The sequence below is a fragment of the Saccostrea cucullata genome, unplaced genomic scaffold (assembly GCF_032062105.1).
Source record: "Saccostrea cucullata isolate Sc308-1 unplaced genomic scaffold, CSIRO_AGI_Scuc_v1 ctg7960, whole genome shotgun sequence".
NCBI lineage: Eukaryota > Metazoa > Mollusca > Bivalvia > Ostreida > Ostreidae > Saccostrea > Saccostrea cuccullata.
This window is the reverse complement of record NW_026936377.1, coordinates 5,001-70,468: the sequence shown is the minus strand read 5'-3', so window position 1 is coordinate 70,468 and position 65,468 is coordinate 5,001. Positions and strand designations below refer to the sequence as shown.

General features: G+C 34.5%; 3 protein-coding genes across 3 annotated transcripts; 1 reads left to right on the top strand and 2 right to left on the bottom strand.

The window, feature by feature from the left end:
• Positions 1-5,933: 5,933 nt before the first annotated feature.
• Positions 5,934-6,923, bottom strand: LOC134245411 (uncharacterized). The gene is made up of 2 exons (XM_062727700.1): positions 6,277-6,923; positions 5,934-6,126 (listed from the first exon to the last, which is right to left on the bottom strand). The coding sequence occupies exons 1-2, from the start codon at positions 6,921-6,923 to the stop codon at positions 5,934-5,936; spliced, it is 840 nt and encodes a 279-aa protein (XP_062583684.1).
• Positions 6,924-13,814: 6,891 nt separating this feature from the next.
• On the top strand, positions 13,815-55,801 carry LOC134245413 (uncharacterized). The gene is made up of 10 exons (XM_062727702.1): positions 13,815-13,867; positions 22,923-23,005; positions 23,119-23,185; positions 23,421-23,559; positions 23,752-23,899; positions 24,085-24,148; positions 53,985-54,113; positions 54,335-54,442; positions 54,765-55,030; positions 55,199-55,801. The coding sequence occupies exons 4-9, from the start codon at positions 23,493-23,495 to the stop codon at positions 54,996-54,998; spliced, it is 750 nt and encodes a 249-aa protein (XP_062583686.1). The 5' UTR covers positions 13,815-13,867; positions 22,923-23,005; positions 23,119-23,185; positions 23,421-23,492; the 3' UTR covers positions 54,999-55,030; positions 55,199-55,801.
• A 5,960-nt stretch (positions 55,802-61,761) lies between these two features.
• LOC134245412 (uncharacterized) lies at positions 61,762-64,811 on the bottom strand. Its single transcript, XM_062727701.1, has 2 exons — positions 64,752-64,811; positions 61,762-63,785 (listed from the first exon to the last, which is right to left on the bottom strand). Exon 2 carries the CDS (start codon positions 62,935-62,937, stop codon positions 62,071-62,073), a length of 867 nt encoding a protein of 288 aa, XP_062583685.1. The 5' UTR covers positions 62,938-63,785; positions 64,752-64,811; the 3' UTR covers positions 61,762-62,070.
• Between the last annotated feature and the right edge of the window lie 657 nt (positions 64,812-65,468).

Below are 65,468 nucleotides of genomic sequence, written 5' to 3'. Positions count from 1 at the left end.
GTATTAAAATGCTGCATGGTGGTTATATGTATATTGTATAAATGTGATTATTTGGTTTGTGCAGCTAGAAGCTTAATCTAAGTATAAAGGAAGGAAATTCCATGTCAGAAAAATACTTGCTTACCCTTATTATTATTTAATATATTTTTGAAAGGATGTTTGGTGTGTAGAATTTGGTGCAGTCAATTTACATTGTAAAACAGATACTGAAATTTCAATTAATTTGAAATACCGGTATAAGGTGTATAAAATTTAAGGTATAAAATTTTCTTTATTTAATGAAATTTTGACAAGGAAAACTTGGTTGTGATTTTAGTTGTGCTTTACAGGCATTAAGTTTGACAGAGATGTAGAGGGCTATGATAACTAACAATGGCTTATTGTTAAAAGTTAAGGCAAAAGTCTAATATATTTGTTAATAATTATGTAAATAGTTTTGATTTTGTTTATACAAAATTTTAATTATGTTTTAATTGTTATATAGCTTTTATATGTCAGGACAAATGAAAATGAAATAAAAATCAGTTCTGCTTCATATATTTTTTTCTTTTAAAAGAAGTCATGCCAAGGTCCTGTTTTATTCTACCTGTGAGAAGGAGGGATGAAAACATGGTGATAATTTATTGTTTAACGTCCTTCTGGAGAATTTTTCACTCATATTGGGACGCCACCACTTGCAGATTGAGAGCTGCAAATTTATTCCTATACTCGGCACTCAGGGCCATAGAGCAGGGAGGGATCTTTATCATGCCAGCACCTATTGCGACACGGGACCTCGGTTCATACGGTCTCATCCGAAAAACTGGTCTCCACCTCTCGCATTTAAACCCACAACATATAAATCAGCTTCTAACCCTGCAACTCAAGGGCAGACGATATAACTACTCAACCATTTGCCACGATGAATTAAAGTCCAGGCTTTTTGGATCATTGACAGCTGCTTTTTAAGAAGAATTACACTCGTAAATTTACTTATGTGATCATTGGTCATTTGCAAAATTATTTTGTTAAAACGCATTCTGATTGCACACACTAGTACTCTGAAGTTGAAATCAGAAAGATGCTTGAGTTTCTGATTTACAATATATGGTGTTTGGAGACCTGGTCTTCCAACAATCTAGTGGAATTCTCATGGGGTACCAATTGCGCTCCGTTATTAGCAGACTTATTTTTGTATTCATATGAAGCAGAATTTGTGCAAAATCTTATGCTTAAAAAAAAACACTTGCTGTGGTCTTCTACTCGACATTTAGATATATGGACGATGTACATGTATTGTCAATTAACAATGGTAATTTCTATTCCTACGCCGATACGATATATCCTGGTGAGCTTGAGATAAAAGATACCACAGAGTCTGACACATCTGTTTCATTCTTAGATATTTTACTTGAAAAAGACGTTAATGGTTATGTAACAACCAAACTCAATGATAATCGTGATGACTTTAACTTTTCTATCGTCAACTTCTCTTACTTACATGTACGCAGCAATACCTTCATCACCTGCATAAGTAGTTTATATATCCCAGTTGATTCGATAAGCAAGAGCATGCTCTGTTGCAACTATTGAAATAACGACCACTATTGAAATAGTTATTTCAATAGTGGTCGTTATTTCAAAAGTGGTTACAACAATGCTCTACGAATGAATAATCTCTTAAACGGGGTAAATTATTGACAAATAAATTGTTGAAACAAGAATATCAGCAGTCTCGTTTAGAGTCATAATTTCATAAGTTCTATGGTCAATGCAATGGCCTTGTCAGCAAATACAATTTAACATTGAGGCGAATTCTGTCTGACGTTTTTCATACTAATTGTTAGTCCATTATTTATACAGTTAATTGACGACGGATTTTCCCGTTATTTCCCGATCATGACAAGGAGCACACGGTGGGTGTTACCGGTCTGCAGGGGATGCTCAATCCTCCATGGCACCTGATCCACCTCCATTTTTTTTGAGGTCCTTGTTCATGTTGTTTGCTCTTCTCCTGTTTTGTATTGCTTTATGGACTTTGATATTGAATACTGTTCATTATCTCCATATCTTTCTAATCCGTGGTGACCATAATGATTGTAATGATATTTCTGATATACATGCACAAACTCAAACACAGAAACTGGCCATTACCTTGTGGTAAAATATCAAAGCAAATAATCTAGGGATTATAGTCTGACACTTTATCTTTATACATGATAATTGAATTTATATTGGGCGACAATTTAAATTGGGGGGAGGGGGTTGAATTTTGCAGAATCAAGAGCATGTAAATATAAGGAATAACTGTCAGATTTTTTGGTTTCATGATGATAAAGCGATTGGTTTGAGTGATAATTTTATGCATAAATGCCTTCAGCGATAATGCAAATCATCGCACAAGCCAATTGCTTAATCACATCATGAAACCAAATACTTGTAATTAGACGGTTATCCCTTAAGGATACCGGTATCCGATCCTCAGCCAGGAAGGACTGAATATTTAATTTGAAAAGCATCAAAATAAAGCTCGAAAATGAAATTTTTTCATGCAACAATTTTCATGTTATTTATCTTCATAAGATTCAAGGTCTTTGGAAGTCTTAGAAAAAGGTCTTAGAAAAGCTGACATTTGTACCCTATCAAAGGAGAAAAAATTAATACAATTTTAGAGAAATAAGATTTTCTTGAATCCAGCCTTAGTCACCAGTGTTTATTGGCATGATATGAAATGAGAAGTGATTTGTGGTGTCTTGCAATGATAGCAAAAGACTTTTACATTATGTATTATAGAATACATGACGGAAATATAAGACAAAAAATACCAAATATTTAAAGTATAAAAATCATGACAATTTCTCTAAATGCCTGGATACCTATTGTTTTTTATTTTAACCAAAAATATATTTGTTGATCAATTTGCAAATTAGAAAATGCTTTGCTGATATTCCAATTCGCTTTTTCTGCAAAAATATTGGAAATTTGACAATTTTCCCTATATAATATGATTAACTTTAATCTTTAACTTTAAAGAAATACTGTGGATAGATTTACATAATTTTGTGGATTCAGAGACACTTTTATGAGTATTTTTGATTACTTTACTGCTATTTGTATAAACCTGAGGATCGGACTACCGTATTTGAAAATGCTGACAGCTTAAACATATAGTGATATACTTGTAAATTTAATCGTATGTTTACTCTTTACTGAGAAAAGTAACAAATATATTTAAGTATGAAATACTACCATTTTAGAGAGTGTTCGAAAAAACCGAGCTACTGGAGATTCTACAAATAAAGACATTGAGAACACTATCAAAGAATGGCTTAGGTATTCCAAGGACAGGTATGGGGGAGGAAGAAACGGGCAGAGAAGAAAAGGGAGTAGGAGACTCAGGAGAGGGATCAGATTGAAAGTGGCAGTGCCTTACTTTTTTCTGTTATTTACTGTAGCATACTTGTAGTTCTACCCTTTGTGTCTGTTTGTCGGTAACAAACACGTTGCAGATGCTAGAAACCTTATTTTGTTTAAGTAAGCTATATGGCGGGATTCATTTTTTAGTATTGTTTTACCTGCAATTTACTGAACTTGTGTATTTAAATCAAAGAGGGAGTATACATGTAACCGTACATGCATCGCTAAAAATGAACATTAGCTTTTGTTTTCTTCATGAATCGAACAATGAAATATGTAAGAATTTAATTCATTTTTTGTTTTCTTTTTTTCTCAGGCTTTTTCTTTGCATTAATGTAGAGATACTTACAATGCATAACTTGTTGATGTTAATCTTATGAGATATTGTGAATACATATATGCATGTATTAATCTAGCACATTGGTATTAAAGGGCTTTTTTCAGTATAAAGTACCACAAAACTAGTCTAACCTTATTATATATAGTTTGTTGTTTCAATTTTAAGGACAAATGACCAACCAATGAAGAGCAAATGAGTTGTCCTGATGGAGAACCAATAAGATACCAACCGACATTGACCTAAAAATGATGTTTACCCAACAATGGCTCAATAATATCCGTTACATTGGCCCAATAATAAATCAACAAGTTGGTCTGATTAAGGGCCAATGAGCAAATTACCGTTGGCCCAACATTAATTGCTTACAATGGCCTAACTGAACAAAAATGACGTTTGCCCAATATTGAAAGAATACATTGGCACAACAATGGCCCAATATTGTCTGTTACATTGGCCCATGCAACAATAAGCCAAGAAGTTGGTCTGATTAAGGGCCAGTGAGCAAATTACCGTTGGGCCAATGGCAATGTTAAATGAATACGATGGCCCAAAATAAGTAGCACTGTTGGCGCAACAATGGTCCAATAACATGTTACTATATAGGTATGTGCCTCATCAAAAATCAGAATTAGAGAGGTCTTCATGTCTAATGGAAAGTACCGGTGTTACGTACGTATGACTCCTTGAATCCACAGTCACTGAAACATTCGTCAAACTGTATGGACAATGGAGAGCTCAACAGCAACAAAGACAGCAAACAACTCACTGCCAGTGATGATGGGAAAAGGTGAAACAAAAAATTAACACTTTATACTTCTATTCCAGGAAGTAGCCTCTTATGCCCCGAAAAGAGTTCCTGTTAAAACTCTTTATCTACTTACAAAATATGTAAAATGCCCCAAGTACTGGGAACAAAATTTAAAAAAAAATAGATTGAAAGGAAATTATGAACTGTGAAATGTACGTATGACGTCACGTCTGCAAAGTGCTAAAAGCCAAAACACGCTCAACTTGGTGACGAAAAGTTTGTCAACGATTTTCTTGTACCATTTGATGTATCAGAGGGATAAACATTTTTGCAGTTTTTATAGACGATATGCATTTCATGCAGTCTTTTAACAGTTGACGGAATTTCCGTGGGGTCTGGCTTTTTACTTACGTTGCCTAAGTAAAGATAGAGGCAACAACGTCTAAACCGTCGTCAGAGAGGGTCTTTAATGGGTTCTAATCAACAGTGAAGATGACGTTGACGCGTAAAAGAGCCACGTACGCCAAGATCGGGTTACTCAACCTGCAACCTGTTTAATCACCACCATACTACCAAAGAAAACTGCTGTGAATATAAGAGGCTTTAGTTATCTTTACTTTAACCATAAAACTAAAAGAAACCAAATGCTAGATTTGGGTTTTATGGTTGGTCAATTATACGTTGTTGTTCCTCTCACTGGTGCATGCGTGTGCCGTTTGCCTTCTTTGGTACATGGCCCAATGTAGCCCGTTTTTATCAAGACTTTCTCGCAAAATGTCATAGTTACCCATTCGACTGTTCTCCTTTTTCTCATTAAATATCTATGTGACTACGTTGACTTGATAGGTTCGAAATACCCACGCTGGTCTCTTTTAAACTAAAGTTTGCCTTATTGAAAGGATTAAATAATATCCCCATTTTAAGGATAAACACACGAACTCCAATCAAAGAGAATCAAGGCTGTGAAAGATGCGCGGAGGAGACTTTGACGTTAATGAGAAATTTCAATTTCAACTTTTGGGGGGGTATTGTCATTAGAGCTTCAATAACTCATGAATAATGAGGCTAACTCAATTTTCAGTAAAAGATAATTTTTAATGTTAGATTGGTAAACTAGAAAACACATAAGGAAAAATAAAATTATTTCACATTAAAATTTAACCACGCGTTTTTTTTCCCCATTCATATATGTATTATTACAAAATTTTATTATGCAGCAAATTGATACATCGGTTATATAACATACAACTTCAATTACACAGAGTACAACACAGTGCTGTATATTATTTCAGATATTTTATTTTCTTCACTTGTCTGCTCAAAAATTCAGGTACAAACAGATTGTCATTTTTATCTGTACACGGTCCCAAAGGATTACACAGTCCACATTCTATGAAACAGAGAAACTGTCCATCGTGGTCTATGATGTGGACACAATCATTGTAATAATCAGCTGTAAGGATGTGACTGACTGTCGGTGGTAATTCCTCTTGGACCGAATAATTTGTTCTTTGGAGCAGGAGTATGTCCAGTGTACCTGAATCTCAGATTCCCGGTCTTATTGACCACCACTACTACTTTAGCTTCATTGTCAGTCACGCAAATATCCAGGTTCCTGTTCTCAGTTATGTGTCTGTTACGACTACCAGTTGAATAGAGAAGTTTACCTTTATCATCAAACTGAATGGTTTTTATCTCTGTGGAGCCAGAGTAACGGACAACTTTTCTTTGTTTTTTATCATCACTATACATGATAACCAGGAGGTCACCAGAGGAGGTACTACAGACACACTGAGGTTTCCAGTTCTGCAGTCTGATCACCTCCTCTATCTTCTCATTCTTCACAATGTTCACAGTTCTATCTTTGTTATCAGTATAAACTAGATCTCCGTCTTTTGTCACTGCTATATCCCATGGTGAGTTCCCTGACTTGGTTGTGATTGACTTGAGCAGTGATCCCTGATTAATGCTGAAGAGTTTCATGGTGCTGTCATTTCCTCTTGTCCAGATTTCTTCATCACTCAGACAGGCCACATTGTAAAGGTGACGACTATACCTAGTGTCTATGGTGATGACCGTCTCTGGTTCATCAAGCAGCTGTTTGGCTGGAGGAGAGTATCCAGCTTCTGGTGATTTCTGGGTTGTCTTCATGCTGTAGCCATGTTTATCTGAGGTTAAAGAACTTGATGATAAGACTCCAAATAGTTTTAGAAGTTCTTCTTCGAGTATTTTTTTCGGCATGAATTTGGGTAAAGATGGCACTATTTTGTGTGGAAGATTTCTGTATATATGTACTCTGGATGTGACGCTAGACAGTTTTGACAAGTCATTAGTGTCTGTAGCCATTTCAATTGAATCAATTTCATCCTTGATGTCAGACATTGTCTTGTTTATTTCATCCAGTTGTCTCTGTAGAGTTTGTAACTGTGTGTTTTTCATCTCATCAACTTCAGCTTTAAGTTTCCTGACAAGTTTGTCAATTTCTCTGTGCCAGTCCTCTCCATGTTTTGTTATGGCTGTTGAGAGATCTCCATATTCCTTTTCTAGCCGACTCATTCTGTTTTGTACATCAGAGGCAATGTCCTGGTAGGTTGGATAAATTTTATCATTTAATTCATTTCTTTCTTTCGTAATTCTTTCTTTCTTTTCATCCAGAACTCTCAAGATTTTAGATAATTCATGACCTAAGTGTTCATTTGATTCAATGCAGCTGGTGCAGACAGGAATATCACATTGATTACAGTACATGATACATTGTTGTTTTTCATGAGATTTACATCCAGGGTATTGGGGGTGGATTTTCTGGACTGAAATTTGACGACTTGGTGGTCCTTGGATTCATCTGTTGATATGTGTTCTCCCACACAGGCCTTACACAGGTTGACAAGACATGTATCACAGTGCATCTGTACCACAGCTGTCTCACACAGGTCACATCGCATCACGTCCTGGGCACTGGTACGGGGGTCCATGATTAGATTTTGTTTCTAAAGCATAAAAATTTATCATTAATAGTAAATCCATGTAGCGGAAGTGTTTGAAACTCACTGTAAAATTAGCTTGACATGTAGGACTGATTGCTAGTGAAAGTTATTATCCTTGACAAAAATGTACTAGCCCCCCCCAAAAAAATTGTCTTTTATAAGTTTTTTTTTAGCAGTAATGTAAATGGGGCTAACTCATTATATATTCGATCCCAGACCTATAGGCTAATGAATTCTACTTAATTGTTAAGGCTAAAAAAATGACAACAGAAACAAAAAACAAAATGCCCATACTCATCGTCTTTTTTTTTGGGGGGGGGGAGGGATCTTTCACTAAGTTTTCTGTAAATCTTTCTTTATTTAAGAATTTGCCAGAGTTTAACTTTACAGCAACAAAAAGTGGGGAAACCAATCAACCTTTTTATGAAAAATTTCATAATAAAACTATCAGCAAAAGACTATTGTCCAAAACAAATTGGGAGGATTGAGCCCATGTCACATACTACAAGCCTGCATATGTACATAAACAAGTAATTGGATAATATTATTAAAACAAGGTTCATCGAATCTTAATTTTTTAAAGAAATTTTTCTTCCAGTAGTTAAAGCTTATGGAATTTCATTTTCAATGATTTTGTGAACATCTCATTATCACAGAAAAACTTGCTGTATTTCCTACCTGAGTTCAGTAATGGCGTCTTTCCTTGATCAAATTCCAATTGCAGTCTTAATGTACACAGATCACGTGACATACCTGTGTTATCTACCTGTCAGGTGTTTATACTTCCTGGTCTAAAAGGAGATTTAAATACGTTGTTAAAAATAAATTCTGTTTAAAATGCAAGTTTTATTTCATAAAATACATGTAGACCAATTCCTGTGAATTGAATAGATTCATCATAACTGTCCCCCACCTTTACAAAAGGTAGCTAGGAACACTTTCTCCATAACCAATATAATCAGACTAACTAGAGGAACTGTGAGCAATGAGCTCACTAAATGATACTCCCCGCCTCCCATATGAATATAATGGCAGCATCCATGTTTTGCTTTGGGAAACCCAAAATATGTGTCGGATCAAAAAGTAAAATAGAAGGTGCAAAATAGCAATATGTAATAAAGATTCTGTGAAAGTTTCATCAAATTTCATTTTGTGGTCTGAGAGGAGTAGCGGATAAGAGATGGGTACCCCAAAGCATAACAGACGGATGGATGGACGGACAGACAGACATACCAATTACTATATACCCTCCCGCTTTTCAAGCGGAGGTATAACTAACTTGCCACATGGGGTGGTGAAGAAATAGTAAAGTACTTGTAGCTATCGTGAAATTGGTTTATAACTTCAGTTATTTTTAAGCCAAAATAATACAACTTGTGTAAGAAGGAAACGTAAGATAAATTTAAGTTTGGATTCAGTGTGCTACTTAAGGAATGTCACTCGTCAGTTTAGAAAAGTTCAGACGGAACATTTTGTTTTTTTAAATACTGTTTGATTTTGTTATAATTGCAGTCCGATAATATATATTCAGTCTTATAATTATTATTGTTGGACAGCTACAGGTAAGTTTTTAGACTGCAAGAATAAAGGCATGATGTCATAGCGATGTTTTAAGTTCACATTCTGTATCACTAAAAACTAGACGCATCTAATACTTGCGATGCAAGTTACATGTAAAGAACACATTCCATTCCATTAAAAGTATTTTGACTTCTCAGTTATAATGCTGCTAATTTCATGTTACAAATGAAATTACAATTATCTTCACAAGCAATTTAAGGTAGGACAAAACACCTGTGGATTCTATTTTAACCAATTTCTTAAAAAGTACCGGAGAAAAGAAGAATAAGTTACTATAATGACATCAATGAATAATCCCTGTAAGAAAAATAATAAGTTTTGGCATGTTTGCGTCATATTTTGTGAAAAAATCAGAGAATCCTATATATTGGTCACTTGGGGGCTTACATTTGGAATGTTTTTATGCTAACTAAGTGAAATAAACAAGCATATGACAGTCTGTTATAAAATGCAGTGTAACTTTTGTTCCATACATAGTAGAGAAATGATATTTGGACACATATATCAGGGGTCTCCATTCTTTATGTACTACTAAGGTCAAGGTCATATCAAGAGGTCAAAGGTCAAATATTGTGACGTCATCTACTGAATCTTTTAGTTTTTTTGCCATTGAAATTTTTTTGATCGCAAAAATATCTGAAACCACCGGATCAATTTTCTTTATTTGTACACATTTTATTCTAGGACCCATATGAATCATTCTGTTGATTTTTTGTAAAAATTGAATTATACATTTTCTCTTACGAAAACTTAAACTGTCGGATATTTACATGTAAATTTTCAATTCCGTCGCTACGTATGTTGTATTTTTACTTAATATTTTACTAAAATTTTCCAGAATCAAGTTGACTTACTAACTTAAAGCAACACAAAGGTTATCTTTATTAAAAAGTATTACACAGATTTGCGATAGATCAATTGATAATTCTAAAATAAGGCTCATTCTCAAGTTTAATGTCTGATTTTACAATCTTTTTACAGGGGTCTGATAGGCCATATTTCAGACTATGTGGGCAAAAAATGTGTGGTTGAATTTCTTTCATATCATACATAAAGAGAGATTTTGTATCCTAGAACAAAATATCAAAGTTTCAGGAAAATTGAATTTGAGGAAAAATTTGGCCTATCTATTGTGTCCTACCTTAATTCTGATTATTGTATTTCAGTGACAATTAAGGGGGATGTACGGCCACCTTTAGTGCTGTGAGAACAAAATGTAAACATTTCTTCAAATGGCTAAAATACATGATATTTTGATCAAATTTTAAGTCCTTATGATAAAAATACAATAAATATTCATAACTGAATGCACGTTGTGCATATATAATCTATACTTTTGCAGAAAAATGCTTTTGATATGCTCCTTAGAACTGCGCAGCTACAGAATTCAGCAGAGCCTTAAAAAATCAAAAAAAATATGCAAACTGTGCATCAATGTTCTCTCTACAACCATTTGTTGAGAAAATGTCTAAATTTTGCACTTTTAAATGATAATTTCAAGTTCAAAACAAGGTATCGTTGTCTTCAAAAAGAGTGTAAAGAACCATGAAAGTAGTTCATGGATAGCAGCACGTGGTCTATTTTTAGCACAAAATTTTGTTTTCCAGAACTCTTCTTAATATGGAGGGACATAACAATCTTTAAATGTACAAGAGAATTACAGTTGCAAAATATTTCAAATAGTATGAACACTTTTAAAAGAGGAAATGTGTTATAGTATGGCTCGAAGTATCTTATTTAGTATTATTATCGAACAGTTGTTAAATAATGTACTTATTGATATCAAAGAAAAAATCTTAAACTCTTTGATTCCAGGTAAGGAAAAATGAGCACCATCAAAGTTAAGAATTAAAAGTTTGTAAGTTTGCCACACATACATGTAACTTATAATATATATCAAAATTTTAATTATCACCAATGAAACACAAAGAAATTAAACACATAAAATCGATATGAATGACCTTGATTTAGTACCTACTAGTACAAGGGGTGATCAAAAAGTTCGCGAACTATCTCTATATCTACAAAACCACAATTCAGATTTAAGAAACAAATTTGGTGCACACATAGCCAAACACAAATTCTATAAAATAGCATATGCTGAATAAAGTTTTGCTCATAATGACGTCATTATGCAGGTACTTGTGACGAAAAATGGTTGCCTAAGTGGAACTCGTTTAAGAAACGACTAAAATATTTATGGTATATCTTAAAAATGCCTTTGAAGTAGCATATAAGAATTTGTTCATAGTTTATTAAGACAAATAACTTCCTACAAATTCAATAAATTATTGGATAGATCGTTTTAGTGAAGGAAAGCAGATGGTTAAATATGATACTTATTACAATGAAGCGCATTGAAGTGGTAAAATTTTCCGTTCGAATGGAACGTTTTGAGCTATCTTTAGAACGTTTATTGTCATCTTATGACACGCCCATTTCTTTAGAAATGGATAAAACGGTCAATTTGTTTATTCGAATACCCGTAGAACAGGTTTTCCATAAATATAATAGCCAATCAAATTGACGGTCTAAATAAACACCGAGTAAACACGCGTTCGACCGAAACATGTGTTGTGGTAACTTCAATAGATATGATAAGTTTAAAAATATGTACATATTCGTTGCAATTTGCGTTTTACAGAAGCGGGGAGTCTCTAATTCTTTCTTCTAATTTTTTTAAAGCTCCATTTCGGTGTAACTCATGTTGCTTGTCACGAAGAGCGGGGTGTCCTTGGACATTACGACGAATATTTCTTTTTCGTTTCTAAAGAAATGGGCGTGTCATTATGTTATAATTGACGTTCAAAACATGACTCAGAACGTTTCATCCAAACAGAAAATTTTACCACTTCAATGCGCTTCATTGTATATTGCCCAGTGATATATTAGCAAGTTTGAAAAGGGATGTGTTTTTAATTAAGCAATATGCTATCAAAGACCTCCAATTTACACTTTGAAAAATACTTGAATATTTCAACAATAATATAACTATCAAATACCTAAGATATATCGTTTACTTTTTGATTTACCCTCGTATACTCTGTCAAATAAACATTTACAATTTTGATTTTAGCGGAGGAACATTTGAAAAGGAATGAAATCATTCAGAGTGGGTTAGGAGATTTAATGAATAAAAAAACTTTTTCTATTTGCCCTTTTTGTCAAAATTACAATTTTACAGAGTAAAGAAAAAAATCAACATTAATAAATATTTTATACCATCTTTAAAATGACGTTTCGTGGTCCTTCCAACTCAGGGAAAATTATTGGGTCCGTATTTATAGGTGAGAAAAAAATTCCTAAAATTTTAAACATATTCGTTGACGGAAGAAAAAAAAACATGTAATGGGATGTAAAAAAAAATGAGTCGGGCCATTTCTAGGACTTGAATAGATCGGGAGAGAGGGCAACCAAATATTTTATAACAAATTGTCTTATAAGGCTAGTACATGTTCCATCACATACTTAGTAATGCAAAATTTTTGAATCTTTGGCACTATTTTGAAAAACAAACAAAGGATTTTTTTTTTTGGGGGGGGGTTAGCCTCTCATTTTTTTTGCGTGATAGACATAGCTTATGCAATGGACTTTTCTTTGCAAACATTGTGCTTGCTTCTAAATTTCAAACAAACAACTCAATATATTTTATCAAGCTTCGTATGTTCTATGAGCAAGAGCTAACAATGTTGTCAACATAATGAGACATGATGCGTTTTTATGTCCAAACATTACTCCATACAATGTGTGGTTCGTTGCAAACAATCTAGCTATTTATGTGAGGTGCCTGAAGGAAATCCTATAACTGCCTAATTTTTCTTTCTAACTGCTAAACAAAATAGACACATGTACCAACTTTTCGAATGTAAGACGTGTAATTACAATTTGTTTTTCATGCACCGCATATTGTTTAACATTTTCAAATTAAATGCTAAGCATCCTCCTTGCAGTGCCCCATTTGAAGATAACTTCTATCGCCACAGGAAAAAGACCCACCGTAATCACATATGTTTAGGACATGTTTTATCTTTTTTCTTGAATTTTAAAGAAACCAACAAATCATCAAGACTTGTTCCATGAAAAATTAAATACAATCATGGTAATAAACGCATCTATCCACAGCAGATATATTCACATGCCAACCACGTGCTCAGTGGAATGATATTATCGAGGAAACTCGAGCTGTAAACAGAACAGTTTTTCCCGATTTGCTGGGGTGGGGTTAAAATCGCTTTTTTTTTTCATTAATCAGACGATGCAATGCAACAAATAAAAGTAGTAAGTAATATAACCTAATGATTATTACTTAGTTATTTCTTGTCTTGATGTTATTATGATCGCATTTATTTTAAAATCAATGCTATTCGAACTCTGTGTGACAGAGGAATGGCGGACGAAATAAACACATGGCCTCAGGAAGACACCCATATGAAAAATCAAATTTTCAAGAATTATGGATAATGACAAGAAAAAAGCGAAACAAATGGTTGTAGCCATATTATCAATGAATCAAACTAACACTATATTCAATGCATTTTTCATCTCGTGAATGCTGTAGCTGCGCAGTTCTAACATGATTAATTTCCTCCTAATTAAAACAAAATAAACTTAATTATTAACTGATTTTGGTCTCTAACAGTAGGTAATTAGTGCATTAGCACTTTGAGTAACTTTGGGCTAGTTTAGTAGAGTATTAAGCGCATTCTTGGTATTTCTTATTTTACACCAGACTAGATCCAATATGGCTTGTACATCCCCCTTAAGGAGAAGGACATTGTCTGGGTAAAGTGGAAGGGATGTCCTGTGTGGCCAGCTGTTGTAAGTACAATGATATAAATCAACACAACACTAGTCTTCATATTTTGATATTTCTATTGTTTCTCAACTCTGACTGTGACACATAAATATTTCACTGGGCAAACAGGAGGGCATTTTAACTCACCTAAGACGAAGGCTCAAGTGAGCTTTTCTGATCAAAATTTGACCGTCGTCTGTCGTCGTCTTTGGTGTCGTTGTTGTCTTCATAAACTTTTCATATTTTCATCTTGCCCCATGGGGATCCGGGTTAGAATAGGTCCTCAGTTGTAAAAGGCGACTAAATGGGCGGTCCTTCGGATGAGACTGTATAAACCGAGGCCCTGTGTCACAGCAGGTGCCAAAGATCCCTTCCTGCTCAAAGGCCGTAATTGCTGAGCATAGGCCTAAATTTGCAGCCCTTCGCCGGCAATGGTGATGTCTCCATATCAGTGAAATATTCTGGAGAGGGACGTTAAACAGTATACAATCAATCAATCAATCAATCAATCATATTTTCATCTTCTTCTCAAGAACCACTGGACCGGTTTCAACTGAACTTGCTACAAAGTATCCTTAGGTGAAGGGGATTCAAGTTTGTTCAAATGAAGGGCCATGCCCTCTTCCAAGGGGAGATAATTTTGAAGTGGTGAAAAATTAATGGCATTTTTTGAAAATCTTCTTTTCAAGAATCACTGGGTCAGGAAAGATGAAACTCATGTTGAATCATCTTAGGATAGTGTACATTCAAATTTGTACAGATCATGACCCCCGGGGGTATGATTGGGCCACAATGGCCGTTCAGAGTTTTTACATAGGAATATATAGGAAAATCTTTTAAAATCTTCTTCTCAAGAACCATTGGGACAGAAAGATGAAACTCATGTTGAATCATCCTCAGATAGTGTACATTCAAGTATGTTGAAATCATGACCCCCGGGGGTAGATTGGGGTCACAATGGCAGATCAAGGTTTAACTTAGGAATATATAGGGAAATCTTTAAAATTAATTTTCTTCTCAAGTACTGCAAAGGCATGATAAGTGATATTCTTATGGAAGCATCCTCAGATATTGTAGATTCTAGTTTGTTCAAAACATAACCCCCAGGGATTGGGAGGGGCCACAATGGGGGATCCAAGTTTTAAGGGGTGTTAAGAAAGTTCGTTCCAGGATGAAATATTTTCAAAAATTTCATAGTAGTGCTTAACTAAAGAGATGGATTTTCAAGTCTGACAAAATCATGAGTGTGCTTCATATGAATAGCAATTCATTTCTAGCAGGAAAATAAAGGATTTTTTTTCCTGTATGAAAAAGTATATAACACCTTTGAGGCACCCAAATGATAGAAATGCTGGTTATTTTGAGCAAAAATAAAGGATATTTTACTTTTGTTTCTTCATAGCTTATATTGCATCAGACAAGCTGATAAGCGGAGGTATAAGAACGATAGATTACTTTTCAAAAGAATAGGTTTGTCATTTTGAAATTTTTCATAGATTTGATAATTTTTGCATAGTAGTTGAAAGGATGTTCTGACCTCCGTGCTTAATATATGTCACAAATATGTGTCATCCCTATTTTTTTCTGAACAGATATCATCTGTTTTAATACCTACCCTCCCCTTATTGATTCAACAAATGACAGTTAAAACCTTATCAATAGCAGGAATGGACACTGTAAACATAAAATATCACAAATTGTAAATATCTTCTCATCGTATTTCTTTTTGAAAATAAAAGAAAAATGTGGAACGAACTTTCTTAACACCCTTTACATTAAAATATATTTTAAAAAATCATTTTTCTAAAGAATAGCAAAGCATGATGAGTGATATTTATATGGAAGCATCCTTAGGTAGTGTTAAAGATCTTTATTCAAATCATAACCCTCAAGGGTTAGGAAGGGTCTCAATGGTGGATCAAAATTTTACATAGGAAAACTAGAGGTACTGTGAGCAATGAGCTCACTAAATGATACCCCCGCCTCCCATATGAATATAATGGCAGTGTCCATGTTTTGCTCTGGAAAATCCAAAATATATGTCAGATCAAAAAGTTAATAGGAGGTGCACAATGGCAATATATGTAATAAAGATTCTCTGAAAGTTTCATGAAATTTCATTCAGTGGTATGAGAGGAATTGCGAATAAGAGATGGGTACCCCAAAGCGTAACAGACGGATGGACGGACGGACGGACGTACAGACGGACAGAAATACTGATTACTATATACCCTCCCAATTTTTAAGCGGGGGTATAATAAAGGGAAAAATCTCAATAACAGAAAAGCTATGTCAAGTCATATTGACATCTAAGCATCCTCATGTATTGAAGATTTAAATTTGTTCAAATCATGAGTACCCTTTGGGGTAGGGAGGAAATGATGGGGAGTCAAATTCAAATTATTACAAAGTAATATACAAACAAAATGTTTAAAAAATCTATAAAAATCTTTTTATCAAAAACTTTTTCAAGCAGTAATTCTGATCTAATCATTTGTGCGTCTTTCCTAGATGATGTGCTCAGGTGAGCGATGTGGCCCCTGGGCCTCTTGTTACAATTGGGAACGAGGCCTAAATTAGGCCCTACATGGGGTAGTGGAAAATTACTGGATACTGAAATTTATTTGCCGCACAATTAGCGTCAGAACTGTAGCTCTCTGCTTGAGAAAATTCGGACAGATAAAGCAGAGAGCTACAGATCCAAGCATTGTAAAAACCTTCGATTTATGCCGACGATTTTTTGTAGCTACTTTAGGTATTTATTTTGTGTAGTTTACATACCTTCCCCTGCTTTGAAAATAATTTTAAATGGTATTTAAAAATTAATCATACTTTCAACTGCAGTTCCTGATCATTTACGTACCTTCGATTCTTACAAATGGCTGTTTATGGTTTACGGATATCGAAATGGAACTCTTTTAAACCGACAATACAAAACTATATATACAGGACTGTTTCGGACCCATAGAATGTAAACAAAGTATCAAATATAAGAGTTAAATATATGAATTACAAGAAAACATTGATATAACCATCAATTGTCGCCGGGAAATATATTAAGTAAACAATGAAAATGAGTCTTGATCATCAAACCGCTTCGATATGTGTGAAAAGGAATGCGTCTAATTGATGGAGACGATAGTCGCGAATATTTTGAAAACTTGTAGTCGGATAAAAATCAATCAAAAACGATACCATTTTAAACTTGATCAATTCCTCAAGTAAATGTTGGCTGCATAAAATATAAATTGAATTTATACACACGCATCACCTATATTTAAAAATGTATTATTTTTCAATATTAGAATATAAAACACGAACTGTGCAGAGTACGTTTTTATCCGAGAAGTAAAATTCGTTGTTCTAAAAAAGGGGACCTGTCGTTTTTTCGATAGTAAATGATGAGCAACTTTAGATATTAAATATGAAAAACGTATATATTTTTACAGATTCACTTTATGGAAGTAAATATATTATGTATCTCGTAATTTATAAACGCAAAGAACATTCTGATTAACAATCTTTTCAATGTTTAGAAAACCTTAAATTCTAAATAACTACTCCCACCCCAATCCCCATACACCAACACTTAAACTTATATGTATAGAGCAGCCCGGTCCTCCGGGCTGCAATAATAGTATACCATTCTAAAGGCCAGTGAAAGTTTAAACTACATGAAATAAATACCCAAAGTAGTGACAAATAATCGTCAGCACAATAAATAAGCTCTCGCTCCTTGAGAATTTTTTTTTAGCTCTCTGAGCCAAAGGCTCAAAGAGCTAATGCGCTATGGCCATTTGTGCGGTGCGCGTGAACTTTTTAGAATATGGGCCATAACACAAGAACCCTTTGGCCAATCAGTGTCAAATTTGACACATGGTATCCTTGGCCCAAGGGCTACCATTTGTACTAACATAAGGGTTGGGACCCTTAAACAAGGGGAGATAATCAGGAAAACAAAACCAAAAGTACTGGTTGCTAAAAAATCTTCTTCTGCAGAACTACCAGGCAGATTTTCACCAAGCTTATATACAAGGATCAGGATATGTTGAAGATAAAAAATTGTTCAAGGCATGACCCTGGGGCAAAGGGCGTGGTCTCAAGGTCACTTAAAAGTTGACCTAAATTTACAAATAATAAAAACGTTTATATTTTGCTTACTATTGGACTTTTACGAGGAGCGCTGACTTTTACAGTTGACGGCTTACTTTTACACTAGAAAAATGTACGGAAGCTCTTTTACGACATAAATATCTAGCTCAACGTTTAATTAAACGAAAATAACGGGTTATTTTAATGCACAAAGAAGTTGTCCTTGAGGAAAATGACATCCACCCTACACTTAAATCCCGGCCTTCACATGTAAGTGCCCCTAACACACCATACGTATGACCACTAGAAAGGTTTTTTTTGTACTATCAATTCTGTACCTCCGTACATGATACAAGTTTAAATGTCCAAGTAAACCGTCAACTGTAGAAGTCAGTGCTTCTCGTAAAAGTCCATTAGGACTAGGATCATCAAATCTTGTAAGTTGATGCATCTTAGAACTTCACATCATGTTAACTCAAAAGTAGGTCACGGTGACTTACTTTTTAAATTTTTTGGGCATTTGTTTTCAAATTGATTTGAAGGCATATTTTGGACACTTTAAGGCCTATGGTCATCAAACTTTGTCAGTTGATGCATCTTGGGTCCTTGAACAATGTCAACTTAAAAGTAGGTCAGCGTGACCTACTTTTTGAGCTTAATGACTTATTCTTTTTAAAACATTTAATCCAATTATTTCAGACACTGAGAGGTTTAGAATCATCAAATCTTGTAAGTTGATGCATCTCAGAACCTTCAATCATATTTATGAAAAAGTAGGTCACTGTGACCTACTTTTTAGCTCACCTCAACGAAGTTGGGGGAGCTTATGTAATACCCTCGGCGTCGGTGTCGGCGTCCCAGGTTAAGGTTAAGTTTCTTGGAGCAGTTTTCTTTTTAAGTACTTCTATGTCCTATATTGATTAGACATGCATGGAAGATGGTTCTAGTGTGTTTCACAGTCAAAGTTTCAGATGCTGCAATTTCAGCAAAGGAATGACCAGGTTAATGGTTTTGGAGCAGGTTAACATTTTTGGTGCAGTTTTTGGTGTAGATTTCATTTCCAAGAAACTATAAGACCTATGTTGACCAAACTTGCATGGATGATACATCTAAGGATGCATACTACCAGGCTTGCTTCGGATGCTGAATCTGACCTACATTTTCCGATTGAGTGAACAGGTTAAAGTATTTGGTGCAGGTTTCATTTCCAAGTAACTATAAGCCCTATGTTGACCGAACTTGCATGGATGATACATCTAAGGATGGATACTACCAGGCTTGCTTCGGATGCTGATTCTGACCTACATTTTCCGGTTGAGTGAACAGGTTAAAGTTTTTAGTGCAGGTTTCATTTGCAAGTAACTATAAGCCCTATGTTGACCGAACTTGCATGGATGATACATCTAAGGATGGATACTACCGGGCTTGCTTCGGATGCTGAATCTGACCTACATTTTCCGGTTGAGTGAACAGGTTCAAGTTTTTAGTGCAGGTTTCATTTGCAAGTAACTATAAGCCCTATGTTGACCAAACTTGCATGGATGATACATCTAAGGATGGATACTACCGGGCTTGCTTCGGATGCTGATTCTGACCTACATTTTCCGGTTGAGTGAACAGGTTAAAGTTTTTAGTGCAGGTTTCATTTGCAAGTAACTATAAGCCCTATGTTGACCGAACTTGCATGGATGATACATCTAAGGATGGATACTACCGGGCTTGCTTCGGATGCTGAATCTGACCTACATTTTCCGGTTGAGTGAACAGGTTCAAGTTTTTAGTGCAGGTTTCATTTGCAAGTAACTATAAGCCCTATGTTGACCAAACTTGCATGGATGATACATCTAAGGATGGATACTACCGGGCTTGCTTCGGATGCTGAATCTGACCTACATTTTTCAGTTGAGTGAACAGGTTAAAGTTTTTGGTGCAGGTTTCATTTGCAAGTAACTATAAGCTCTATGTTGACCGAACTTGCATGGATGATACATCTAAGGATGGATACTACCGGGCCTGCTTCGGATGCTGAATCTGACCTACATTTTCCGGTTGAGTGAACAGGTTCAAGTTTTTAGTGCAGGTTTCATTTGCAAGTAACTATAAGCCCTATGTTGACCAAACTTGCATGGATGATACATCTAAGGATGGATACTACCGGGCTTGCTTCGGATGCTGAATCTGACCTACATTTTTCAGTTGAGTGAACAGGTTAAAGTTTTTGGTGCAGGTTTCATTTGCAAGTAACTATAAGCCCTATGTTGACCAAACTTGCATGGATGATACATCTAAGGATGGATACTACCAGGCTTGCTTCGGATGCTGAATCTGACCTACATTTTCAGGTTGAGTGAACAGGTTCAAGTTTTTGGTGCAGGTTTCATTTGCAAGTAACTATAAACCCTATGTTGACCAAACTTGCATGGATGATACATCTAAGGATGCATACTATACCGGGCTTGCTTCAGATGCTGAATCTGACCTACATTTTTCGGTTGAGTGAACAGGTTAAAGTTTTTGGTGCAGGTTTCATTTGCAAGTAACTTTAAGCCTTATGTTGACCAACCTTGCATGGATGATACATCTAAGGATGGATACTACCAGGCTTGCTTCGGATGCTGAATCTGACCTACATTTTCCAGTTGAGTGAACAGGTTAAAGTTTTTGGTGCAGGTTTCATTTGCAAGTAACTATAAGTCTTATGTTGACCAAACTTGCATAGATGATACATCTAAGGATGTACACTACCGGGCTTGCTTCGGATGCTGAATCTGACCTACTTTTTGTGGATGAGAGAAAATGTTAGTTTTTGATGCATGTTTCATTTCCAATTTACTATGAGCCCTATAATGAGCAAACTTGCATGGACAATACATCTTAGGATGCACACTAATGGACACCTTCGGATGCTGAATTTGACATACATTTTTCAGATAATAGACCAGATAAAAGTTATGGTTGCAGGTCTGTTACCAAAAAACTATAAGGTTTATATAACATTGTATAAACCAAACTTGCACAAATGTTGCATCAAGAGATGAAAACTCTCAAATTTGCTTCAGATGCTGGATTTTGATTATATTTTCATGAAGAAGAACTAGTTTAAATTTTTTATGCAGGTCTATTTCAAAGTATCAGATCAAAATTTCTTAAATATTTTCATTTTTGAAATGTACACTTAGGTTTTCGGAGAGTGACGACCAAAAAGTAGGTCACGGTTATGGCTTTGTTTAAATATCTACAGTACTTATTGGCTTAGAATCATCAAATTTCATCAGTTGATGCATCTTGGGTTTTCGGAGAATGATGTCCAAAAGGTAGGTCACAGTGACCTTATTTTGACATTTTATGGCTATATTTAAGTATTTACGGTACTAACTGGTTTAAGATCATCAATCTCTGTATGTTGATGCATCTTGGATTTTTAGAGAATGTCGACCAAAAAGTAGGTCATGGTGACCTACTTTTAAATATCTCAGGTACCTATTGGCTTATTATCATCAAACTTTGTCTCTTGATGTATCTTGGGTTTCGAAAATCTTCTACAAAAAATTAGGTCGCAGTGACCAACTTTTGACATTATATGGCTATGTTTAAGTATCTTGAGTACTTATTGGCTTAGAATAATCAAACTTTGTCAGTAGATGCATTTTGGGTTTTCCAAGAATTTAGACAAAAAAGTAGGTCATGGTGACCTACTTTTGGCATTTTATGGCTATATTGAAGTATATATCAGGTACATATTGACTCATCTTCGCTAGCCAAGGGTTTCTGATACGCTACTCTCCTCATGAACCCTTGGCATACGGTGAAGTCAAAAGACGGGATTGTTTTCAGCACCTGACCTCGAATCTATCAGGTACGCACAGATTGCGCCATCGACAGAAATAAAGACTCGTGTTAAAAAAAAAAAGATTAAATCAAAGTTTTTTCAAGAATAATTTAGAAGCAATAATTGAGTAATGTTTATTTATTATTTATAGTACAAATCGGAAGCTTCAATATAGATTCTTAATCACATATTTAGAAGATATTGGATGACACCATAGCTATTTATAGAATTGCATGTTATCTTACGGATCATTGTTAACTTGCGTTTTTCAATTCCGAGATTAAAGAGTCAAGAAGTATCCCGAATGCAAATATCGTCATTTACAAAAAAAAATTGATGATTGGTCGACAGGTGTGTACTGAAATCCAATCAGAACTCTGCAAAAAATTCCCGATTTTTATGAACACCGTAGGCCAAGGGTTTATGAGGAGAGTAGCGTATCAGAAACCCTTGGCTAGCGAAGATGATATTGACTTAGAATCATCAAACTTTGTCCGTTGATGCATCTTGAGTTTTCGGGGATCACAAACCAAAAATTACATCACCTTGACCTACTTTTCACATTTTATGGCTATATTTTCATATCTCGAGTACTGGTTGACTTAGAATTGTTAAACTTTGTCAGTTGGGGTATCTTTGGTTTTCGGTGAATGTTGACCAAAAAGTAGGTCATGGTGACCTACTTTTGAATATTTCAGGTACTTATTGGCTTAGAATCATCAAACTTTGTCAGTTGATGTATCTTGGGTTTTCAAAGAATGTAGACAAAAAAGTAGGTCACGGTGATCTACTTTTAAATATCTCAAATACTCATTGGCTTAGAATCTTCAATCTTTGTCTAATAATGCATCTTGAGTCCTAAAAAAATTTAATCTTAAAGTAGGTCACTGTGATCTTCTTATGGTTTTTTATAGCTTTGTTATTAAAAATATTTTCAGTCCTAATTGGCTAAGAATCATCAAACTTTGTCAGTTGATGCAACTTGGGTCTTAGGATACTTAGGGTGAGAGGCTTTAAATAGAAGTGATAGTTTGTACAAATTATCAGAAGAGCGATTCAAGGCCCTTGGGCCTCTTGTTATTTGATGCATGTAAATAAATTGATAGATTAATTTTATTTGGAATTATAAATTCACAATGTTCGATCTCTGTTAACAGGTCAGAAGACTGGGTAAGAAGAAGAAGAGAATCGTTAAGGTGTCCCTCACCCTCATTGCGCCTCACAGCTCTATCCCTAAAAGGTAACTTCATGACTGAAGAGTTCTCACTAAGGAAGATAGGTAATTCATTGATAATTAGTTTCTTAATAATTTCATAGATTGCATGATTCAGAATAATATGCTTCAATATGCAGGTTGACCCTGAATTACAATCCAAGAACAGTAATTCCTTATAACACTCAGGATTCAGATCTCTTCACGGTTTGTACATTATGCTTTTCTCAAGAACTGCATGTACTCTATGTTGTTGAAAAATATAAATAAATTAATGCTTTGCAGTGCTTTCATAACTGATTATCTTTCAAGATTTTTAAAAGTAATTTTTTAAAAATACACGGTGCTCTTTTAGTGAATTATACATGTACTTGATTTCCAGAAAGTGTCAAAATGATACTGATATACATTTCGTATAATTTTTTTTTTGTTTTAAACAGAGGAAAAAGGAAACGGTTTAGAGGGTGAGGGTTTGGAAAGGTTCACTAAGGCTGTAGACACAGTTCACAACTACATGACCAAGAAGATATTGGGAACTTTGAGGAAAGAGGACACAGAATTCATGGAGAGTCTACAAGGTAGTCATTCAGTCTATTCCACATTTTAGATAATGAATGATTACATTGATCCTAGAAAGCACATATGTTGTGTATACCGGTAGTCACAAAATGCAGCCATCATCTTGAATTTTATATCTAATTTTATTTTTCAGGTGAAAACATTTTGCCTCATGAAACTGCATGACTTATAAATATTTTTGATTTTTTTTTCAGAGGAGGAAGAGGTTTGTGAGAATTCCCCGCCCCCATCACCTGTCCCCCACACTGTGTCTCCCCCGGCCTCACCGATGTCCAGTGTCGACAGTGGAGACAGTCTTATATTTCTAGGCTCAGAGGAACCGGATCCAGAAATCACTAAAATGTGTCTTCTTCAGTACATGTAATCATGTTAGGACAAAATGATTATTAAGTAGATGGTAAAAAAATGAGTAGGTTTTCCTCTTGGGTATATTTGCTTGTTTCCTTTTGTTCTGAATACTCTTACATACATGTATTCAATAATCGCAGTGATTCTTAGATGCATAACTTATAAAGTATCCATTTCAGATATGAGAAGATTAAAGAGAGAAATGAGAGTCTTGTGAAGTTTTTAAAATCCAGTGAAGTAAAGGTAAGTAGATTGTTTTAAAGGTTAAATTGATTACATGTATCAATGTTAGTGATGTAGAACTCAGTAAAGATTGTAGTGAATCAAACCCACAATGCCATCATTTATTTACTTATATCCTAAGTGTTTAAGTCTGCTGGATATCTTAATTTATAGGTGTTAATGTGTTTTAATTCTTAATAGTATGAAAGTAAGGTGTAAATCTTGCAGGAACACTAGTATTTCATTAAAGAGTTCACGTGTAGCATTTTGAAAAGTTGTAAAAAATATCTGTTTTATATCTTAAGTATTTTGTAGCAATATCTGCTAGATATCTAAAGAAAGTTTTCGTTAGACATAATTAGGGAGTTATTGATGTTATTTTTGTAGCAGTATCTGTGAGATATCTTTAGAGAGTACTACTTTGATGTTATTTTTTTGTAGCAATATCTGCTAGATATCCTCAGGGAGAAGAAGAAGAGTGAGAAACATACCACCTACAGATACGGCCTATCTAAAGCGAGGGACGGCCTTAAGAACCCGGGGTTTGGACCAATCGCTGACGAGGACCAGGTGGGTTCAATGATACTGTAGGTTTATTAATTTAAGGTGGTATCAAAGTTTTAGGTTTTGGCACTAAATCCATTTTTGTTCTCATGTAAATTCATGGACAGCTTCCTTTTCCCATTTAGTCTGTAGTCAAATCCATACTGAGTTGATAACCTACTTTTAATTTTGTCATGAAAACTTTATAATTTAGAGATTTACTAGATATAATAAACTCATAGTGTATAGAATTTTGGAAATTGTGAAGCAATAATAACAGCTTTTCTTCATTCATGATTTTAGAAAACATTTTCTTAATGCTTCCATGTTGAGCAAAATATGATATACATATACTTTACACAAATGTACGAGGGGCGTTCAATAAATAATGTCATTAGCTCCATGACATACAACAAAGAAATCATATGATATTAAGCTTGACGTTTTCTAATTATTAAATCTTTAATGAAATGATAACAGTTTATGTGACCACTTTTCATCGCATAATTTCATTGTGGGAAGCTGAAAAACAAGGGCTACTCGAGACACTGCGTTAAAATGGTCAAGAATTAGTAAGTTAGAGTAAAATTGAACGCGTCATTAAAGCAGCTGTAAAACTTGTTAATTTCCCAAAAATATATTAACTGAAATATGTGGAATTTACAGCAACTTATGTCTGTTTCATACACACATGAACAGGTGGATTTCAATTAACAAAAATTATGTAATGGTCATCAAAAATGGGAACCCTCCTTTTCAACAAGGATATACAACAACCATTATATATTAGCGATAATTCAACAAATTATCACAGATTATGTTTTATTGACTTTAAGTTACATAGCAAATTTGATAGACATCATATCGGGGGTAGTTCACACTGTTTTAAAGAAACACTTGATTGTAAAAAAGTTTAATACTCAAATGTCACCCTATATTTATATATGAGTGAAATCGAGAGCATGTAGAATATCTAAACAATTATTTTTTAAAAATCAAAAATTGTTCTTATCCATTTCTGAAATTCAAACAGATCATGAAACTTGAATCCATTTTGCATTAAACCCTCAAAACAAAATTAGAATAAGATGAACTTGACAATACTGCAAAGGCCTAAGAAAACAAAAATTTGCAAGAACACAAAAACAGTTTTATATGCTATTTTCTTAAATATTAGCGGTCTTGTCGTTCAAATACATATATAGGGAGGCAGTTCAATTTCTGGAGGAGTCTAGTAAGCAAAATATTTGCCAAAAAATTGAAAGGTTTATGAGAGGAAGGAAACAGAATGAGGAATTCACTACATTAATTTTTTTTCCTGACAGCGTCCAAACCCACAGGCCATGAAGAGTAAAGGAGTTTTGGGGTAAACAGAAAGTTAATGTTTTGTCAAATCAACAATATTCGCCAGATCTTTCGATCCTTGACTTGTTTCATTTCCCAAACTTAGGAAAACACCTTTCAGAAAGAAAAAACAAGCACAGCAAATCATGGGATCTGCCATTTTCCAGTATACGAAGGGTCATACTCAAAACTGTGTTCTAAAAACAATTAAAAATTGAATAAAAAGGTTACGGACATGTGTTTTAATTAAAAGAGAATATTTAAGTGAAATCATTAAGATTAAATCATTAAAAAGCGATTTTTGTTTCTTTTTGACCACCGAGGACATTATTTATTGAACGCCCCTCGTATTTATCCATATCTTGTTTTCTTTTCAGCATGAAGACATTTTGAACACCATGTTGGCCTGGTACAAACAGGAGACAAAGGTTGCTAGTGATGAGTTCCCTGACTGGAACTACGTCCTGGATGTTTGGATCCCAGAGGTGAGATTTATATCTAATATAACTTTGTATTGTCAATAAGGGATTCAAACTATTGTATTATTGATGTACTTAAGAAGTTTATGTTGCATAAATATTAGTATGTGTAAGTCTTTCCACTAAAACTTAAATCATAATGGAATTTTCAATGGGGAAAAAGACAAGTATATATTTACACACTCATATATACATGTAGAACTTGGTGTAAAGAGAGTTATTAAGCTCAAAGTCAACAAAAGAAATACAGCACAATCTGAATTGCTTTTAAAATTAGCTTCATTGTTTTTTTTTTAAATAAGAACAGGTGAAAATGACTTGAATAATTGCAGGCCATAGTGTATGCCTTAATAAAGTTGAAGAAGTACACTCGTAAGAAGGCATGGCAGCGGTTTGAGAAAGGTGTGTACATAACAAAGAAAGAAAGGGCCGAGGTCCACAAGTCGATACTGGAGAGTGCTAAAAGAATATCACCCGAGGACGTACAGAGATACGAGGAGAATCTTAAGTACAGGATGAACGTCATCTGTCAACGGAGCGGACTTCACAATATCATATTATGATTGCCATCTAAAGGACAGGATGAACGTCATCTGTCAATGGAGTGGACTTCACAATATCATCTTATGATTACGATTTACAGGACAGGATGAATGTGATCTGTGAAAGGAGTGGACTTCAGAATATCTTATTATAATAATGAGAGAATGAAGCAGTGAAGGATCTTATGGAAAACCTCATCAATCACCATTACGGAAACCGAAATGTATGAAATTGTGATCGTGATTGTGATTGAAAAAGCTTGTCATCTAATGTTGACTAGAGTACATGATATGCAGGTGCTCATCAAGTATCAGCTCAGGGGATTCCTAATGACCACTTTATGATGATTACCGTACGGTATACAAGGGCATGAGTTGTTCAACAACACACCACCAAGGTGGGCTCTGTAACATCAGGCATTGATAATTTGGGGCATACTGTCTGTGAAGATGCATAAAGACTGAATTCTTAATTGAATCGTCAATAAGTGGAAGCTAAAGGACCATTTATGATTAAAATGAAACCTAGTCTACCTTACATGTACCACCGGAGATAGCAAAATAATGTATTCCCATCTCATTACCTTAATGCAAGCCTGTAGTATCATGAATATTTTAACCATTATAATTACATGTGATTGTTATGCCCCCCTTGGAAGAAGGGAGGGCATATTGCTTTGCTGCTGTCTGTCGGTCTGTCGGTCCACTTAGTTTCCGTTCATTTTCTTCGCAACCGTTGCACATACTGAAATGAAGTTTGGTATACAGATCACATGAATATCTAAGTCAAGTTCTGTTTTGGGTACGAACGCTCCATTTTTGACAGAGTTATGCCCCTTGGACTTAGAAAAATTTCAATTATTTGCAGTTTCCGTTCATTTTCTTTGCAACTGTTGCACATACTGAAATGAAATTTAATATACATTTTTATCATAAGAATATCTAGACCAAGTTCTGTTTTGAGTATGATCGAGTCATTTTTGACAGAATTATGCCCCTTGGACTTTTTTACAAAATTCCAATTATTTGCAGTTTCCATTCATTTTCTTTTCACCCGTTGCACATACTGAGATGAAATTTAATATACAGATTTATCAGATGAATATTTAGGTCAAGTTCTGTTTTGGATACGATCACACCATTTTTGACAGAGTTATGCCCCTTGGACTTACAAAAAAATTCCAGTTATGATCCGTGGTGACCATAATGATTGATATGATATTTCTAATATAAATGCACAAATTCAAACACAGATATTGGCCATTACCTTGTGGTAAAATATCAAAGCAAGTAATCTAGGGTTTCTAGTCTGACACTTCATCTTTATGATACATGATTATGTACCTCATCAAAAATCAGAATTAGAGATGTCCCGTTGTCTAATGGAAAATAGGTGTTCCGTATGATTCCCTGAGTCCACGGTCACTGAAACATTGGTCAAACTGTATGGACAATGGAGAGCTCAACATCAACACAGACAGCAAACAGCTCACTATCATTGATGACGGGAAAAGGTGAAACAGAAAATTAACACTTTATATTTCCATTCCAGGAAGTAGTCTCTTATGCCCTGAAAAAAAAATTCCTGTTAAAATTAACTTAAAATTCTTTATCTATTTACAAAATATGTAAAATGCCCGAAAAACTGTGACCAAAATAAAAAAAATTGATAGGAAATTATGAACTGTGAAATGTACATACGTTACGTCACGTAAGCAAAGTGCTAAAAACCAAAACACGTTCAACTTGATGACGACAAGTTTGTCAACGATTTTTTGTACCATTTGATGCACTAGTCTTATACACATTTTTTCAGTATTTATGGACGATATGCATTTCATGCAGTCTTTTAAGGTTTCGTCAAAGTTCAACATGTCCAACAATTTATTTTAACAATAGCCCCAAAACTATATGAGGTATAAAGTTAAAACTTTTACAGTTAATAAATTTTTCATTGATTAACAGATAGAAAGTATCACTTGATAAAAAAAATACTTGGAAAAAATATTAATTAAGAAAAATTCTTAAAAATGCATATATTTTTAAAAAAATACACCTAATTAATTCAACGCTCTTAGTGAAAACCATTATTGTAGAAACAAAATATGTTTGTCAATGAAGGGCAAGTTGGACCTGGATAGCCTCTGAAAAGTTGTTTTCCCTGTTTATTTTGTCCAAATGTTAAGACTTGAAAGTGAAAGTACATTGCAAATGGCGAATTCTATATGGGCCTTGTCTTTATACATGTCATGCTTTCAATATAAGCCTTTCAGAGACCATTCACGTCCAACTTGCCCTTCAATGATAAACATATATTATTTCTGCAATGATGGATTTCACAAAAAAGACAGAATTAAGCAGATGCATTTTTCTTTAAATATGCACATTTTCTGATACAATTTTTCTCAAAAAATATCTTTTCAAAAATATTTGTTATCAAGTGATACTTTCTATCCATTAATTAATGATATATTTATAAACTGTAAAGGTTTTGACCCTATACCACACATAGGTTTTGAGCTATTGATAATATAATTTTTTTGACATGTTGACCTTTGACGAAACCCTTAACAGTTGACGGAATTTCCATGGGGTCTGTCTTTTTACGCACGTTGCTTAAGTTAAGACAGAGGCAAGTACGGGTTGCTGTGCAGTCTCTCGTAAATATTCCCCCTTAGAACGTCTAACCTGTCGTCAGAGAGAGCCTTGAATGGGTTCTAATCAACCCTGAATATGACGTTGACGCGTAAAAGAGCCACGACAAGATTGGGTTATTCACACTGCCATCTGTTTAGTAGCCACCATACTACCAAACAACACTGGAGATGTGAATAGAAGAGGCTTTTATAATCATTACATTACCCATAAAACTAAAGGAAACCGAATGCCCGATTTTATAGTTCGTCATTTATACGTTGTTGTTCTTCTCACTGGTGCATGCGCGCCGTTTGCCTTCTTTGGTATATAGCCAAATGATATCAAGACTTTCTTGCAAAAAGAACAAATGTTTTGTTAGAGCAGAAAATAAATTTGTATATCTGAGGCCATTTAGCATGCAGATTTTTTTTCTTCAGATAATCACGTATAGATATAGGGATCCATCATTAGATGTCGTAACTAAAACATAAAACCTCAACATTAATAGCATATTTATTTTTTGGGTTTAAGGGCATCGTACATTTTTTTTCATACCAGTAAGCACTGTTTTCCTGTGGCAAGTCGGCAGAAAGATATGCAGATAACACATCAGACCAAAAACTCTTTTTAAATCTTTTTAAAGGAGAGGAGTCTAAAAAACAAGATGTGTTTCTGAAACACTGATGCCCCCGTACAAGTACGACAGTTTTTGGAGTTAGTTGAAGTTTCTCAATTGCAAGTCTAACTCCAAGGTCAAGAGATCAAAAATGCTATCTAAACTATCAATAAATAAAAATTTGAAATATGGAAGCCTAATTTTTAACATTTTAAAGGCTATTACAAAGATAAAATGTTTTTTTTAAAGCGGATCAAACTCCAAGGGCAAGATCAAAGGATTAAAACTTAAAATTAATGATACTCAAGGGAAGAAATAAGTTATAAGAATCTAGTGAAATAAAAAAAACAATAGCACCAAATGTTCAAAAGTTATCACCAAGGTTGACGTTTTTCAAAAGCTGTTCAAACTCCAAGGTCTAGGTCAGAATGTCAAAATTGTTTGTATCCATTAAAAAGGTTTTGTGAAAAATCACATGCCTCTGAAATATGAAAGCCATAGTACTAGCTGTTCAAAAGGTATGGCCAAGGTTAACTTTTTTTAAAATTGAGTCATTTTCTTAGGTCAAGCGCAAAAGGTCAAATATATCTTGTCACAATGAAGTATGAATGCCCTTGCATCAACTGTTCAAAAGTTGGGGCCAAGGATAAAGTTTGGTATTTTTTTTCAAAAGTGGGTCAAAGTTAAAAGTCAAATTTGGATGGTACCCATAGGAAGGTCTTGTTGCAAGGAATATGCAGTCATGTAAAATATGAAAGCCATAGTCCCACCCACTCAAAAGTTATAAGTAAGGTTAAAGTTTTTGCGGACAAACAGACACACAGACAGACGGACAGGGCAAAAACTATACACCATTCTTCGATTAAGGGTGAAAATTTGACTTTTTACTCGAATTATAGACAATTTGCCAAATTTTTAAACTTATGTTTTGTGTTTTTTTGTTAATATACGAATCTAAATAATGTTATGTGCGCATCTTTATTGATATTTATTGATAATGGGATTGATGTACATATAGTAAAGTAATATATAGGTCTTATGGACCGGGTGTAATGTATATAGTTTTTCCACGGTGTAGTGTATAGTATTTCACGACAACAAATAGATACAATTTAAACCTACGTTAAAAAAAACTTCATATTGTACCTATTTGTTGCTGTGGAAAACTATACACATGTCACTATTATAGGATGAACTTATTTACTAATACTATATTGTACATTTTATGCAAGAAAAACAAAATACTATAGCCTGCAAAATGTCAAAATTCATGGTATTTTCTAGTTTTAGTGGCCAACTGTAAAACATGACAGATATCAAAGATTTATTAAAAAAAAATAATAATAATTCTAAATTTCCTATGTTTTAAATTTCGAAATTATCTTATTCATATTTTTAATTTGCAAAAAAGATGCTTGTGATTTAAAATTTGCTTTAATTGAATGCATAATATGAATGTTATTACTGCCGGCTACTTACTGTCAACTACTTCTATTTATAGATGATATTACGAGTTTTATTATCTTTTTATCTATAACACATATGCTTGAATAAACTTTGATAACAAGGATATTATAATAATTACAAAATATTTGCGGATTCGGTAATTTTAAACGGCGAAGGAGATGGATTTAACATAAGAAAAGACTATTTTCCCATAAATACCAAACATCTAATTCCCACATATGTTTAGAGGGAGAGATAAAAGCTTAATATAACGATAAAAACATTGGGGACAAAATTTTAATAGGATCTTGGGTAACATATGCTGATACAGATTCATATTGCATTGCAGTTTCAATGCTGGGGGTCCCCTTTCCGTGATAATAAAACTGGTATGAATAACAATGCATAATACTATTACCTGTAAAAACGAATTGTTGTTTCACAGGGGATGTGGGCGAAAAAGTGGGAAAATGCTTTTAAATGAAGTTTTCGTATAAAATAAAAATTATATTAAAACTACAGCTGAAGACTATTCTCCAATATAAGTAGGTGAGGGGATGGGGTGTTCGGTACCGCCTCATACTACAAGCCTGCACATTTAAATAGATGATTCAGTGTACATGTATTGTTTAAAAATCGAGGTTTATTGAATCTTTCATTTTTAAAGAAATTTTAATTTTGTTTCCTATTGTTAAAGTCTATGGAATAGAATTTTCAATTATTTTTTTTGTGATTTTCAATTGCAAAAAAAAAAATTATTACCTGACAGTTCAGCAATGGTGGTTGTCCTGTGTGTGGACTCTGATCATTTGACACACCTGTTTTATCTATCTGACAGGTGTTTATACGTCTTTATGAAGATGGAGATTAAAATAGCTTATCAAAAGCAAATACAGCCTTTCAAAATGCCAGATTTATTTCATAAAACACAAGTAGATAAAATTAATAAGATAATGGATTCATCATATATAACCATCATCCACTTTCACGAAAGCTATAAGATATAAAATCTCATTTGTCTACAGGTCTGTCATAGAAAAATTAACCTTTGAAGCACTATGATTTTTTCACTGTGGCATCTACATGACATACTTTTTTTTTTAAATTGACTATGTGTACCTTCAGTTTATAAAATACTATTTTTAACAAAAATATTAAGGTGATTTAAAAGATATGGATCTTTTATTGTGGTAGGGGTATCATGTTTACATCCAATTCCCATTGAAATTTGACCCCGTTTCACTCTTTGAAGCCCTTAAAATATACGAGCGCAGGTAGGTACAATTTTCTCCTTTGGCTGGTCTGTATTTAATTGAAATCTACCTGTATGTGAAAGGAGAAAATTGTACCTTACTGCGCTCACATGCTATATTTTTAATGTAAAGTCTAGCTAGCCTTTCCCATTATGAACAGATGGACGGAACTAGATTTTCTGACGTAAGAATAAATTCATTTGCATGATACCCCAAATCTGCTTTTTCGAGACACTGGCTATACTTTCTAACTGACCAATCAGCTAAATGAAATTCGTTATGAGTGAGTACCACAAAAATACTATGGGAACATGCTTGGAATTTTACTGCTTTCCGATAATTTTTAATGCATTTGAGTCACAGATTAGACATGAATCTACATATAACAATTTCCGAGATCACAGTAAAATTTATATACAGTAATAAACAATTGATAAATATACATTAGTTTAAAGTTTTGTAGCGTGTTTGGTGAGCAATTTGCTAGGTTTACACGTATTCCCGAGTATCAGTGATTACAAATTTCATGTGCATTTCTTGTCCTAAAAACCGTAAACGCTGAAAATCCATATGTATTATTAAGAATAAATAGCCTTGGCTGACCATTATAAAAGTTTGAAATGTAGAAAACTATAACAGGTAAGTTGACCTATACTACGTGTGTTGTTCTGTCATCGGATTGGACAATGACCATGTGCGAAATAATAACAATAGCCCTATAAGGTCTTCTCAGACACGCATATCCCTATATTGTACTAAGACCCGCCTATTCTCTTGCCATAAGAGAACATATTCTCACAAACCTGGCCGAATTTAGCTGTAATAGGGTCTAAAAATTCAAAGATACTGCAGTATTCCTTAAAACTAAAATGTGTCTGAACTATGTAACAATTCAAAAGGCGTAATATTGATTCACTCATGTTTGAAAACTACAGACATCGTTGTAGATTAAATATAATTCGTTGTGGAAAAAGGGGCCCCAGATAGCAGTTATGTCACATAATCCTTTTTGTGTTTCTATTGAATCCAACTCCGAATGTGACACAGATATTCCTTTGGGAAAAGAGGAAATATTTTCACATTTGGGAACGAAGCCTTAATCAATCATGGGACAGTGGAAATCCCTGGTTAGCAAAATTCAGTTACCACACAAGCTCTCATTCCTGGTGTACATAAATTGAGTGTAACTTGATTCATTCACTGACGATGTTAGACCTTTGTTAACAGGTCAGAAGACTGGGTAAAATTAAGTAGAGAATCGTTAAGGTGTCCCTCACCCTCTTTGAGCCTCACAGATCTATCCCTAAAAGGTAACTTCTTGACTGAAGAGTACTACCAAAAAGAGAAAATTTATTTGTGAACAGTTTCTTGTTTTTTTTTCATAATTTGCACGATTCAGAGTAACATCTGACAATGCCTTCATTACATTAATTAAGCTTGAATTCGCAATTTTTTTTCCTGATATTTCTCTTTGAACGTTTATAATAACTTTTTTACATACCATGAGTAATTTGACATAAATATTATATTGATATTTGAGTTTACGTTTCTGTTTTTCATACATATTATATAGTTAACTATTATGTGGAACTTACATTTGTATATATACTAGTAGCTTTTATCTGCTAGCCCAGACACTAAGGTTACACCACTGACTAAAATCAAAAGAAAAAGACAAAGTTACGGTGAAGAAAGTTTGTCGGGTAAAAGAAGAAAAATCATAGTGACAAAACTAGTGGCATAACAACAAACCAATCAAATAGTGAAATAAGTCTGCATAAAACTTCTGTCTCAAAAAATACTCAGACAGGTTGTTTAAAGTAACACCAAAAAGGAAGGGAAATCGATGTTGGGAAAAAGTCTTCAAACTGTATGAAAGTGACCTGTGATAATCAGGAAGATCAATTAATAGAGGGTGACGAATCACTGCCACAATTAATGAACCAAAATAAGACCAGGAAAGGTCAGATCAAAAACTCAACATGAAATTCACAAAAAGAGGAAAACCACCAAAAAGAAGAGACGATCTGGGAGAGACCAGACGCGAACAGAAATGGGGGGGGAGAGGAAGAATTGTGTACGAGGAACGACACTGTTTAAAACGAGGGCAAATCTCCAACCTCGTACGGTGGGAAGCTGGACTATACTGAAGCCAGTTCTCCGATTCCATATGGTGAGAAAATGGATCACTCAGGAAGAAGCTCACCAATATCGTGCGGTGGAAACTTGAATTCAGAAAGGTCTTCATGTCTTATGGAAAACATCACAGAAGATAGAGTTCAACATGATACCCCAAATCTGCAGACACCGAAAATTTCATCAAGCTGCGTGGGCACTGAAGAGCTTAACACCAAAACAGACACCAAGCAGCTCACTACCAGTGATGACGAGAAGAGGTAAAACAGAAAACTAAGACTTAACATTTTACAGAATGTCATATTTTAGTAAAATTTAGTAGTGATTATTCATATTTTTTCAGAGAGGACTTTGACCCTAATCTAGATGCCGATGTCTGCTTTGTTAGTGATTCAGATTATGAATATTTACCACATGCCCTTTCATCTAGACGCGGTATAAGATGTGTCTTGTTCTTTGTCAATACTTTCTTTTACAAAGAAGGGATGAAGAGGAATATAGTTAGTTCAAATGAAGGGCCAAGCTAAATAATTTAGAATTACATAGTGCAGATTCAATTTTTTTCTCAAATCCTGATCTTTGGGGCTAGGGTGGGGCAACAATTGGCAATTAAAGTTTTATATTGAAATATAAACTATTAGGGATTTTTTTTAAAAAAAAATCTCTTACAGAACACCAAAGCCCTGATAAGTTGTGTGAATATGGAAGCATCCTCTGATAATTTGGATTTTTGTTTTTTCTTCAAACCTTGACCCCTGGGGGTAGAGTAGGGTCACAGCCTATTATCAAACTTTTACATATGCATTTTTAAGGTATGAAAAAGACTGGTTCAAAACCAGTGCTTAAACGAAGGCACTTCAGGGTTGAGCATAAGCTGCAGAACTGTAGCTCTCTGCTGCTTGAGAAAATTCAGATAGATAAAGCAGAGATGGAGCTATTGTAAAAACCCTCGGTTTACAACTCTGTTTTCCCCCTGAATTTTCAGATGCTGAGAGCCACGGTTCTGTGCCATTTTTTCATTGTCATTGGTAGTTGCTAATAACTAACTTTTATATATCAAAAATTTAATTAATTGCATTACGTAAATATTTTTCACATTTACAGTGAAACATTCCAAGTTAAATTAGATCGGGATCAAACGATAAATCGCAACATTAAATCAAATATTAAAATTACTCTTAAACTAAGGAGAACATACAAAATTAATTTGTTTAAAATATATAATTATGTTGAACTAAAGTAGAATTTCATACATAAAGCAGTTTAATTGCATTTAAAAGATTATAAAATATTACTGGTGTACTCTAAAGTACTTTATCATTCTCAGTTAAGTACGACCGCTTGTCAACTGACTCTTCTTTTTTATACCCCTGCTCTGAAGGAGAGGAGGGTATACTGTTTTACCCTTATGTGTCTCTCTGTCCGTCTGTCCAGCTGTCCGTAACAAATTTTTGTCGAAGTTTTCTCAGCAACTACTCGTTGCAGATGCTTGAAATTTTAACACAGTCTTCTCTGAGACATGTCATATGTTGGAATTCATTTTTGTATAAATCTAATGTCAACTTCTTGTTTGTCAGTGCATCTGTCTGTTCATACATGTTTAACACAAAACAAATTTTCCTCACAGTTTTCTCAGCAAATACTCATCGCTGAGGCTTGCTATTTTAACAAAATCTTCTCTGAGGCATGGCATACGTTGGGATCCATTTCTGTTCAAATCTGATATCAACTTCCTGTTCTTTTGTGTGTCTGTCCGTTTCATGCATGTTTTATGCATAACAAATTTTCCTCACAGTTTTCAATGCAAATACTCATCGCAGATGCTTGAAATTTTAACACAATCTTTTCTGAGGCATAACATATGGTGGGCTTTATTTTTGTTTAATCTGATGTCAACTTCCTGTTTTGTCTATGGGTCTGTATTTTTTCATACATTTTCATTCATAATAAAATGTTGTCATAGTTTTCTCAGCAACTACTCATCACAGATGCTTTACACATTTTAGCACACTCTTTCATGAGGCATGCAATATGGTGGGATTAATTTTTGTTCAAATCCAATATCAACTTCCTGTTTGTCAGTGCATCTGTCTGTTTCATAAATTAACAAATTTTCGTCGCAGTTTTTTCAACAACTACTCAGAACAGATGCTTGAAATTTTAGTGCATGCTTTGTTGAGGCCTACCGTATTATGGGATATAACTCCTAATCCTTCATTTTCAGAGTCATCATGTTTATCATGTTCATTTTCTGCACAGATTTCTTGTTTTTCATAATAAATTGGATCTTCTTTTGCCATGGCAAAATAAAATTTAGAAAACATTAATCACTGAGAAACGAATAAGTAACTAGACTCCTGAGCTGAGTGGTCTAACGAACAATTCTGTTGTTTTCCGACACAGACCGAGAACCTAGCCCAAGAGGTGTTACTCAAATGATGAGTAACCACCAAGTAATCGAATGCTTTATGGGTGTCTGTATTTATACCCTTTCTACTTACTGATGATTGATTAATAATTTAGGAACTTTGATTGGCTATAATATAAACGTTGATTGGTTACATATTAAATTATTCTATTGGTCGATTTCAAAGGCATTTCAATCCACTATGATTATTGTAATTCATTACAAACATCAGTAATTTTTTAGCCAAGAAAGACACGACTTGGTTAAACTTGGGTAACAAGGAAATATCAAATTGATATAAGTTTGCATTTTGTGCTACTTAAGACAAGAAACATATATTTGTGATGCTTATTACGTGAAAATCTTTAAAAAGCAAATCTTAAGTACGACAACAATCCAATCCATAAAATATCTTTTGACCTCTCAGTGAAACATGTAATACTGTTAATTTCAAATGAAGGTATATGTATCATCACGGGCGATTTTAATTCTGTTCTGATTTTTGTATTTCAGTGACAGTTAAGGAGAGTTAGGGACATTGTACGGGTAAATCCTGTTCTGATTTACTTATATTTTTGTATTTCAGTGACAATAAGAGAGAAAGAGACAATGTATGCGTCAAGTGGAAGGGATGTCCTCTCTAGCCAGCTTGTAAATACAATGATATAAATCACTACACTAGAACAGCGTATCTACAAATTTTAGTATTTTGATTGAATTCAACTCCCACTGTAACATAAATATTTCTATGGGGAAAAGGAAAGATTTTCATAGTTGGGAACGAGGCCTTAATCAATCATGGGACAGTGGAAATCCCTGGTTAGCAAAATTCAATAATCATACAATAGGCACTCATTCCTGAATAATCTCCTTTGATGTACATAGATAGATTGAGTGTTACTGGATTCATTCACTGTCAATGTTGGACCTCTGTTAACAGGTCAAAAGGCTGGGGAAGAAGAAGAGTCATAGTGTTAAGGTATCAATCACCATCTTTGAGCCTCACAGCTCTATCCTTGAAAGGTAACTTCTTCACTGAAGAGTACTACCAAAGAGAGACAATTCATTGATGATTAGTTTCTTTTTTTTAAAAATTGCAAGATTAAGAGTAATGTAAGAACTCTGACAATTCCTTTATTACATTAATTTAGCTTGAATATGTCATTTTATTCTGATATTTCTCGTTGAAAGTTTATAAGAACTTTCTGACATACATTTACTATGAGTAATTTGATACAAATATCATATTAATATTTGCGATTGTGTGTCTGTTTTTCATACGTATTATGTAAGTAACTATTATGCGGAACTTACATTTGTATAAATAGACTTTAAGTGCTAACCCAGACACTAAGGTTATATCACTGACTAAAGTCAAAAGAAAAAGACAAGCTGACAGTTAAGAATGTTTGTCGGGTAAAAGGAGAAAAAAAACATAGTGTCAGACCAAACCAGTGACACAACAGCAAACCAATCAAATAGTGAAAAAGTCTACGCAAAACTTCTGTCTCAAAAAATACTCAGGATGATAAACAAAATATTTAAAAAAACAGTGTTCAAGTTACTCTAAGGTAGAACCTAAAATGAATAGAGGATATTCAATGTTTTGTAGTTGAATATGGAATTTATTTCACGAGTGGGACAGGATTTTTGATATTTTCACGAGTGCGAAGCACGAGTGAAAATATCAAAAAATCCTGTCTCACGAGTGAAATAAATTCCATATTCAATTACAAAACATTGAATTTTCTGTTTATTACATTTTTAAATAAAAATTCTTTGATTTTTTCTTTGCCTTTTTGTAATACGTACAGTCATAGGCTACATGACGTCATAGTTGAGCGGTTGAGACGTCATAAATAACTGAGGTGAAAACACTGTAAACATGGATTTAGCAACATATTTTTGGTAATTTTGACAGTTTTATTCGCTGTCAGAATGGTTTATTTATTTCCATCTATCTTATATTAGGTAAAGGAAGATTTTTTTTACAACAATCTTCGTTATGTGAAGGGAAATCGAGAGTTTTCCCGCACTTCTGATATTCGTCACACTGTGACAGGATATCGTTTTGATATCCTTTCACACTGTGACAGGATATCATTTTTATTCAATGAATAAATTACAGTATTTCACGGGTAAAAATGTAATAAACGGGTAAATCTGTGTCTCGGAAAAATTTCAAGTCTTTCAGATTAAACTGTGTGAGAACGAAGAGTGATAATCAGAAAGATCAGTTAGTAGAGGGTGATGAATCCCTCCCGCAATTAAAGAAACGAAATAAGATCGGGAGAGGTCAGATCAAAAACTTAACCTCGAACTTCACAAAAAGGGGAAATTATGAAAAAGAAGAGATGATGGAGAGACGAGCCACGAACAGAGATACAGGTAAGAAAGAGAGGAAGAATTGTGTACGAGGGACAACACTTTTTACAATGAGAGCAGTTCTCCAACCTCGTACGGTGGGAAGCTGGACTATACTGAAGCCAGCTCTCCGATTCCATATTGAGGTAAAATGGATCACTCAGAAGGAAGCTCTCCAATACCGTATGGTGGAGACTTGAATTTAGAAAGGTCTTCATCTCTTACAGAAAACATCACAGAAGATGAGTTCCACATGATTCCCTGAATCTGCAGTGCAAAAATAAAGTAACGCAAAATGTAACAACGAAAAAGCACGTTGTTACATTTTGCGTTATTGCTTTTTGCGTCGATCTCGACGCAAAATGTAATAACACAAAATGTAATAATCCAGGTTTATTACATTTCGCGTTGTTATAACATTTTGCGTTGTAACAAAGGTAGCTCGCCAATACCATATGGTGGAGACTTGAATTCAAAAAAGTATAAATGTTTTCATCTCTTACAGAAAACATCAATTCTCAACAACTTTCACTGGAAAACCCTGCGTGTATTTTAGCTCACCTAAGAAGAAGGGTCAAGTGAGCTTTTCTGATCAAAATTTGTCCGTTGTCTGTCGTCATTGTTGTTGTTGTTGTTGTCGTCGTTGTAAACTTTTCACATTTTCATCTTCTTCTCAAGAACCTTTTGGCCAATTTCAACTAAACTTGCCACAAAGCATTCTTAGGTAAAGGAGATTCAAGTTTGTTCAAATGAAGGACCACGCCCTCTTCCAAGGGGAGATAATTATGAAGTAATGAAAAATAATGGTATTTTTTTTTTAAATCTTCTTCTCCAGAACCATTGGCCCAGGAAAGATGAAACTCATGTGAAAGCATCCTCAGATAGAGTAGATTCAAATTTGTTCAAATCATGAACGCAAGGGGTAAGGCGGGGCCACAATGGCTGATCAAAGTTTAACATAGGAATATATAGGAAAACTCTTAAAAATCTTCTTCCCCAGAACCATTGGACCGAAAAAGATGAAACTTATGCGGAAGTATCCTCAGGTAGTTAAGACTCAAGTTTGTTCAAATCATGACCCTTGAGGGTAGGGCGGGGCCACAGTGGCTGTTCAAAGTTTAACATAGAAATATATAGGAAAAATCTTTAAAAATCTTGTTCTCCAGAACAATTGGGGCAGGAAAGATGAAACTCATGTTGAAGCATCATCAGATCAGGTAGTGTGGACTCAAGTTTGTTCAAATCATGACTCCCCACCCCCACCCCTGGTTAGGGTGGGGCCACAAAGGGTATCAAAGTTTAACATAGGAATACAATCGAAAATCCTTAAAAGTCTTCTTCTCAAGAACCAATGGGCCAGTAGAAGCATCCTCTGATAGTGAAGACTTTAAGTTTATTCAAATCATGACTCCCGGGGCAAGGATTGGGCCATTATGGGTGATCAAAGTAGGGTTACATAGAAATTTTCTTTTTAAAATATTCTTCTTGAGAACAGCAAAGTTGTGATTGGTAATAGTTATATGGATGCATCCTCGGATAATTTAGATTCAAGTTAATGTTTAAATTATGACCCTCGGGGTAGAGCCGGGCCAAATTGGGTATAAGAGTTTTTACATAGAAATACATGGGAAAATTGTTAAAATTCTTCACAAAGCCATGACTGATCATCAATTTAAAGCATCATTAAAGTGAATCATTACAATAAAAAACAAAGCCATATATTGATTTAAAAGCATTCTTAGGAAGTGTAGATTTAAGTTTGCCAGGTTCAAATCCCCCATCCCTCAAACCCATTTTATAATGTATTTAAACTTTTCAATACTGAACTCATTTTTGCTTTTATCTCGCTATTTGTTAAGGTGAGCGATTTGGCCCCGGGTCTCTTGTTATCTTTCTTAATTTTGGTGGGAAGTTAGGTACTAGTAATTCCTAGTTAATTGGGCGCTTAATTTCAGGATTCATTGGTATGAAATTAAACATTTAAGCAATCGTGATTTAGTATGACACATAAAGAAAATCTATGTCGGACATTTGGATGATGTTATCATGGATTGTAGTTCCTGATCACGAGATTTCAACAAGTCTTGGAATAAAACATTTCAATGCTTTGTTTATTTTAAAAACAGATAGAATGTACATTGCAATATTTATTTTACTTATTTATTATGCCCCGCCATGAACATGGCTGGGGCATAAAGTGTTTATCATGTCCGTCTTCCATCTCGCCATCCTTCTGTCACACTTTGCGTTTAGCTTAGTTCAAAGCTCAGTTTCGAAGAAACTGTCCAAAATTTTTCATCAAACCTCGTATGCTGCTAGATGTTGATGAGAGCTATGCAAATACATCAACGATTTTTGACTTTGACCTTTCCTTTGACCTTGACCTCACTTTTCTTAAATTAGTGTATAGTGTTTTAAAGAAACCATTTACGATGGTGCTATCACACTTCATATTTTGATACATACTGATGAAAGCTGTGCAACTGCATCAACTTTTTTTACCTTGACCTTTCCCTTGACCTTGACCACACTTTTCTTAAATTAGTGTTTAGCTAATAGTTGTAAAGAAACCATCTAGGATCTTTTTTTAAAACTTCATGTTCTGATACAAAATGACGTGAGCTATTCAACTGCATCAACAATTTTGACCTTGACCTTTCCTTTGACCTTGACCTCACTTTTCCTAAATTAGTGTCAAACTTCATACATACTGATGTAAGCAATTCAACTGCATCACTTTTCAAGGTATTCTGATAAAATTTCATAGAAATTTTCATGTTGCAATATTAATACTCCCTCGGCGGGGCATTCATTTATGTCCTATGGACATATTTCTAGTTAATTTTTTGACGGACTATAAAAATCATGCGTGGACGAGTAAAAGTAAAAAAGAACTAGTCCGGCTGACTAAAGCCTTAAAATATTAGTGTCAAACTGCTTTCGGTATGTTTACATAAGTATTTACTTGTAGTTTACAAGTAAACTAAAACCAAGAAAAGAATAGCAAATAAGAGAGAGGATTAATTCAATGTCATTTGAAGATGACTGACAGAATACTATATTATAAACCAACTTTTATTCTCTCAAAATTGTTCCCTCTGTGAATATTTCCTTCTGTAACCAATTGATAAATAATGTCACCTCAGAAATTCAGGAATATTGGTGACCACAATTACGGATGAATCCAGAGTATTTTGTGATTGAAACTTTTGTGATGATATCAGTCTCAAATTTTTAATCAAGAGTTTGTTACCTCATCTGGGTCAGCGGCTCCAGTGAGCTTTTCATGTTTATTGATAATAAGTTAAATTGATAATAAGACTAAAACATGTGAAGTATTTATTATTAAAAGATTCTATAATGCAGCAAATTGATACATCAGTTATATATCATACATCAGTTAAAATAAAGAATTAATACAATACAGTGATTTATATTACTTCAGATACTTTATTTTTTTTACTTGTTTGTTTCCCCACTGCGCAACGAACAGATTATCATTTATATCTGTACTCAGTCCATAGGGAAAACGCAGTCCACAGTCTATGTAACGGAGGAACTGTCCATCCTGGTTTATGATGTGGGCACAGTCATTGTTATAATCAGCTGTAAGGATGTGACTCTGACTGCCTGTGGTGATTCCTAGTGGATGGAATGGTTGGTTCTTTAGAGCAAAAGTATGTCCAGTGTACCTGAATCTCAGTTTCCCGGCCTGATTGACCACCACTACTTCTCTAGCTCCATAGTTAGACACACAGATATCCAGGTTCCTGTTCTCAGTAATATATCCTCTAGATGAATAGATAGGTTTACCTTCATCATCAAACTGAATGGTTTGTTTCTCCGTAGAGCCAGAGTATCGGACAACTTTTGTTTGTTTGTCATCATCACTGATCATGATAACCAGGAGGTCACCAGAGGAGGTACTACAGACACCGCAAGGTATCCAGTTCTGTAGTCTGATCACCTCCTCTGTCTTCTCATTCTTCACAATGTTCACAGTACTATCATAGTAATCAGTATAAACTAGATCTCTACTTTTTGTCACTGCTATGTCTTCTGGTACGTTCCCTGACTTGGTTGTAATTGACTTGAGTAGTGATCCCTGATTGATGTTGTAGAGTTTCATGGTATTGTTATATTCTCTTATCCAGATTTCTTCATCACTCAGACAGGCCACATTATAAAGCCATTCATACCCAGTGTGTATGGTTGTGACAGCCTCTGGTTCATTAAGCAGCTGTTTGACTGGAGGAGAGGATCCAGCTTCTGGTGATTTCTGTGTTGTCTCTAGGTTGTAGCCATGTTTATCTGAAGTTATGGAACTTGATGATAAGACTCCAAACAATTTACCAAGTTCTTTTCCTAAATGGAGCTTACCTGGGGTGAATATGGGTAAAGATGGCATTATTTTGTTTGGAAGATTCCTGTATATATGCACACTGGATGTGACATTAAATAGTTTTGACAAGTCATTAGTGTCTATAGCCATTTCAGCAAAATTAATTTCATCCTTGATGTGAGACATTGTCTTGTTTATTTCATCCAGATGTTTCTGCAAAATTTGTAACTGTGTGTTTTTCATCTCATCAACTTCAGCTGTAAGTTTCTTGACAAGTTTGTCAATTTCTCTGTGCCAGTCCTCTCCATGCTTTGTTATGGATGTTAAGAGATCTCCATATTCCTTTTCTAACTGACTCATTCTGTTTTGTACATCAGAGGCAATGTCCTGGTAGATTGGGTAAATTGTATCATTTAATTCATTTCTTTCTTTTGTAATACTTTCTTTCTTTGCATCCAGAACTCGCAAGATTTTTGATAGTTCATGACCTAAATGTTCATTTGATTCAATGCAGCTGACGCAAACAGGAATATCACATTGTTTACAGTACATTTCACATCTCTCTTTGATATGATATATACATCCAGGGTACAGGGGAGTGGATTTCCTGGACTGAAATTTAACGACTTTGTGATCCTTGGATTCATCTGTTGAGATGTGTTCTCCCACACAGGCTTTACACAGGTTGACAAGACATGTATCACAGTGCATCTGTACCACAGCGGTCTCACACAGGTCACATCGCATCACGTCCTGGGCAATGGTACGGTGGTCCATGGTTAAATTTGGTTTCTAAAGCATAAGATTGAACATTAATACCGGTAATAAATACATGTACTGAGTTTTGGGGCAACATGCATGCATTTTTTTTTTAAGTTTTAAGTAAATCTTTCTTTATTCAAGAATTTACCAGAGATTAAGATTGACTTTACAGCAATAAAAATTGGAAACCAAGCACTTACCTTTATATAAATTTTTTTGTATTACAACTAACAGAAAAAAATAAGACTGTTGTACAAAACAGGTTGAGAGGAATGAGACCATATCACTTACTTCAAGACTGCACATGTCCATAAACAAGTCATTTGATTACATTATTTTATTTTTATATCTTTTTATTTTCTTCCAATAGTTAAATTCTACAGAATCAAATTTTCAATATTATAAACTTTTATATGCACAGAAAAACTTGCTTAATTTCTTACCTGTCTTCAGCAATGGCGGCTGTACTTGATCGATCCCCAAGAGCAGTCTATCTTTATGTAAATTGATCATGTGACACACCTGTGCTATCTACCCATTTAGGTGTTTATACTTTCTGGTCTAGGAGATTCAAATAGCTTATTAAACGCAAGTGCTGTTTAAAGTGCAATTTATTTCATAAAATACATGTTAGTAGACCGATTCCTGTGAATTGAATGGATTTATCATAACTGTCCCCACTTTCTCCATAACCAATATAATCAGATGCATGTTACATTGTATGGGTTAATTATGTTCTGATGTTTTGTATTTCAGTGACAATTGAAGTGAGAGACATTGTATGGGTTAATTCTGTTCTGATTTTTTTTGTATTTCAGTGAAAATTGAAGTGTCAGACATTGTATGGGTTTATTCTGTTCTGATTCTTTGTAATTCAATGACAATTTAGGAGAGAGACAATGTATGGGTCAAGTGGAAGGGATGCCCTGTGTGGCCAACTGTTGTAAGTACAATGATAAATAAATCAACAGGGCACTAAAATACTTTGTTTCCAGATTTAAATATTTCTAATATTTTTCAACTCTGACTGTGAAACACAAGTGTTTCACTGTGAAAAAAGGAAGCTAGACTTTTTACAATTGGGAATGGGGTCTAAATTACCTGGGTAGGTCCTATACGGGACAGTGAAATATCCCTGGCATACCAAAATTCAGTTACCATGCACATAATGAGCTCTCAGTCCTTGAGAAATCCTTTTTTCTTTGATGTACATAAATAGATTCATAGATTTAATTGTAATTAGAATCATTCATTGTCGACATAAGACATTAAATTAACTAACAATACTAGATCTCTGTTAACAGGTCAGAAGACTGGGGAAGAAGAAGAAGAGGAGAATCGTTAAGGTGTCCCTCACCCTCATTGAGCCTCACAGCTCTATCCCTAAAAGCTAACTTCTTGACTGAAGAGTACTACCTAAGGGAGATAATTCATTGATAATCACTTTTTGATATTTTCATCATGTGCATGATTCAGAATAATATGCTAAAGGACGTTCAGTCAAGAGCTTTTGAGTGGATTTTGGTCCTGTCCTTTATTTATAAAATTCTGCACCATTTTTAAAAAGTTGTAACATTTAATCTGAATTCTACGATTCAAATTGAACTACTGTATGAGTGGAAATTTTAGCGACACGCAAATTTAGCGATTTTTCCCTAAAAAATGGTAATTTAATTTTATTTTTAGTCAAATAATTGATTGTGCGAAGCAATTTGAAAAACTTCATTTTTTTTCATGCTTTAATTGGATAAAAAATACTGGAGGGAAAACATCGAAGATGTCATTTAAAATTTTAAAAGACACATATTTCAATGCAAAAAGGTCATATTAAATGTACTGTAGCGCCAAAACATTTGACCATTTTCAGCTTCTTCTCTGAAACCACTGAACCAATTTCAACCAAATTTGGTATGTACAGCATATATGGGTAAAGGGAAAAAAATTGTGAATTTTATGGCTCCCGTCCCCCTGGGGCTGAGGGGTGGGGCCAAAACCACTAAAATTAATACAATTTTTAAAAATCGTCCTCTTTACTCCTGGACACCAAGCAGTCAAACTGTTGGTACGAATGTAATGAGCATGGAGTCCTCTTCCAAAATTATGAAATTCATGGCCCCAGGGTCAGGGGTTCTTGTGCTAGGACGGGGCTATATAGATTATACAGTTAAAATGCATTAATTCTTTGAAAATCTTCTTCTTTGCTCCTGGGTATTAAATAAACTAACTAAGTACATACTTATGATAAGCAAGAGTGCCTCTTCCATAAATTGGGAATTTTATGGCCCTAGGGTCAGGGGTTCTTGTGTAAGGGCGGGGCTCTATTGATTATATATTAAAAAACGTTAATTCTTTGAAAATCTTCTTCTCTGCTCCTGGGTATTAAATAAACATACAAAGTACATAGTTATGATGAGCAAGAGTGCTTCTTCCAAAATTGTGAATTTTATTGTGAACTCTATTGGTGATATAGTGAAAATGCACTAATTCTTTGAAAATCTCCTTCTCTGCTCCTGGGTATTAAATAAACTAACTAAGAACATAGTTATGATGAGCAAGAGTGCTTCTTCAAAAGTTGTGAATTTCATGACCCCAGGGTCAGGGGTTCTGGTGTTAGGGCGGGGCTCTATTGATAAGATAGTGAAAATGCATTAATTCTTTGAAAATCTTCTTCTCTGCTCCTTGGTATTAGATAAATTAACTAAGTATATAGTTATGATAAGTAAGAGTGCCTCTTTCAAAATTGTGAATTTCATGGCCCAAGGGTCAGGGCTTCTGGTGTAAGGGCGGGGCTCTATTGATTATATAGTGAAAATGCATTAATTCTTTGAAAATCTTCTTATCTGCTCCTGGGTATTAAATAAACTAAGTACATTGTTATGATGAGCAAGAGTGCTTCTTTCAAAATTATAAATTTTATGGCCCCAGGGTCAGGGGTCTGGTGTTATGGCGGGGCTCTATTGGTGATATAGTGAAAATGAACTAATTCTTTGAAAATCTTCTTCTCTGCTTGTGGGTATTAAATAAACTAACTAAGAACATAGTATTGATGAGCAAGAGTGCTTCTTCCAAAATTGTGAATTTCATGGCCCCAGGGTAGAAGGTTTGGTGTTAGGGTGGGGCTTTATTGGTAAAATAGTGAAAATGCAATAATTCTTTGAAAATCTTCTTCTCTGCTCCTGGGTATCAAATAAACTAACTAAGAACATAGTTATGATGAGCTTGAGTGCCTCTTCAAAAGTTGTGAATTTCGTGGCCCCAGGGTCAGGGGTTCTGGTGTTAGGGCCGGGCTCTATTGATAAGATAGTGAAAATGCATTATGTCTTTGAAAATCTTCTTCTCTGCTCCTTGATATTAGATAAACTAACTAAGTACATAGTTATGATTAGTAAGAGTGCCTCTTTCAAAATTGTGAATTTTATGGCCCAAGGGTCAGGGGTTCTGGTGTTAGGGCGGGGCTCTATTGATTATATAGTGAAAATGCATTAATTCTTTGAAAATCTTCTTCTCTGCTTGTGGGTATTATTTAAACTAACTAAGTACATAGTTATGATGAGCAAGAGTGTTTCTTCCAAATTTGTGAATTTCATGGCCCCTCTGTCAGGGGATGTGCCATTTGGTGTAAGGGAGGGGGGCTCTTTTGATTATGTAGTTATGATAGTGAAAATACAATAATTCTTTGAAAATCGTTTCCTTTGCTCCAGGGTATTATGTCAATGATCTAAGTTTATTTATTTATGATGAAAAAAGGTGCATCTAGCAAAATGGTTAATTTCATGCCCCCTGGCTTAGGGGTATGCGGGGTTACATAGTCTGAAAATAAATTAATGCTTTGAAATCTGCTATTTACCATCTTCAACCATTTATGATGTCATAAAATGTAAGATAAAATTTCCAGAATTTTGAAATATATGCACCCAGTGTCAATGATTCTTGTGCGGTGGGGTGCACAGCTGATTATAAAGTGGAGGTGCATTTTTCCTTTGTTTCTCTGATCTACTTCTGGGTATTAAGTAACTAGAGTAAGCATTCTAAGTGTATAATTATGCTAAACAATGGTGCCTCTTTCAAAATTGTGAATTTCATGGCCTGTAGTTTAAAACACTAACCAAATTCAATTGTTCGAAAGTTGTTACATGATACTCAGGTGACTTATCAGGCCCGTGGGCTACTTGTTTTATTTAAATTTTGATTAAGCTTTACATGTAGAAACTAAAATATACTTGGCAAAAAAAAGTTTAAGACTTTAAATATCAGGATCCAACTTTAAATATACAAGTTTAAATTCGACAATTAATGACTTTATTAGCTTATCAGAGCCAAAGACTTTTCTGATCAAAATTTGGCCGTTGTCTGTAGTAGTTATCGTTGTTGTTGTTGTCATTGTAAACTTTCACGCTTTCATCTTCTTCTCAAGAACCACTGGGCCAATTTCAACCAAACTTGCCACAAATTATCCATAGGTGAAGGGGATTCAATATTATACAAATGAAGGGCCACGCCCTCTTCCAAGGGGAGATGATTATGAATTTGTAAAAAAATATTAATGGCATTTTAAAAACAATCTTCTCAAGAACCACTGAGCCAAGAAAGGTGAAACTCATAAAGATTAAACTCATGTGGACTCATTCTCTGGTAGTATAGATTTAACTTTGTTCAAATCATGACCCCCGAGGGTAGGGTGGAACCACAATGGCAAATCAAAATTTTACAAAGGAATATTTCGGAAAAATCTTTTAAAATTTTATTTATTCTCAAGACCCATTGAGACAGGAAAGACGAAACTCACGTTGAATCATCCTCAGGAAGTAAAGATTCAAATTTATTTAAATCATGACCCCCGGGGGTAGGATGGGGCCACAATGGCTGATCAAAGTTTTACATGGGCATACATAGGAAAAATCTTTAAAAATCTTCTTCTCAAGAACAATTGAGACAGGAAAGATGAAACTCATGTTGAATCATCCTCAGGTAGTGTACATTCAAGTTTACTCCTGGGGTAGGGTGGGGCCACAATGGCTGATCAAAGTTTCACATACAGGAAAAATCTTTAAAAATCTTCTTCTCAAGAACCATTGAGATTAGAGAGATGAAACTCATGTGAAATCATCCTCAAGTTGTGTAGATGTAAGTTTGGTCAAATCATGACCCCCGTGGATAGGACGAGGCCACAATGGCTGATCAAAGTTTTTCATAGAAATATGTAGGAATTTTTTTTTAAAAAATCTTCTCAAGAACTATTGAGACAAGATAGATGAAACTCATGATGAATCATTCTCAGGTAATGAAGTTTGTTCAAATCATGACCCCTGGGGGTAGGATGGGGCCACAATGGCCAATCAAAATTTTACATAGGAATATGTAGGGAAATCTTTAAAATCTTCTCAAGTACTACAAAGCCATGATTAGTGATATTTATATGGAAGCATCCTGAGGTAGTGTAGATTCTAGTTTGTTCAAATGATAATCTCCAGGGGTATGGTGGAGCCACAATGGGGGATCCAAGCTTTACATTAAATTATATTTTTAAAAAATTCTCAAGAATAGCAAAGCCATGATTAGTGATATTAATATAGAAGCATCCTCAGGTAGTGTAGATTAAAGTTTGTTATATTAAATCATAACCCCTAAGGGTAGAGTGGGGTCTCAATGGTGGATTTTTACAATTTCAGTTTTTACAATCGGAAAATTAAGGGAAAAATCCCATTAACAGAAAAGCTATGTTTAGTCATATTTACATGTATTGAAGATTTAAATTTGTTTAAATCATGACCCTTTGGGGTAGGGGGAAACAACATAGAATCAAATTAAAATTATAGCGAGCGCAGCGAACGTCGCAAAGCGACGCTCGCGAAGCGAGCTCAATAGACTAACGTGTATGAACAGAGGAAATTCGGATTGAAATCTGTACATACGTCAGCCAAATTTCTCTGTGCAACATTCCCAGAATTCCTGCACTACCCAATGTCCCTTGCGCGAATAAATCAAAAATAGTAAAAAAATTAAAGGAACATTGTTTCTTACCGAAATTTTAACGAAATGATTTTGCCTTACCTTATTCAAAAAATACCCCCATGCCACAACACCGGCCTTCACCTTGCCCTTCGGAAATGATACAAATGACGTCACCGGAAACTTACGAATTTTGACGAAGTTACGTCGGTTGCTTCCGTGAAACTCGGAAAACATGTTGCGGTGCATAGCAACATGGTGGCTAAAACATAGCTACTTGAAAAGAATTTAATTCAATCTCTTTCCATAAAACTAGCGCTTGCGTCCTAAGTCAACAGAACTTTCTATCTGACGTCATACTTTCGTCACTTCAACGGTTCGGGTATTTCCGATTTTGTCGGAAACTTCCGAGAAGTTTGGAATCTCGATCCCGATGCTTGGAAAATGATTTCTTTTTATTGTACTGTATTGTTTTATTCTTTTTGCTTTCTTTTTGTTGAATGATAGACAGTACATGTGTAGGTTTATGATAGTAAATAAACTGCGCTCGCCCCAACGGTCACACCGTAAAACATATTAAAGATTTATTTACTATCAAAATGTATCAAAAATCTTTAAAAACCTTTGCTCAAGAACAGCAAAATTATACTGGAATGCTGTATTGATATGTAGGCATTCTCAAGTTGTATTAAAATTCAAGCCCCACCCCATCCCAGAAACTTTCAATTCTGATCTGATTTGTGCTTTTTCCTAGCCAATGTGCTCAGGTTAGTGATTTGGCCCCTGAGCCTCTTGTTGTATTAATTAGATTTGAATTTTTAAAATCTGTATGATCTATCTGAGATTTTATCTTTAAATAGTATTATAAGAAATTCTTGATAAACTCTAGGTATAATTTCATGTATTATGTTGATGTTTAGATTGACCCTGAATTACAATCCTAGGACAGTTATTCCATATAACACACAGGATTCAGATCTCTTCATGGCTTGTATATTATAGATACGGTTCACAACTACATGACCAAGAAGATACTGGGGACTCTGAGGAAAGAGGACATGGAATTTATGGAGAGTCTACAAGGTAGTTGTTCACTATTTACATGATTCCATTGATTGATCCTAGAAAGGACATATGTTTTGTACAGACACAAAGTCCAGTCTTAATCTAAGTTTATTTTTCAGATGAAAATCTTTTGTCTCACGAAACTTAACTGGTATACCTTTACTCAGATGACTAAAAATTCCACTGATAAGAACGAAAAACCACCTACTGCACATTGTAGACCTATGGTTCTTGAGTTAAATTTCAATTTCAAATAACTAGGTCAATGACCTCGTTTTCATGTTAGGGGCCCCTGAGTATTTCTCGGGAAATACCTCAATTTTTCACACTATGACCATTTTTTTCTTCACTCACAAAATATTACAAGCGACAAAACTCTTTAAATATTGAAATATTATAGCAATGGAACAGAGTTGCTCCATATAAAGAAATGAGTAGAGTTTGGGCCATAAACTTGATAATTTTTACAGTTCGAATTTCCTCTGTCATATTTACATTTTTTTCCCTATTTTTAATCAAATATTGTAAAAATCTGACTGATAAGAACTCTTAATTATTTATAGCCTCAGGTTACTTTTGTTACCCTCATTCTCATGGTATTAATATTATATGGGGTCAATGATCAAATCATTGAGATATGTTGACTGCAGTGGTTTTTGTACATGTTTTTGAATTTCTTTATTTCATAACATTCTTTTATTTGAAATAACTTATGAACATAAACAAAATGCAAAATGATGTCTTTAAATACACGTAACCTTTACTTTTTTATCAATATTGCAAGAAATAAAAATTTTGACAAAAATGAAAAATAAAAAATTTAGTCCGTATTTCCTCTGCATAGCCATACATTGAGTTTTGTTTCTGTATTTTTTCTTCAAGTACTTACATATTAAATTTTTAAATTGATATTGAGATAAAACTTAGTTATTTTTCCATTTAGAACAATTTTTTATTCAGTATATTATACTTTATAAAATTTCCTCTCTGATTTCTGAGTAAAAGTCATCCTTAATGACTGATAAATATTTCTGATTTTTTTTTCAGAGGAGGAAGAGGTGTGTTAGAATTCCCCGCCCCCTCACCTGTCCCCCACACCGTGTCTCCCGCGGTCTCAGCGATGTCCAGTGTAGACAGTGGGGACAGTCTCATCTTTGTAGGCTCTGAGGAATCAGATCCAGAAATCACTAAAAGGTGTCTTCTTCAATAAATGTACACATGTTAGGACAAAATGATTATTTTTTTAAGTAGATGGTAACAAAATGAGTAGGTTTTCCTATAAGGTTTATTTGTTTGTTTCCTTTTGTACTGAATACTCTAACATACATGTAATCAATAATCGCAGTGATTCTTAGAGGCATAACTTATATGAAATTATTACTTTCAGATATGAGAAGATCAAAGAGAGAAATGAGAGTCTTGTGAAGTTTTTAAAATCCAATGAAGTAAAGGTAAGTAGATTGTATTACATGTATCAATGTAAGTGATGAACCATTTATTCAAGCATGAAATGAAACAACCCAAATTACTCATCAATCACTATTATCCTTGGTGATAAGATGACAATTTTTGTCATATTCTGTCAGAATGTTGTAAACCTTTTATATTAATTTCTGTGAGATATTTTGTACAGTCTTATAATATTAAAACAATATCAGCTAGATATTCTTAGAAAGTACTACATTGTACTTTGATGTTATTTTTATAGCAATATCTGCTAGATATCTATATAAAGTACTACTTTGATGTTATTTTTGTAGCAGTATCTGTTAGATATCTTTAGAGAGTACTACTTTGATGTTATTTTTGTAGCAATATCTGTTAGATATCTTTAGAGAGTACTACTTTGATGTTATTTTTTTGTAGCAATATCTGCTAGATATCCTTTGAGAGTACTACTTTGATGTTATTTTTTGTAGCAATATCTGTTAGATATCCTTAGAGAGTACTACTTTGATGTTATTTTTTGTAGCAATATCTGCTAGATATCCTCAGGGAGAAGAAGAAGAGTGAGAAACACACCACCTACAGATATGGCCTATCTAAGGCGAGGGACGGCCTTAAGAACCTGGGGTTTGGACCAAACGCTGACGAGTACCAGGTGGGTTCAATGATACAGTGAGTTTAATAAGTGGGGGGGGGGGGTGTCAAACTTTTATATTCTGACATCAAATGGATTTTTAGGTCACCTGAGTAAACTCTAGGTTTTCTTCACTCTTTTCAAATTTAAGGAAAAAAAATTTTCATAAGGCTTTTAAATATTGAACAAAATATGATATACTTATTACACAAGTGTTTTCAGATCTTGTTTTTTGTATTTAGCATGAAGACATTTTGAACACCATGTTGGCCTGGTACAAACAGGAGACAAAGGTTGCTAGTGATGAGTTCCATGACTGGAACTACGTCCTGGATGTTTGGATCCCAGAGGTGCGTTTTATGTCTAATATAACTTTGTATTGTCAATAAGGGATTTAATCTATTGTATTATTTTGTAATTGATGTACTTAAGAAGTTTATTTTGCTTAAATATTAGTATGTTTTAGTCTTTCCACTAAAACTGTAAACATAATGGAATTTTCAATGGGGAAAGAGACAAGTTTATATTTACACACTCGTGCATAGAAGTTGATGTACAGAGAGTTATTAAGCTCAAAGTCAAAAGAAAAATTCAGCACAATCAGAATTGCTTCTGATACTAGCTTCATTTAATTACGAAGTACAGGTAACAATGACTCTTGAATCATTGCAGGCCATTGTGTATGACATAATAAAGTTGAAGAAGTACACTCGTAAGAAGGCGTGGCAGCGGTTTGAGAAAGGAGTGTACATAACAAAGAAAGAGAGAGCGGAGGTCCACAAGTCGAGAGTACTGGAGAGCGCTAAAAGGATATCACCCGAGGACGTACAGAGGTACGAGGAGAATCTAAAGGACAGGATGAACGTCATCTGTCAACGCAGCGGACTTCAGAATATCATATTATGATTGCAATCTAAAGGACAGGATGAATGTCATCTGTCAACGCAGCGGACTTCAGAATATCATATTGTGATTACCACATAATGGACAGGATGAAGGGCGCAGACTTCAGAATATCATATTATGATTACAATCTAATGGACAGGATGAAAGGTGCGGACTTCAGAATTATGATTACAATCTAATGGACAGGATGAAAGGCGCAGACTTCAGAATATCATATTATGATAATGAGAGAATGAAGCGGAGAAGGATCGTATAGAAAACTTCATCAATCGACATTACGTAAACCAAAATGTAGGAAAGTGTGATTCATGAAAAAGCTTGTCATCTTATGTTGACTAGGGTACATGATATGCAGGTGCTCATCAAGTATCAGCTAAGGGGATTTCTAATGACCACTTTATGATGACTACCGTACAGTATACAAGGGCATAAGTTGTTCAGCAACACACCACCAAGGTGGGCTCTGTAACATCAGGCTTTGATAATTTGGGGCATACTGTCTGTGAAGATGCATAAAGACTGATTTCTTTGATTCGTCAATAAGTGGAAGCTAAAGGACCATTTATGATTATGTAACCTAGTCTATCTTACATGTACCACCGGAGATAGCAAAATAATGTATTCCCATCTCATTAACTCAATGCAGGCCTGTAGTATCATGGATATTACAACCATTATAATTAATTGTTTTCAATAATATATTGCTGACAAATACACGTATACAATTTTATCCTTAAACCTAGCTGTAACAGGTGTAAGTTGAAATAATATTATTAATTCATTTTTGTCTTCATTGTTATAAAATGCATGTACTTAATTTGCCAGTGTACTTGATAGAGAATAAGATGAAGAAACTGCTGAATATAAATAATTGTTTCAGATTTAAAAGCCATTGTAAAAAAATCAAATAGTATAGCAATATTTCCTGTGCTATCTTTAATGAACTGTCTTATAATGCTTAACAATTTTATGGGGAAGAAATTTATCCACTTTCATATGCTCAATACATTTGTGTTTTTTTTTTGTTGCTGTCATGTTGTTAAGGAAGACAACTCAGCCATGAGATCAATCAACAATTCATTTATAAAATGTCTGTCTACATCAATGTTTGAAATCAAATTTTGGTGTCATATTATTTATCTATATATTTTGAAAAGAAATTATTTTATTTCTCATAATATTCTTTAGAGATGGGAACCCTCTCCCCTTTTAATTAGGATAGACATAATTGTATATCATATCTTAAGGTCTAGGAATGTAAATGCTACCTGGTGGTTATGTGTATATTGTTTAAATGTGATTATTTGGTTTGTGCAGCTAGAAGCTTAATCTAAGTATTATCATACATGTAATAGGGAGGAAATCCCATGTCAGAAAATTTTCTTGTTTACTATTAAAACTCAGTTTGCAACCGTTAAATCAGCATTAACGGTCGCAAATACCAAATTAGAAGATTAGTTATTCCCTAAATGAATTTCAATTAGTTTGAGATTTAATGTTTGACATTTTCATTATTTAATGAAATTATGACAAGAAAAATTTGGTTGTGACGTTAGTCATGCTTTACAGGCATTAAGGTTGGCAATAGAAGTACAGGAAAATGATAACAAACACCAATGGTTTATTGTTAAAAGGTAAGGCAAAAGTTTAATATATTTGTTAATAATTATGTATATAGTTTTGATTTTGTTTATACAAAATTTTAATTATGTTTTAATTGTTATTTAGCTTTTATATGTCAGGACAAATGAAAATAAAATAAAAATCAGTTCTGCTTCATGTTATTTTTCTTTTAAAAGAGGTCGTGCCAAGGTACTGTTTATGTCTATCTGTGAGAAGGAGGGATGATAACATGGTGATAATTTATTTTTTAAAGTCCCTGTCGAGAATTTTTCACTCATATGGAGACACCACCACTTGCAGGTGGAGAGCTGCAAATTTATTCTTATACTCAGCACCCGGGCCATTGAGCAGGGAGGGATCTTTATTATGCCGGCACCTACTACGACACCGGACCTTCGTTTATGCTGGTCTCATCAAAAAGGACAGGTCTCCAAATCTCACAGTGGATTTAAACCCGCAACATATGGATCAGCTCCTTACTCTGCAGAGGATCTAACCACTTGACCCGTAGTGACCATAATGATTGGAATGATATTTCTAATATATGTGCACAAACTCAAACTTGGAGATTTGCTATAACCTTATGGTAATATTTCAAAGCAAATAGGGTGTCTAGTCTGACACTTCATCTTTATGATTCATGATTATGTACTTCATCAAAAATCAGAGAATTCTTTATGTCCAATGGAAAACATCACAGAAGATGAAGATGTTCTGCATGATACCCCGAGTCCACAGTCACTGAAGCATTCATCAAACTGTATGGACACTCTGAAGAGGAAAACAGTAAAACAGACAACAAGGAGCTCACTACCAAAGATAATGGGAAAATGTAAACAGAAAAAGAAGATATTATATTTCACAGAATGTCTTATTTTAGTGAAATTTAGTAAGGTTCATTTATATGATTTTTTTTACCCCAATCTAGATGCTGATGACTGCAGCTATAGTGAGTACATGAATCATTGTTTTATTTTATTGTTTGACAGAGAGAACATTAATAACCTTAAGAAAATTAAACATTTTTGTAGCTTTGAAAAAGAGTTCCACAAGAAAGGTACATTCATTATTTTTATGTCTAAACATTTGATCCTTAATTTTGTTAATAATATTTCAGGGGAAAATTCTTGGTATCTAATAGACATATTTCATATTCAGAGCCAAGTTTATATGGATCCTTTAAAATAAAAATCAAATATCTTATGCAAACATAAGAATTAATATCAATGCAAAATTTATTGCAATTTTGCATTGTTATGACTTCTAGCTGAAAATGGAGCTAATGGTCATAGATATTGATTACAAAAATTCTGATGCTAATATAAAAACTAGAGGTACTGTGAGCGATTAGCTCACTAAATGATACCCCCCGCCTCCCATATGGTTATAACTGGTGAAAAAGTCATGTTTTCCTGTCGCCGGGAAACCCAAAATATGTGTCGGATCAAAAAGTAAAATAGGAGGTGCACAATGGCAACATGTAATAAAGATTCTGTGAAAGTTTTATCAAATTTCATTCAGTGGTATGAGAGGAGTTGCGGATAAGAGATGGGTACCCGAAAGCGTAACAGACGGACGGACGGACAGACAGACGGACGGACGGACGGAATTAACGATTACTATATACCCTCCCGCTTTTCAAGCGGGGGGTATAAAAAGAATTTAAAGGTTAAAAAGGGGGTTTGTACGGAAGCCCTGGAGGGACATTGACTTACTTGTTATGACTTATTTGTTGTAACTTTTTTGTTTTGACTTAATATTTGTTTTCAGATTTTTTTGTTAGTTCTAACTAAGTGTAGGTAAGCTACTGAGAACGATTAATTGTAGTTTTGTAGTTAAACGTACAAAACTGATGTGATTACTGAATTTTTATATGTTAATTACGGACGCCCTTGAGATAAATTGACTTATTTCTTATTTGTTTTGACTTATTTCTTATATGTTTTGACATACTTCTGATGTGTGTGACTTAGTTCTTATGAATTAATTTTGAATACTTGTTACTAGTATTTTGAATTTGTTATGACAAGTTTACTTTACAAAAAGTGGCGTGAAAGATGAAGGCAATGTATAGTTTCAGAAAAAAGTCCTTAAAATTATTACTAACGACAAAATGAAATAGTAGTGATTGTCAGTTTGTCAATCATCATGCAAACTTGAAGTTACATATAAGAATTGCGTAATAACTTAGAAAATAAGAATTAAGTAATAACAACAAAAAGAATATTTACTTTAGACGATGAACTACAATTTGTTAATCAAAAACCACAGTTAAAATAGGACTAAATATCATTGTTATCATAAAATAAGCCAAGCAAGAGGTTTTCAATAGCTTTCTTACACTTAGTTATAACTAGCTACGAAACATACAAAACAAATAAGTTAAAACAAAAAAGTTATAACAAATAAGTCATAACAAGTAAGTCAATGTCCCTCCAGGGCTTCCGTAGGTTTGCCTTTTGCCATTCATAAGGCTTTTAAAAAGAGATTAGATAGTTTTATTTTCAAACATTTGGTTTCTTATCTTTGAAAAATTTTAATGGTGAAAATCCTTGACAGATGGATGTACGTGTATTTTTTCTAAGGAGAACAAGAAGTACATATAAGTACAGAATCTTCTGGAAGCGAACAACAGGGCCACATTAAGTATGATTATGCAAACTGATACACAATCATCTCTTGATTTTTTATTCCTATTAATGTGCTGGATTCACAATAATTTGTGGCTATTAGGTTTTACATTGGAATATACAATTTACAAATGGACACTTTGGTGCAGCATATGAAATGGCTACGTCCAATATGTTGGACAGGACAGTCCTCAGTGTAGAATGTGTTCCTTTTAATCAAACCCCTAGTGATGAAATGTGTACTGACCCAGACACTAAGGATTCTGAATCTAGGGCGACACCACTGACAAAAAGAAAAAAGAAAAGAAAAAGACAAGCGGACAGTGAAGAAAGTCTGCCTGGTAAAAGAAGAAAAAAAAATAGTGGCAAAACCTGTGACACAAATGCAAACCAATCGAACAGTGATAAAACTAGTGACACAACAGTGAACCATTCAAACTGTGAGAAAAGTCTGCGTAAAACTTCTGTCTCAAAAATTACTCAGGATGATAAATTTAAAAACCAAATTGTTCAAGTTATTCTAAAGAAGAACCTAAAAAAAGGGAAAATATCTGTGTCTAGCAGAAAGTTGAAGTCTTCAAACTGTGTTAACACGAAGTGATAGTAATCAGGAAGATCAATTAATAGAAGGTGACGAATTCTGCCGCAATTTATGAAACGAAATAAGATCAAGAGAGATCAGATAAAAAAATCCAACCTTGAAATTCACGAAAAAGAGGAAAACCATGAAAAAGAAGAGAAGAGGGAGAGACGAAACGTGAGCAGAGATACAGAATGAAAGAAAGGAAGAATTGTGTACGAGGGACAACACGGGTTACAACGAGAGAAGCTCTCCGATCTCGTATGGTGGGAAGCTGGACTATAGTGAAGCCAGTTCACCGATTCCTTACGGTGGGAAAGTGGATCACTCAGAAGGTAGCTCACCAATACCGTACAGTGGAGACTTGAATTCAGAAAGGTCTTCATCTCTTACAGAAGAAGATAGAGTTCCACATGATTCCCTGAATCTAAAGACAGCTAAACATTCACCAAACTTTTTGGACTCGGAAGAGGAAAAGAGTAAAACAGACAACAAGCAGCTCACAACTAATGATGATGGGAAAAGGTAAACAGAAAACTAACACTTAACATTCCATATAATGTTCTGTTTTAGTGAAATTTGGAATAAAGATTCAATTATTTTCAGAGTGGACTTTGATCCCAATTTAGATGCTGATGACTGCTATGTAAGTGATTCAGATGATGAGGATTTACCAGATGCACTTACTCCATCCAGACAAGGTATGATCATGTGTATTATTTTTTTGTCTACACTTTCTTTTACAAAATTATACCGGTATACAAATGTCTGAGAAAAAAGTTCATTTGGTCTGTTTACCCAAAGTGACCAAATCAATGTAAAGTATGAAATACATGTATGAATAGCCAAGAGGATGAATACAGTCCTATTTGAAGAGCTCTAAACCACCTTGAGTTAAACAACAAGTTATGATCCCAAAACTCTGCTACTTTCTTACTATTCTGTGACCCTTTTCACAAAAAATCTTATGATTCACAGGCTAAGACTAACCTCTTTTCTCCATTTTAAAGTAATTATCTAAGCAGCGAAAATCTAATGTTACTATTTCATTATATCAACATTTTGTAATTTTATTGAAATTTATTATTTAGAAAAAAAATCTTTATAAAATAAATGATTACAGAATGGTATGACATAAGTCTAAGTTGTAAGATTTTTTGTGAAAAGGCCCACAGAATTTATATCACCATGACCAATTGTTTAAATATATACTTGGTTACGATGTTTCCATGGAGTCATGGTTGGTTTTCAAAATGACAAATTCTGAATGAAATTTTTCCCGTATACAATAGTTGCTTGCTACTACCGGTAAATATTGCTGTGATATCACAGTGATATTGTGTAATCGTTATTATGGGTTCTCTACACATCCCCAGCTTATGTTCTCATATTACTGTCTATTTACTGAGCATGTACTTTTAACAAGCATATATCTGATAGTCTTAAAAACTGGTCAGGAATATTAAAATATAATAATTATACCCCCACTCCGAAGTAGAGGGGCCGGGGTATACTGGTTTCACCCAAGTGTGTCTAGCTGTCTGTGTGTCCCTTGTCTATATTTAGATAAACGTTCTATAGTTAAAATGATATTGTCTTATGGACCCGGTTTAACGATAGAATTTGTTCTGTGTATTTGTAATGTAGCAAAGCAAACATGGGCAATAACTCATAATCAGTGCATTTAATATTAAAACAATCTAGAGAGTTCCGAATGTAAACATGGCTGGTAATTTTAAAGCAAGAGAAAAATGTTGAAAAAAAATTGGAGGTAGTCTTTACATGGTTTATTTTTAGGGATAAAAGGCATATGCAATCTCAAAAAGGTTGTTTTGATTAATTTGGTAGATATTTCCAATGTAAATCCTTTTATATTCTTCAAAATCATTTCGGAGCAGATCCACTCTGATTTGCTACATTGCAGGTATTTGGGACGTATTCTAACTGTGGTGCAGGCTTGTACAGACACAGTTAGATTATTCTAACTATTATCTTTTATGCTACAAACACTCACAGATCTGCTGTTTTTATTGAAAAAATATTTTGGGTTCACACCATTATATGATTATGCCATGTGTTCATTGTTTATGATTAGGATGTCACTCTCAATTTACTGCATATTTTTTCCATGACAGAAACCTTCATTTTAAATTAATTATAAGACTATCTTTCTTACATCAGTCATATCTTATAACGCTTTAGTTATAACTTATACATAAAAACGGCATAATTATACATCTCACTGCAGATATTTGACTTTCTTCACTTGTTTGTTTCCATTTTGAGCAACAAACAGATTGTCATTGGTATCTATGCACAGTCCATGGGGTTCACTAAGCCCACAGTCTATGTAACGGAGGAACTGTCCATCCTGGTCTATGACGTGGACACAGTCATTGTCAATATCAGCTGTAAGGATGTGACTCTGACTGTCTGTGGTGATTCCTCCTGGATAGAATCGTTTGTTCCTTGGAGCAGGAGTATTTCCAGTGTACCTGAATCTCAATTTCCCGGCCTGATTGACCACCACTACTGCTTTTGGTCCCTCATCAGACACACAGATATCCAGGTTCCTGTTCTCAGTTATGTAGTATGTGTTATAACGACTAGATGAATAGAGAAGTTTACCTTTATCATCAAACTGATTGGTTTGTTTCTCGATGGAGCCAGAGTAACGGACAACTTTTGTTTGTTTGTCATCACTAATCATGATAACCAGGAGGTCACCAGAGGAGGTACTACAGATACCTCGAGGTATCCAGTTCTGTAGTCTGATAACCTCCTCTATCTCCTCATTCTTCACTATGTTCACAGTTCTATCACTGTTATCAGTATAAACTAGATCTCCACTTGTTGTCACAGCTATGTCCCATGGCATGTTCCCAGACTTGGTTTTGATTGACTTGAGTAGTGATCCCTGATTGATGCTGAAGAGTTTCACGGTGTTGTCATCGCCACTTGTCCAGATTTCTTCATCACTCAGACAGGCGACTTCGTAAAGGTTTTCATACCCAGTGTCTATGGTGGTGACAGTCTCTGGTTCATCAACCAGCTGTTTAACTGAAGGAGAGGATCCAGCTTCTGGTGATTTCTGTGTTGTCTTCATGCTGTAGCCATGTTTATCTGATGTTAAAGAACTTGATGATAAGACTCCAAATAGTTTGAGAAGTTCTTCTTCGTGTATTTTTTGGGCATGAATTTGGGTAAAGATGGCATTATTTGGTGTGGAAGATTTCTATACACATGCTCATGTATATGTACACTGGATGTGACACAAAACAGTTTTGACAAGTCATTGGTGTCTGTAACCATGTCAATTGTATCAATTTCTCCCTTGATGTCAGAAATTGTCTTGTTTATTTCATCCAGATGTTTCTGTAGAGTTTGTAACTGTGTGTTTTTCATCTCATCAACTTCAGCTTTAAGTTTCTTGACAAGTTTGTCAATTTCTCTGTGCCAGTCCTCTCCATGTTTTGTTATGGCTGTTGAGAGATCTCCATATTCCTTTTCTAACTGACTCATTCTGTTCTGTACATCAGAGGCAATGTCCTGGTAGGTTGGGTAAATTGTATCATTTAATTTATTTCTTTCTTTTATAATCAAGTCCTTCTTTTCATCCACAACTTTTAAGATTTTAGATAATTCATGACCTAAATGTTCATTTGATTCAATGCAACTTATGCAGACAGGAATGTCACATTGTTTACAGTACATGATACATTGTTGTTTATCATGAGGTGTACATCCAGGGTAGAGGGGTGTAGATTTCCTGGACTGAAATTTGACAACTTTGTGGTCCTTGGATTCATCCGTTGAGATGTGTTCTCCCACACACGCCTTACACAGGTTGACAAGACATGTATCACAGTGCATCTGTACCACAACGGTCTCACACAGGTCACATCGCATCACGTCCTGGGCACTGGTACGGGGGTCCATCATTAGATCTTGTTTCTAAAGCATAAAAATTTAACGTTAATAATAAGTCCATGCAACGGAAGTGTTTGAAACTCACTGTAAAATTAGCTCAACATGCAGGGCTGATTGCTAGTGAAAGTTGTCATCCCTGTCAAAAATGTACTAGCCCGAAAAAAATAATTGTCTTTTATAAGTTTGTTTTAGCAGTAATTTGAATGGGCCAGCTCACTCTATATTCTATCCCGGACCTATAGGCTGATGAATTCTACTTAATTGTTTGCTTGTTACACTTAGCAACCAGTAATATTGGTTGATTTGAGAGAGTTTTATCAGATATCCTAATTTTGATATATGGAAAAATTTTACATGTCCAGTGGGGCGTCAGTAGGTGCAGATCTGTTTGGCCGTAACAAATGTCTGTCTCGAGCAGTCAGACGCAAGGTTAGTTTAAACCATGGTAATGGGTTTGTGGATAAGATGCATTTATTTAGGCAGACATAGATCGATGGACAAATTTTGTAATTTCAGACAATTAGAGCATTGTTTTTCAAAAGAAAGGGGGCAAGGCTAAAAAAAATTGACAAGCAAACAAAAAACATAAAATGCCCATACTCATCGTCTTTTTTTGGGGGGTGGGGGGGAGGGGGGATCTTTCATTAAGTTTTCTGTGAATCTTTCTTTAAGAATTTGCCAGAATTTGACTTTACAGCAAAAAAAAATGGAAAAACCAAGCAACCTTTTTATGAAAAATTTCACATTAAAACTATCAGCAAAAGATTATTGTCCAAAACAAGTTGGGAGGATTCAGCCCATGTCACATACTACAAGCCTGCACATGTACATAAACAACTGAAGTCATTGAATATTGTTATTGAAACAATGTTCATTGAATCTTAATTTTAAAAAAAAAAAATTCTTCCAATAGTTAAAGCCTATGGAATTTCATTTTCATTGATTTGATGAACATTTCATAATCACAGAAAAACTTGCTGTATTTCCTACCTGACTTCAGTAATGGCGGCCGTTCCTGAACGATCTCCAAGTGCGGTCTTTTTACACTCTAATCATGTGACACACCTGTATTATCTACCTGTCAGGTGTTTATACTTCCTGGTCTAGAAAGGTATTTAAATAGCATATTTAAAGCAAATGCTATTAAAAATGCAAGATTTATGTCATAAAATATATGTAGACAAATTCATTTTTAATTGCATGGATTCATCATAACTGTCCCATACTTTCACAAAAGCTAGCTAAACGCACTTTCTCCACAATTGAAATAATCAGACCAATTAAAAGCTACCTTGCCACAAGGTGTCAAAGGGTGGTGAAGAAATACCGGTACATGTAGCTTTCATGAAATTGGTTTAAAACTTCAGTAATGTTGTAGCCAAAAATGTTACAATTTGGGTAATAAGGAAAATATGAAATAGATATATATTTGCATTGTACTACTAAATACAAGAAGCATCTAATATTTTTGATGCATGTTACCTGTAAAGAACACATTCCATTCCATTAAAAGTATTTTGACTTCTCAGTTATAATGCTCTTAATTTCATATTACAAATGAATGTACAATTATCATCACAAAGGATTTTGTTTCTGTTCTGATTTTTAGCTCACTTCGACAAAGTCGAGATGAGCTTATACTATATCCCCGGCCTTGGCGTCAGTGTCGGCATCCCAAGTTAAAGTTTTTGGAGCAAGTCCATTCCC

Bases quoted from the DNA above. Each gene is read 5' to 3' on its own strand.
- LOC134245411 (XM_062727700.1), bottom strand. From the start codon at position 6,923: ATGAAAAACACACAGTTACAAACTCTACAGAGACAACTGGATGAAATA. The intron at 6,127-6,276 runs GTGTGTCTGTAG...TTCAACTGGTAG, and splicing joins CTGCAGAACTGGAAACCTCA to TCGTAACAGACACATAACTG.
- LOC134245413 (XM_062727702.1), top strand. From the start codon at position 23,493: ATGACCAAGAAGATATTGGGAACTTTGAGGAAAGAGGACACAGAATTC. The intron at 24,149-53,984 runs GTAAGTAGATTG...TATTTTTTGTAG, and splicing joins TAAAATCCAGTGAAGTAAAG to CAATATCTGCTAGATATCCT. The intron at 54,443-54,764 runs GTGCGTTTTATG...GAATCATTGCAG, and splicing joins TGGATGTTTGGATCCCAGAG to GCCATTGTGTATGACATAAT.
- LOC134245412 (XM_062727701.1), bottom strand. From the start codon at position 62,937: ATGAAGACAACACAGAAATCACCAGAAGCTGGATCCTCTCCTTCAGTT.